We start from the raw sequence: 58530 nt of genomic DNA, 5'->3' as shown, positions 1-58530 counted from the left end.
CCATCCATCCATCCATTATCTATACACCGCTTAATCCTCACTAGGGTCGCAGGGGGGCTGGAGCCTATCTCAGCCGACTAAGGGCGAAGGCAGGGGACACACTGGACAGGTACCATATATGGCAACTTTATTAAACTTGATTTGCAACATTTTTTTTAAAGTCACAAAAGTAAAAAATATCTTGACATATCTTTCAATAACAGCCTAGGGTTGAAATTTTCATTTTCCAAGTATTTCAAGGAGTACCCTATGAAGGGTTCAAGGCTCTCTGGGGTGCATTTGCGTCTATCTGCCTCCGGACACTAGGGGTCGCTGTGCTCTCACCGCTTCCGTGTTCGGGTCCACTCGGCTCCTCCGTTCATCGTCAGCGCCGAGCTGCCGGTTGCCTAGTGACGAAAAACTCTCGGCTGCTGCTGATTTCCTGCGTTTTCAAAATCTCATCGCTGGCACTGAGCTAGCGCCAAGTTTTAACAAATAGATTTCATATATTTATCTCGTCTTTACTGCTGGATTATGGGACGAAATAACTCCGTTACTCTTGCCGAGAGGTTCTTGTGACGTTTTTAACGTGCCAGGCCGCGTTATGAAGCGTTTTGACGAATGATGAATAATTATACTTTCATCAGGGTCGTTGGCAAAGGGAGCTATGGGGAGGTGAACTTAGTGAAACACAAAACTGACCGAAAACAGGTGAGAAGCGAAAAGCGTGTGAATGTTTTATTACAGCCTACAGCTGTTAAAACACACAACCGTGCTAGCCTTATATTAAATGTTTTGGAAGAGACCCTAAATCCTGCTAAGTACAGCTAGCGTAAAGTTAGCTAAAACCTCACCGACTTGTTTACGCTGTTGTAGCCTGCATTGTGCTGAGATTTTTCGGGTTGATTAAGCAGTGTTATATTCACATATGGTGAGTGAGATTATTTGGTAACATTATTTTTTATGTTAGTGCAATTTTTGTTGTTACGTACAGAACAGGAACAGTTAGTTTGACAGGTGATAGACGTCATTATGTGTCGACAGTAGCTAATCCCTGAGTAGTCCTTGTGGAGGTTGAGAAAGCATTACGATTCATTTAGTCAAATAGTTGTACTAACTGTTCACCCTCAGGACCTTTGGGGTCTTTTGGACCCCAGGCTATTTGATTTAGGTGACTGGTGTTGTTTTTTTTTTATTTTTAAAGATTTTTTTATTTTATTTTTTTTAACATAAAAGAGGGACATGTGTCATGCATTTGGAACCAAAAATACTTCAACTTATCAGAAAATGTATTTACCATAGTATAGAAGTCTATAATGAATACACACAAATATTTTGCACATATTTTTTTCATTGGGTCCAATGGATCCAAAAGACTTTCTAGGTATGACAACATGAAAGTCCTGAATAGGGTTAATCACAGTAGATTCACAATTTACTGACTATCATATCCAGATATTCCCATCCTCCACTTTTGTGTGTACATAAATTCATCTACAAAACCAAAAGTAATTGCTCCTTTAACAGCTTTTCATGGCATTGTTCGTACTCCTCCGTCTTGTGAAATGCATTGATAAAACTTATGAATCCCTGCTCCACAACATTCAGCTTGTATTAATGTTTGCTAAAAAAAAAGATAATGGTAGACAAATACTCAGTGGTTCAGCCTAACATTAGCAAGTGTGTGTTGTTCTTTGTCTTTTTCCAGTATGTTATAAAGAAGTTGAATTTAACCACCTCTTCCAAGCGGGAGCGTCGCTCTGCAGAGCAGGAGGCGCAGCTCCTCTCCCAGCTGCGACACCCCAACATTGTGACTTACAGGGAGTCTTGGGAAGGAGATGACTATCAGCTGTATATTGTGATGGGTTTCTGTGAAGGAGGTGACCTCTACCACAGGCTCAAACAACAAAAAGGGGAACTGTTACCCGAGAGGCAGGTCGTGGAGTGGTTTGTCCAGATAGCCATGGCACTCCAGGTACAGTATGTTGTAGAGTAAAATTCCACTTCAGGTCAAACAGACTTTTTTTCTTTTCATAAGATGAGACACGGGAAGTCACTGGATGGATTTTTTGCTTTTCAGTACCTACATGAGAGAAACATTCTTCACCGGGACCTTAAAACACAGAATATCTTCCTGACGAAAACCAACATCATCAAAGTTGGGGATCTTGGCATTGCACGAGTGTTGGAGAACCAGAATGATATGGCCAGCACACTCATAGGGACGCCTTACTACATGAGTCCAGAGCTCTTCTCTAATAAACCCTATAACCACAAGGTATGTTGATTGACTGCTCTTTATGTTTTTAGGGAACATTATTCACTAATCGTCCTTGAAATTATCCAAGCAGGATAAAGGATTATTCTACCACACACATTCCCTTTGATTTATCAATTTGCACAGTCCATTATATAACTAAAACAGACGGCATACGTATCAAAAAGTTAATAAGAACATAGTAAACTGCACCATAATGCAATGATTTAATCGCACGCAATGAAGTTTAGATCATTCTTAATCCAAAGATTCTTAACTAGTGAAGTCTGATACTTACTGTGTGTAGTTTGTTTGTAGGTGTTCGCTTGTAACTGCTTTATAATTCAGTACATTCTGTGTCTAGTCCGATGTATGGGCCCTGGGTTGCTGTGTGTATGAGATGTCCACACTGAAACATGCCTTCAATGCCAAGGACATGAACTCACTGGTGTATCGCATTGTAGAGGGAAAGGTGGGTTTCATATGTTTGTTTTGTGAGGTATCCAATCAATTTTCTATACAGTAAACTGCACTTATTCAGGTCATATCTAAGTATTTATTGACTGCTGCTACATGTCTGAGTCATTGGTGACTTCAGCCATCTTTGTTGTGTTACTAAACTTACTGCTTGTCTTGTTACGATAGTGTGCTATTTTTGGAATCCTGATCATCCAGAAATATTTAGAAAAAGTAGTCTGACAGTGGTTTATAACATTGTCCTTTGTTTTTTTTTCATCAGCTGCCACAGATGCCCAGTAGGTATGATCCCCAGCTCGGAGATTTGATCAAGAGCATGCTGTGTAAGAGACCCGAAGAGAGACCTGATGTCAAGTTTATCCTCCGACAGCCCTACATAAAACGACAAATTGCCATGTTCCTTGAGGCCACCAAAGAGTAGGTGTCACTGAGAGCAAACTACCTTGGTCTTGATTTTAAATTTCTTGGGAATTTTTATACAAAACTACAAAATCAATACTTTGCTGTCATTTTCTTTCTCTGTATATTTCAACAGGAACAAGTTTTTTACAATCAGATGTTAATTTCTACCCCTCCTTATCCTGCTTCTTGCCACTGTAAGCTGCTTGCATTTAGTACAGTGATCAGTCTTTTTAGATGCTTGTGCTTGTTTTGGTCCTTACTACTCCAGAAAAACTGCTAAATCAAGAAAGAAAGCTGTGGGTGGTAGTGGCGATTGTAAGACCAACAGTGCATCACCTGTGGTATCGTGTAAGCCAAAACCTGAGAAGCAGCCTCCAAGTCCCCAGCCTGAACCTCTTGCCAGGGTAAAACGGGTGAGTTACTGACAAATACCGATACTGGATAATGTATATCCTAGGATATATAATTTTTTATCTTTTGCTAGACGAATAGTAGCATTCAGGTCATTTTGCGCTATACTCATCAAAAGCTTTTTGCTATTTTATTTTGCCAAGTCATTTGTGCTTGTTGTTGAAAACAAAAAACACTCTTGTAACACTCCTTAGTGAAAAGTATTGCTTCCACTTGGATATGGTTGTCGTTGAGGCACCACACTGGCCAAACTTTAACAATATTACTTGTCATTAGTATTACAGTGACATTTGTCTGCACTGCCTTGCAAATACAGAACCATAAGGACAACTGCCATTAACATTTGTAAGCTTGATGAATCGGAATAAGTTTAGTTAAGTTGCTTTTCCAGAAAAAGTGCTGATACCAGGTCACAGTACAGTACAGTATTGGTTAGAAAACAGAAAACGCTTCCTACTGATTTATTTTTTCACTCCACACTGCGAACACTGCAAGCAGTACAAATGTATAAATATGTTGTTGTTTTATATTTAGCAGCAGTATTTTTTAAAATCCATAATACAGATGGCATTGCACCCAGGTTTTTCAAACTGCCATAATCAATTCTGAATACATGAGATTATTTTATATTCCATAGTTATACATAGATTTATTCTGGTCATAACATGTTAAAATCAACCAAATGTTTGTTTGTTTTGTTTTCATCCACAGAAAGAAGACAAATCACAACAGCAAAAAGGCCGTAATGGTTCCACAGACTGCACTCCACTCAACACACCTCCACCCCCGAAACCTTCTTCACCGGATGCTCTCACAGCATCCCTGGCAACTGTCAGCAACATTAACATTGATATCCAATTGCAGCAGGATGATGACCCGGTGAAGAAACAGGTGCACAGGCCCCAGTCTGTTGTGTCTCATCACCAGGTAGCTAATGAACCTGCAACTCACTGTGTGTACAAAGACAGCAGAGGGAGAGGGAAACCAGATCCTTCCCCCCCTCCTTCCCCTGTTAAGCCCCCTCTGAAGTCTGTATCAGGTGTTTGCAGTAGGGGAGGAGATGAAAAGACAGCATCCAATGGACTGCTAGACATTCATCCACAGGGCCCATCAAACCCTGGGGAAACATTTTGTGTCTTTGGGGAGAAACAGGTGTCAGATGTGGATGAGAAGGATGACACCATGGAGTTGCTTAAAGATGCTGATGCACAGAATCCAACTCTACAAAAAATTGAAGAGACTATGGAAGAGAATATGGACAATAAAAATGACACGGTGACCCTTTTCAAGCAAGCTCCAGCAAAACACCTGCATACCTCAGACGTCCAGGTAAGTGCCAACAGGAACAGAACAGGACTGCTGTTGTTTTCTCACAAAGTGATCCTTTTATAAGTCTCACATGTTAATTTGTATCTTTGTAGGACAACCTGGAATCAACTGAAAAGCTGTTAGAGCCATTCCCTTCAACACCAGTGAGCATTTACATTCTCATATACATTTTGTAGACCTTTGTCTTACATTGCCAAACAAGAGATTTTTGCCACAATGGAGAAAATGTACCTGTGTCTGTTTAGGAGCCTGTTCAGAGGGAACCTCCCATGCTAACCAGTAAGGCAGATCGGGCTGCTGCACACCAAACTCCCCTGCACTTCTCATCAGAACCTTTTGTATCACAGCAACACAGAGAGAAGCACACAAGACGGACAAACTGGGACAATGACAAGGTAAACATTGAGATACAGGAGCTAACATTAGGTTGCCATATTATGTGATATTTCAATTATTAGCACTATTATGAGAATGTAACAACATAAGAAAATAGATTATATAATGTACTTTCACTGACTCTACAGTTTGTTTTTTTTTAAAACTGAATCGTATTCCATTTATAAATAGAAATAAAAACTGTGCTAAGATAGGTTAAGATAATGTTTTAACCACTTTCTGCTTCAGTACTGGCACTTACATAGCACTCAGCTAGGCCAATTAAAATAATACTTACATCTTGTTTTATCCTATGTTAGTCCAAGCTGGCTGCTCCAAGACCTTTACCTCTACCTCCTGTTGAGAGTTCAGCTGCAGAGGGGAAGAAGAGGAGCAGGAGGAGCACAGACAGCAGGAAAGCTGCCGTCACTGCAACCTCCACATCAGTCGGTTCCAGCAAGGATGGATTCTTACCACTATCGCATGTGAGAGCTTTCTCCATGACACTTGACATGTTATTGTACAGTGATGTAAATTTCTGAGTAGCTGCTCTGCCCACAGTTTGTCAATGACAGAAAATGTGGGTTAATTTTATTTTCAGGATCGTCCTCTGTCTGCCAGAGAGAGAAGACGACTGAGGCAGTCCCAAGACAGTGCCAGCCAACCAGGTATTCTTTGTTCTATCTGAAAACTAAATGTTTTAGTTGGATGTATAAAGAAACGTCAAATAGAAGTTGTAGTAGGCTGGAATAGAGGCTACAATGAAGAAGAAAATGCAAAAATCAAAACAGTAGTCCTAGAAAATGCACTTTACTACACATGCAGATATGCATTTAATCCCACTAGGAAACAGACATGCACATGCTTATTTTTACTTAAATGTCCTCATAAAAAGGGAGAGTTGATGCTGGATTTTTGTGTTATAATACTTTTCTTGTTTCCTCAGGTGTTAGTGCTGTACGAAGGGCATCTTATGATGTCGCTGCCACCAAGGCTGAGCAGGACAATACCCTAGTTACTCGATCTGTTTCCGACTCGATCACAGAGTGCAACAGTAAGGTACAGTAACTCCACTGACTCTGACATGCAGTTTTATTTAATTCAGTCGTGAAACAGAAGCTGCACTCTGTGAATGTCTTGTGGCAGGAAAAAAGGCTTGCACGCCTTGTCTTTACAGTTCATCCATAAACTACACTGTATTCAACAATGAACCTGGTGCTAGCCTTGTAAGCCCGATGACAACTATTTAATGCAGATTTTGTCTGTGTTGTGAAGCTAATCTGACAGTGTTAAAGTGAATTATAACATGTTTGTAACAACGGTTTTGTATTACAGCAGGATAAGTTGCTGGAGCAAAGATCTGATGAAGATGAGTGCAGCTCATCTACAAGTTCCACAGAGCGTTCAGAGGGAGACTGCAGGGAAAGGTGAAACCATGTACAACGATTAGACTATGTAACTGGACCTAAAATTGTTATCCATTATCTATCTATGAAAGTCTTTACATCAGGGCACTGTTTTCACACTGCCTGTATGAATATACTGTGTAACCATGATTTATTGTTTATCTGCAGAAAGACTGAGTTGAACGACATACATGATTTGGTCCACATGATGACTCAGACTTTAAGAATGGATGTTGGCGACGCTGTAAATGAGGTGGATAAGAGCAGATTTGGTTCCACCGCACTGCCAGAATTTAAACTGAACAGAAAGTACAGAGACACTCTGGTGCTTCATGGAAAGGCTCGAGAGGAAGCAGAGAACTTGTCACTTGGTGAAATACCAATAGGTTAGATGCTTTCATCAGTCTCTATTTTTATCAGCCAGTTTAAAGCTTCCTTTTGTTTAACAAGCGTTTCCTTCCAGAAGGTTCCACATCTGGTCCGGCCAAGATAAGAAGAGCTATAGAACATCTGAGAACAGATGTGGTAAAGGGCCTGGGAGTCAAGCTGTTGGACAGAGTGCTGGAAATCATGGAGGAGGAGGATGATGTTAAAAGAGAAGTGAGTGAAATACATCAGACAATCACATCAAACCAATATAGACGTTATTGGGGAGATGTTTAAAATATTCTGACTTTTTTTTCTTAATCAATTTGATTTGCTTGATTTTAAATGAGTCAACAGGAATGCTGCATTCTCACTATTCATATTGGAGTCATTGCCACGGTATTTATAACAAATCAGTCATTTGACACTAATGAACACACAGGTTGGAAGTACGCTGCTAACAAACTGCTGTTTATGCAAACTGCTCTTCTTCATTCTACCGTATCTACACTGCTTGTCTGATACTGACCCAGATTTTTAACTTCATACATGAATTAAACATTTTCTTTGTAACAGTTTAGATTCACGTTAACATTGAGTGTTTGTTAATTGGAATAAGTCTAACAAATACTAAGTATTACAATTAAGAATTACTAGACTGATCTCTCAGTACAGACTGGTTTTGTAAATACAATGTTACTAGTGAATTCCTCCAATACTTGCCGATGCACAATAAAATTTATTTGTCTGCAAAGTGCAAAACCTACATGCCCAGTCCAGTACCCATACTACCATAAGATATATGACAGGACAAGATTTAGTACATCCCAATACATAGTATGTCAAGTGCAATATGGCAAAAATACCAGGAGGTTCCACTCCATCAGATCACCTATGACATGATGCATTGCACAATATTATTATACAAGCAGTAAGTGCCAAGGGTATGCAAACTGCGTGAAACACTATGTACTTCTTAAGGGCAGCTGTAGTATAAATATAAAGTAAAAAGACAAAGTCGCCTGTCCTTTGTTTCTAAAATGATCCTATTCTGTTTTTTTTTTTTTTTTTTAGCTGTGCCTTCGTGACCAGATGGGCGATGAGAAGTACCAAACTTATGCTGTGATGGTGAGGCAGCTGAAGTTCTTTGAGGACATTGCCTTCAAAGTGTAGAGAACACTGGACATTAGGGAGCATACACGTTTTCCACGGTACTATTTGTGAAAACTTGCTTTGTTCATAAGAGGCATCCATCTTGACAGGAGCAGCAAAACAGGACACTTTTGTCTTTGTGTGAAAAAGGAAAAACTGCTCAGAGATGTGTTTGTTTCCTGTAAAAAGACCACCATGGTTGTGTGGCACTTTCCTCCTGCCTGCATGCAAGTTCTTATTTTTGACTGCAGCTTTTGTCTTGGAATCGTCACTGTCTACACTTGTACAGTCTATTGTATGTAAATGTGTAAAGTTTTTTTTAAACTTCACTTCAGTATAAGCAGACTGTGAAATTAATCCTACCATTTTGAGAATGCCTATGCAAAGAACTTAATCATGTTATAGCAATCTGTGTCTTTCTACTTGTGTAGTAGAACATTCTTATTTATAATGCAAGCAGGAATTTCAATAATTGTTTCACTTATGTTGTATCTTTAAAGATCTCCCTTCTGCTGCTCTACTGTATTTTCTTATACACAAAGTAATGTAAACTAGATTGTAGATATTAACATTTGAATTATTTCTAATAAATCCAAAATGTACTTTTTGTTCACACCTATTTTCTACAATGCTTAAAACCACAATAAAATATTTCACTGATGGTCTCAAAGCGGTAAATGACTAAACAGGAAATCATCCTGCAGAGAACAACTACAAAAAAAAACAAAACAAAAAAGAATTGTAAATAGAATCAAACAACCCATTTATAAAACACAGTCCGAATCAGATGTTTATTTGAAACACAAGGGTCATTATTAACTGACAAACACTGTAATAAAGTTTTCTTTCTAAATGCTTCAAATGTAAATTATGAGGCGAGCTTCAAATTTCCCATATAAAAAGATGTATTCACAGCCAGACAGGGATAGATCCGAGTTATTTGTGCTTCTTCTTCTTGAGGCTTTCCTGAGGTTTTTGGCTGGACTCCCCGCTGATCTCTGGTAGAGCTGGCTGCCAGGATAGAGGATTCTTTCTGTACATCGGCCATGGGGGCAGTGTCAACTAAAGTAAAGAACAGAGACAAAACTATATAATGGTGGTCTGTCCATAAGATGTGTTGACATGGCATATAATCACAGGAGTTATCAGTTTTGCCTAATTCTCCTGCTCTGTGATGTCTATCCAGTACCCGAACTAAAAGCAAACGATACAAAGCAAAAACTTACCACACAAGACACAGCAAAACCAGCCAGGACTATGTACACTGTCCACCCAAACTGTTCAATGATCAGACCATACACAAACCCAATCACCTGTAAAGACAATACAAATGCTGTTAGTAAACTACAAGAATAAATGCAATACTATATATACTGACACAACAAACAGTCTCTAAGGTTTCATTTAATTCTATCCATTCTATTTAACACAGGGGAATAAGCACTTGTTGTTTCAACACATGGCATCTCCACAGCAAAATTGACGTCATGAAACAACAAAGTACAGACTTTATTGTTAATGATAATGGAAAGATCAAGAATGGGGTCATTGCCCAAAAATCTCAAGTCAGCGATGAGTGTTTCCCCCATTTGCATTATGTGCACATGTGACTCTATTGGATTAACTCAATGTTCCAGGTTTTATCATCAGTTTAGCAGGTTCAAAAGTTTTTGAGCACAATTGGGGGACACTAGCACTTTTCTAACCATAGCAACAGATTTTTAACTTTTTCTCACAGGCAGGAAAACCAGACCGTTTTGCATGCATGATAATAAATCTACTGGGGTGTTTCACTACTTTGCATGTGTCATGGTTAGTTACCGCTGAGATGAGTATTATTCCTTGGAAAATCTGTTCAGCCAGCTTCTGACCCTTGTAATCCTGCAACACAATTTAAAAAACAAACAAACAAAAAAAAAAACAACAACAATGAATACAGGTTAGTATATGTAGTGTCATGTAAGGTTAGTGTATTATCACCATCTGAGCACAATCAATAGCTAGTAAATCATAATGCTGCCTGACGGCTTTATTTAGTTGCACTAATGTTACAGCAGGTTGCATACCTACCTGAGTTATACAAGAAAGAATTCACCTGTATAACTCAGTTTACAACAAGAAGTTGCTTTTACTGCCTCAAATATACATTCATCAATACATATATACACATAACGTCCATTGATATAAATATCAGCCAACAACTAACACCTGCAAATATCTCAGGTTAACTGCATACTTAATTTGTGATTTTATTGAATTAGAAGATAAATTTGGCTGATTTTACCGTTAGCCAGCAGCTGTTACCTGTGGGAGCACAGCATCAACCAGCTAACGTTACACAGATTAGCTTTCGCTAAATACAGCTGCATGAATGAAACTGCAGCGGGCTAAACTTTATAACTTCCCATAAAATATTCTAATAATCTCTTACCATATGCGTTGGGATGGACTTGAATATAGACAGCATTTTTCCGACAGAAATGAACACACATCAACTGAAAAAATTTGGTTTTAGCGAGACCAAACTGAGGCAGTTCAGCTTCCGGTTTCAAACAGATACGTCGTCGTATAGAGAAGGACCCGTAAAGCCACGCCCAGGAGCACAAGCTGCGCAGGTGCAGTGATCTATAAGTGACAGGGATTGGCTGAAGTACGAGACGTTACGAGGAATCCTTAAATAGATATTCAATGGTTGTGGTGTTACGGTAAACTTGGTGTCTGTGAAACAGTTTGACTGTCGACAGGACTGCCCGTGAAAATATGCAGCTGCTATTTTCTACGCACAACATTTTATGTCAATATTTTTTTTTTGCTTCATAATTCCAGTCATTAAAAACATATATGCATTCTATAATATTGCTCTTAACATTTTGTATTTTCCCAAAACGGAAAGATGATAGCATTTTCAATCAGGCACTCTGTAGACATCTGTTACTACGTGCAATTGTGTTAGCGGATGGGATAAAGTTGTTGATGTTGAGTTGGCAGTTTGGCTTCAACGTGGACTAGTCTTTTCTCTGGTTTCTTCCTTAAACTTTACGAACATTATTTTAAATGTAAGCGTATTAACTCACAGTTAACAGCCGCTAGTTTGCAGACGGACTCGTCTGTTTATGCGGTCGTCACGCAGCGGTGCAGCAGCCTTTCGGGTTTACCTCAGTCCTCATTAGGCTGCCAGCTAATCCAGCGTGGCTCCACTTAGGTCAACTTTCTGCTGTCAGCTATTGTTATTATTTCTTTTATCAGACACATTGGACGGACGGATGAGACGACTGCCATGACACTAAGGAGAGGTAGGTCAATTTGCATAAAGCAGTTGCATTACATCGTGCATGGTGAATGAAAAGCAGAAGTAGAAACATAAATGAACTCCAAGATGGTGCAATAATATTGAGGTGCACAAACTGGTACACATTTACATCGAACATGACGTGGCAATAAATGTTTAGTTTTCACAGTTCCCACGCTGACACTGCTGCCTTATGCTCCCCAGCTCATGTTACAATCTGTTGTCCTCTGTGTCTTTCAGTAAACCTGGTCATCCTTGTGCTGCTAGCTGTTGCCTTTTTGATCATAGTTCAAAGAAACCTCCTCAACCTCAGTGACTTTTTGCACAAAGAAAACCCAGGTATGCTTTTCCTACAAAAAACAAAAGCCAAAACTGAACATCAGGAATTCTGTTACACTGTTAGAGAGCAGCTAGTTGAAAACTGTGTCAGTATAAGAGAAATCATGTACTGATATACTTTGGTTTCTTATTTTTACAGTTAATGCCACCAGTTATGTGCATACACTGATACAAGCATTGTTAGTATTTTGGTTATTTGGGTGACCACTGTTCAAAACAGTCCAGGAGAAGAGATGCTGAAGTTTGTTTGAGGGATCAAGGTTCACCCATAGACAAAACATCCATAGTTTATCTATGATGACATTCAAAATTCTGCCCATGTATGATAGGAATTTATGCAGCTACAGCACCCATTGTTACTTGGCTTCCTGTTACCATATTGTGATAGTTACTTTACCTATTGGAGAGCTTTCATAACGCATCTATATGCAGGTCAGTGTCACTGCTGCAAATATCCTGCAACAGAAAAACTTGATAAAAAAAAAAAAAAACTTGATACATTTTAACATTAGTGAATGTATCAGACTGTAACATGATATTCAGCTGCAGTGGAGCTCAGGATTCAACTGCATAACAAAATATTTAACTGTAGCTAAAACATGTACATCTCATCAGACAAAGTCGGTGCATTAAAACCATAAAAGCAATTTGTGAAACCCAAATGTGTTTTCATCCAGATGCAGGGTTAATTCTTCCCTTCGAGTCTGAGTTGTCTCCAGACCTCAGACTAGAGTCGGTGAGAAAAGGAGAGGAGATCCCTGTTCTCATCACTGCTGCTGAGGACAGGCTCGGTGCTGTGGTTGCCGCCATGAACAGTGTCTACCAGAACAGTAAAGCCAATGTTGTCTTCACCATTGTGACCTTGAATGACACGGTCGATCATCTAAAGTAAGAAGCAAGTCTGTCTTGCCACATGCATAATATTATATTATCTTGAATGTATAAATGCAGGTCTGTTTCGCAGTCCCACTACCACATTTTGAAATATTAGTAATATCTGGACTTAAGTAATCTGACACAAGTTTTTTTCTTTACTTTGCCCAACAGTGTGTGGCTGAGTAAGACGAAGCTACAAAAAATTAAATATAAGATAGTTATCTTCAACCCTGAGCTCCTCAATGGGAAGATATCTAAAGATCCTCAAACACAAGAGGCTGCAAAACCAGTAAGACAACTGAATTTACTGTCCCGGGATAAATATTTATGCTACTGCATGCATGCAATGCAGTTGTGATCACCTCTTGCAAAACTTGTTTTAATGGTCTGTTTTTCAGTTGACGTTTGCCAGGTTTTATCTGCCTGCATACATACCAGAGGCAGAGAAAGCCATCTATTTGGATGATGATATCATAGTACAAGGTAAAAACCCACCATAAAGTCTGCTTCCATTAGTCAGTTAGAACTCTTAAAAGTATACTCAGTAAGAGAAATGATTTGAAGTAAATTATTAAATGCATTTTGTCTGTTCTGTTTGCTCTCAGGGGACATTCAGGAGCTTTATGAAATCAACCTCAAACCCGGACATGCAGCTGCCTTCTCAGATGACTGCGACTCAGCATCTGCTAAGGGCATCATTCGAGGGGCTGGAAATCAGGTGGGCATCTATTGTGAGAGCTGGCTATTTTTCGTTATGTAAAGAAATGTTTATTTCTGATGCTTGATTAAATAAAACTGCTCTTTTTCAACAGAATAACTATATAGGTTTCCTGGACTTCAAGAAGGAAGCTATCAAGAAGCTGGGGATGAGGGCCAACACGTGTTCCTTCAACCCCGGAGTCATTGTCGCCAACCTGACTGAATGGAGGAACCAGAACGTCACCAAGCAGCTGGAGCACTGGATGGAGCTCAACACGCAGTAAGTTACTCACACGGGTGAAATGAAGGGGGGGATAGAAGGTAGACTGTTGAGTTTTACTGTAAAAACACAACATACATTGAATCCACTGAACTCTATTTTAGCATTAAGCTACATGTTGTGGTTCTTATTCTCCAGGGAGGATCTGTACAGTAAAACACTTGCAGAGAGTATCACGACTCCTCCACTCCTCATTGTTTTTTACAAACGTCACTCCACCATCGACCCATTGTGGCACGTGAGACACCTTGGTAAGTTCTTGTTGATTCCTGAGTAAAAACTAGAGAGACTTTTTTTTAACCTCACCAAGCAGTTACTGTCCTTTTTGAAGGTTTACTTGATACGTTACATTCACGCGCATTACAGCACTAAGTGTAGGCTGCTTGAGAAGCTGCTTAGGATTTTTTTGAAAGGAAAGATCCAACATTTCTCTAAGTACAGTATTTATGCAAAGATAAGATGGCTGTTCTTATGGTATATCTTCACATTTAATTGACAGATTTGAAAGTGGTATTGATAATCTTGTCTGGTTCTTGAGAAAAAGCACATTTTCCAAAGTGGGAAACTATTCCAATAGAATCATCCACTCATTTAAATGTGCCTTATAATGTTACTGACTTAACAAGCTGTTGTGGCGGATCAACGTTTTCAGGTTACATAAGCTGATAAAGGTCAAACATATAATCTTGTTGGGAGATATGTTGTTGTAGTTCCAATGCTAGAAGGCTTTATTTCAATTAGATAAATGTAAATGAATAAACAATGACAACTTTCCAGGCACTACTGGTGCTGGAAACCGCTACTCCCCCCAGTTCGTGAAGGCTGCCAAACTCCTCCACTGGAATGGTCACTATAAACCCTGGGGAAGAGCGTCCTCCTTTTCTGACGTGTGGGACAAGTGGTTCATTCCAGACCCCACAGGAAAGTTTTCCCCTGTGCGAAGACACAGCTAGACTGAAAAATTGGCTCTCAGGAAGCTCCCGACCAGCCCTGTCCCAGCAGGAACACGCCTCGTTGTATCTCAGGAACTAAGTAAGGCCTTCTCACCTTCCAGCCCTTCATTTGAGTTCTGTCATCCTCTAAACGTGCGGACCTGAGTACTCTCACATTACCTTGAACGCTGAATTTTTTTTTTCTTAATACCCAGAGTGCTTTGTTGTTGCCCTGAGATTGCTTTGACTCGCATTTTCTCAAAATGTTTTGCCAAACTATTGATAGCAGACTGTTTCACAAGCCGTTTGCCTCCCTATGAATAGGAGCTGTGTTTTACCCTGAACTTGATCAGAGGTGTTGTGTCTAAAGAGTATCACTCTAACAGAATATATGCATCAATGCTGTCCACAGAATGACGTTACATGACATGTACCAAGATGTAAAGCTGAAGCCATCACTGTCAAAGTAATTAGGGCTTAAGTTGGTATGTTTACATGCAGCTAAATAATGGCTGTAAGGATGTAATGGTGCAGGAGTCAGCCTCACAGTTTATACTTGTTTCAAACACACTCCTCTATGATCAGTTCAATCTCCAGAAGAATCATTTTGTCCATGCAGAGGCTCCATGTCTTTACCTCAATTCAGTATTTCCTGTGGAAACATAACCCACTTTTAGAACACTAACTTGCACATAAGATTCATCAGGCCAGATTTTTACATCTTTTAATGGTCTGTTTTAGCTCCTCTATAGATCTATTCCTCTGAACAACTTTGTTCCAAACCCACTGTTACTTTATTGTTGTCAAGTTAGTGGTGCATTGCCTTTTAAATTTGCCCCAATAGCTATGCTGTAATGAACACTAACAGCATTTTACTGCCTTTCATGCTGAACTGTTACAATTTGTGTTTTTTTTAAACTGACTATATGTAGACCACTAAGCAAACCTCTGCAGAAAGTGAAGAACATGGTATTTGCACAAATGCCCCAAGCTTCATCCCTTCCTTTTCAGGATTTTTATACCATTCGAAAAAGAATCACCATGCTGGTGTAATTTTTTTTGTACATGAAATAAAACTTGCAGGTTTATTAAAATCTGGTGAGGTCATCTGTTCATCTAATGTAGTTATTTCATGAAGGTTCACCATTTCTAAGACTGTGTCTAGTTCAGTTTTCAATAACACTTTCCTGGGAATAGATATAAAATATTTAAGTTAAGACAATGCTGTTAAAATGTCATTAAAGTTTTAGCTGTAAAGACTTAATGTTCTAATTAATGATTACAGCAATACAACCATCTTACCATTTTGTAGACAGTTTATTACATTAGTAAGTTGTCTATATACAACATTCTTGCATAACAAGACATTACAAAGACTGCAGGACATTTAGAACTTGCAATCTTTTACCAACATCTGGGAGAAGCAGTCAGTGGATATAAATATATACAGAACTACTAAAGTCTCTTTAAGCCAAAAAACAAAACAAAGAAAGCAGTTTAGGATAAAATGGTTTATCCTTGTGTGGTAAATTGTCCCGTTGTTTTCCAGCTTTAGGCAGAGAGTGAAGGGCACATGACCCAGGTCTGAATGTCCACCAGAGCTCAGTGTGAAGGCAGAGCTCATTTGAAGTCAGTGTTGAAATCATAGGCATCATCTGTTGTGACTGTAGAGAGGCTGATGTCAATGGGGACCGGTTGAAACCGCACATGACCGGGTGTTTCTACAAAAAAAACAAACAAGGTTGAGATGTATAAATTTGCCCCAGTATGTGTATATCTAGTCATATAGAAATAAAATAAACATTTACTTTTTAATGACATTTTCTGTGGTTGCTCCTGTTCCTCTGGTTTATTCGAGTCCTCTGTAATTTGTTCAGGCTGCAAGAAGACCAGATGTTTCAGTTACTTAAATTTCAACAATCCCCAAGATACACAATAAAAAAAAAAAGGTCTAGTCAGAAGGATCAGAGTTGGATTAGAAGTCTTCATCAACAAATCAAGACATGAATTTTTGTCCTCATTTCCAGAAGAGCAGACCGCCGTCATTATTTTAAGCAGCTGTATTATCTGGCAGCTCTCCACCTATAGTTACCTCATTGTTCTCGTCATTCTGCTCTGCTTCTCCCTGTGTGGCTGCAGCACCAGGCTTTTCTTCAGAGATGTCGGAGACACTCAGCAGACCCGCGGTCGGGCCTTTGGAGACGAAGCTTATACTGCTGGACTGGCACGGGAATTTAACACCTATGAAAGCAAATGTTTTCAGTGACGCAGACAGAACTGATTACACTCTTTCAGTTCAAAAGCACACTTAAGAGACAGCCAGTTACTAAAGCTGACAGACCTTCAATGAATTCACTCTGCAGTCAGGAGCAAAACAAGAACATTTATGATTGTAACTTGTGATTACAAAATATTAACACATCCAGTAATCTGGACTAAGATAATGAGCCAGAAAACAATGCAGTAACCATAGTTGTCCAGCTGCATAGTTGTACATGTCCTATTTGTTTCTAAAAACCCCTCCAAGAATGAGTTTTAGTCCCTTGGTTAAAGCAAACATATTTACAATAGCATATGATTAATGTGACAAGAAAAAATATGCCAAACAAGGGCAGAAGCATCTTTCTACTGGAATATTTGTTTAATACAACAACATGAAAATGGTCATCCTTTATTGTCTCAAGCAAAAAAAAAAAAAAAAAAAAAATTCTCACTAATTTTTGGTGTAAAATTTGAACTTAATACCCGTCAGAGTTTCCTCATTTCCTGCTTTGAGTTTGTCTAGGTCCCAGCCACTCTGCATCTCAGCCACCACAGCTTCAGACAGGTAGGCAGGGAGACTCTGGTTCTGTGATGCTTTACAGTGGTAGCTCAGTTTGGCTCTGAGGAGACACCAAGCCAGAGACGCACAATGTTGTGATTCACAAATCAAAAACATTTTGCACTTGCAGTTAGCCTGGCACAGCGTTTGGATCAGAGTTGGATTAGAAGTCTTCATAATGTAATCCAGAATTGCGTTTTGTCCTCATTTCCACAGAATCACTGCAGCAGGTCATCCTTTATAAACCTTTAAGAAAAATACAAAACACTCACCCTGTCCAGTCAGCAAGGAAGGTGGTGGCTGCCTGCTCAGTGTTAGGAAGTCCACCTTTCTGCAGAAAACCACGCTTTTTGGCGAGGAGGGTCAAAAATTCTAGAGAATTCCTGTAGTCTGGGATGGTATACTGAAGCATGATCTGGAACAATGAGAGCAAAAAATCCCAAATCATTACCTCAGTATTTTACAAAAGCAGCTGAATTAACAGTTCACACATCTCGCCTGCAGTGGCAACTCTTCCTACCTGGGTCGAGTCACATTGCTTGAGCAGAGTCCTGACAGCCTCCAGCGCACTCTCACCGCCCTCCTCCACCTGCAGACTCCTCAGAGCCATTGTAGCAGGGGGGTTGGACGGAGACGCCACAATTCCTGGACTGTCTATCAGCTTCACGTTCTTCAAGATGTGCACCTCCTGCATTAATCTGGTGCGAGGTAAGGAGAAAACTGTATTAGTGTGATGGCCTAATGAATATGTTGGCTCTTAATATTCCCACTAATTACTAACTTCATAAAGCAAAACACACAAAAGCACATAATAACTGGAAGCTGTGATACAAATCCCAGAGGATTCTGCTCTATTGTATTGTCACTTACTTGGTGATGCCTCTCTTCATACCAACATTGCACGCCATGACATCCTTTATACTGTTGATAAGGCTGCTCTTCCCTACATTAGGAAAGCCTGAGGGAGTTTGTATAAAGAAAATTAAAATTAAAACCATGTACAAATTCCAACCATAACTAAACATACCATATCTATGCCATAGAGATCTATAAGACAGTAAAATCATAGGAATAAAGTATTTTTATAGAGGACAGTTGTGCTTACCAACTACACCCACTTTGAGCGACGCTTCACTCTGGGTTTTATCAGCATAACTTGAGAGCAGCTCAGTGAGACAGCTGTTTCCAAAGCAGGCAGCTCCTCTGGATTTGTCCAAGATTGCATTGGAAGGATCTATTCTGCTCTTTTTTGCTTTCTGATGAAGAGAAGCATCACTTAAGTACCATCCACAAATACACATTGTTTCCATATGTACATTAAAGGGGCAGACACTCACAAGTATCATAGTTAAAATGTGTGTGTGCAGGGTTTTTCCTACACAGGAGTTCATACAGAGAGGTTTTAGCCAAAGCCAAAACTTCTGTTTAAACCAGTTTTGCTAATTAAGGTTATGTGTAGTCAAACATGATACACATTTTTGCTGGATTTCTGTCAAATAAGGACATGGAGCAGTTGCCTTTATTGTACATGGACCAATCATGCCCACAGTGCTATGTAGTCGCCGCTACAGGCCCATTCTGACCCAGGATAAACCCAGTGTGTAGAATGCGAATTTTAAAAAAATGTCCCACAAACACACGTATCAGCTCTGCCTAGAACAGAGTGATTTAATTGTGCAGTTAGTGTGTTACTCTTGGAGGTAATAACCAGTTACAACAGCACAACACAAGCTGTTCAACCTTCTCAGTCCTCCACGTAATGACACCGGCAGAGAATTTACAGCAATTATTTTAAAGTAATCACACACATCATACCCGTTGACCTTTTGTAACATACTATATGTTTGCAAACAGATCGATTATTCTTGCTATTTACAGGCAGAAAGGCTAGTTTGAGTTGCAAAGGTTCAACTGTTTTTATATGAAGCATTAAACACTCCAAGTCTTAACATGGCTTTCTATATCACTGGTGTGTAGGATGCACCTCCTACCACTGTTTTGTCTCGGATCAGTGTAGATGCTTTGAATGCCACAACTGGAAACTCCTGTTGTAAACACTGGATCCACCCCTCCACATTCTCCTTTGGTACTAGATCTACGACACAGAACATCAAAGTTCAGACAATCCGACCAAATGAACAACAGAACCAAAAATTCAACATGGCAGCATCTAATGTTCATTTACCTATTTTGTTTAAAACCAAAAGTAGTTTCTTGTTGCCTCCCCTCTGCAGCACAGCCTCCTCCAGCTGTGGACATCTGCACCCCAGCGGATCACGAGCATCCAGGACTTCTAGTACCACATCGGATGCATCAATTACCTGAGAGAGAGAGAAGAGATTGTATGAGCTGCTAATCACAACTAAAGCTATACCTCTGCTACAATGCAATGACAGGAATTAATTAGCTTTACCTTGTTTAACTCAGCGCAAAGGAACTCTTTAGAGTTTCTGTTTGGAGCAGCCTGTTTCCCTGAATGACTTTCACTGTCATCCTATGCAAACAAAAGACAAAAATGAAGGTAAGCAGTGAAGTGACTAAAACCTAAATACACAGGTTGTACTGTACTGACGGCCTTTTACCGTGCGAATCCTCTTGGCCTTGGGCTCTTTTTCTTTACTTGCAGCTTCCTTCTCCGCCTTCCTCTTCTGGGCTCGCTCCTCCTTTTTGGCTTGCTTTTTTTTTTCCTTTTCTTCTTCAATCTAGGAGATAAAAATAGATTTAAAAACAGTTGTCATTTGTAAAACAGGCAGTCAGTGATCTGGGGGTCTGTAGTCTACGCAGACTGGGGCAGTCAACCCATCGGAACCGGTAAAGCAACATGGCCACTTGATAGAAAGACTCAAAGAGCAACAGGTGTAATGATAGTGTAGTTATATCATGCACATTCCCTCAAATAGCACGCAAATGAGTGTGCTTTACTTTGTGGCAAACTAACTCTGTCATTGTTTGACGAGACAATCATTGCCAAAACTAACTGTTTAATTTAGCCCTTATCTTTTTAGCTAACTTAACAATATGGCAAACATCCCTCTATGCCAGGGGTGTCCAATCCTGGTCCTCGAGGGCCACAATCCAGCAAGTTTTAGATGTTTCCCTCTTCCAACACACCTGATTCAAATGATCAGGATCGTTATCAGGCTTCTGCAGAGCTTGATGATGAGCTGATCATTTGAATCAGCTCAGTTGGAAGAGGGAAACATCTAAAACATACAGGATTGCAGCCCTTGAGGACCAGGATTGGACACCCTTGATCTAAAACTTGCAGGATTGTGGCCCTTGAGGACCAGGATTGGACACCCCTGCTCTATGCAAAGGCTTCCTCCAGTTGTGGTTGGAGAATTTATGAACCTATTATGATACAGTGCTGCTCACTTAATGTCATACCGCTTTATAGAATATCCCATTTCTAATCATAAAATATCAAAGTCCTCAATCATTTCCTATATAACCTATAGTAAAACAGCCCGTTCATTGTCATAGAATAATGTCATAATCCCGGTTTTTGTCATAACGAAATTCCCCGAAATTGATTTCAGGAATAACTTTTGCCCATTTAAACTCACGGTCGGCCGATCATTCAGGCTCACGGGCTGAGCGTCGATCATGCGTGGCAGATTATCACACCAGCCATGGAATGTGTTTGTTTGTCAATTACCTGCTGACCTGAGATCTGCTTCACTGAGTTATTCACAAACTGTCTATGTTGAAGCCTGCTTATTGGAATATCCCAGATATAGTCATAATTCCATCCTTGACCGAGGGTATGATAATAAACGGGCAGCAGTGTACAATTATTCACTCTTGTTTTATGGTCCATTTTATGTATTATGTGGTATGTCAACTATTGTTCCATTGTTGCTTCTGATGTTAGGAGCTTGAAGTCAAAGCTCACAGTTTATGTTCCAACCCTCAGCTATCGCCATGAGCTCTGGCTCGTGACTGAAAAAGGAGCCTGTGGATGACATTTTTGGGAATTTCTGGGCACGATCAACCGGCAGGACAGACCTTACTGGGGGGATTACATGCGCATCTGGCCTGGGAACATCTTGGGATGCTCCAAAAGGAGCTCAGAAAACATTGCTGGAGAGCAGAACGTGGAACGCCCTGCTTAGCCTGCTGCCGCCACAATTCAACTTAAGGTAAATGGAAGAGGATGGATGAATGCTTGAGGATTCTGTGGGAGAATCATTTCAGCACCAAGATATTTAAGCACTGATAGGCCGTAGACTTACAGTGGGACGAAGATCTTTTAGACTAAGTCTTCAGCCGCTTGTGGGAGACAGAGACTAGACTAGATCTGAGCATCAATCTGGATGTTGACGCTGCATTTACATTCCAGACAATTGTTGCAATAATGTTCATGAGAATAATAAACCTCTGCCAACCTTCAGCCTCCTCTGCTCGGCCTCCCTCAACACCTCCTCCTTGAAGGGAGCACTGCTGGGCACCCCGAGGTCCTTCTTCACCCTTTTGCTCACTCCTTTCTTCTTTGCTTCTTTTCTAAGTTTTCTGTTGTGCTCCCGAACCTTAAAGACAGAACAACATGTAGCTCAACATCATGGGAACACTGGAAGTTAATGCAACAAGGTGGAAATTACAGAACAGGCGACCCCCCTCTCGACTACACGGGCCTCGCCGACCGCTACAAACGGCTACACAGAAGTTATAAAGCCAACGAAAATACATTTTGAAATTGAAAAAAGGTAACTTACCTTCTTCTGTATTTTGTAACGTTTGGCACATGAGACCCGCTTACTTGCTTTCTTTAACTCTGAAAGATAAAACAGTGGGTAGAAAAGTTAGCTACGGGAGAAGCTAACGCGGACTGAGCAGTGTTAGCTGTAGGAATAACCGCAGTTAGCCGGTTAGCTAGTTGTACTAACGTAGCGATTAAGACTTTAAAAGTTGTTTTTACAGGCTCAGATAGTAATGCAGCTTCAGGCTCGGTGTTTACTCACTTGGTCGTTTCATCGTGGAGCCGTGGAGCTGCCAATGTGACTGAAGTGCTCTCACACGTGGAAGACAGCCGCAGTCTGATGTTCGCTCACTTCCTCTCCTGACAGCCGCTGGGCCGCACTCCGCCCCCTGCTGGCCGGGAGGGCTTCAACATTCAGTCAAGGTTCAAGAGGCTTTATTGTCATTTCAGCCACACACAGCTGAACAGCACACAGTGAAATGAGACAGCGTTTCCCACATCCAGGCGTCTGCACCTCTGCTGTTAAAATACGATTTCTATTGGGTAGTCGTCCTCAAATTATTCATACCCTTGCATTAAAGAAGGCGAAAACTGAAAAAATTAATTATAAATAAAAATTTGCTAAATTATAATTTAGTGAAAGAAGACATTGTTTTTGAATTGTGGTTGAAAAGAAGATTTCAAAAAAACAAACAAACAAACAAACAAAACTGTCCTGGACAAATTAGAGCACTTTGCTGATGAGCAGTGGGCCAGAATCAAAATAAAACAAATAAAATATCTAAATATATTTACAGAAGGAGCCAGTAGGAAAGTATATACAATTAGGAATGAGCATACTCAGAATACTCAGACTATGTAATGTGCAACTGTTACGAATTGATACGAGAAGCTGTTTGTTTTGGCTCCCCCTGCTCATCAGGTAGATCTGCTGCACCTGTGAAGCAGAGCTCAACTGTGGGCTGTTTGGTAATCAGTTCGGCTGGGAGATGATATGAAGTTGTAATGCTAAAATGTAACACAACATGTGCAGTGAGCAAAATTCTTGAATATATCTAGTTGCATGGTGCCACATGTGTATATATATATATACAAATTCTTTATTCCATTTTGTTTTATTTTATTTTTTAGGAGTTGTCCATATTGCAATGCTGCTGATTGCTGTGAGTTACCACACAAGTTTTGTTGTATTCTGCACAATGACAATAAAGTCTCTATCTAGAGGTTTTTGACTCTCATCTCAGTAGGGGAGTGTGTCTCAAAAGGTTCAGCACCATCAGCTGACTTTCTTTGGGAATACTGAGTGTCTGAATGTGAGAATCAAGTTTTTCTTTACTTTTTTTTTTTATTTTTTATTTTTTTTGCAGAAACTAGTGACTCCCACATGAGTTTGGTTTTGGGCCATAATTTTTAGTTGTCCCTTTGATAGATTCAGGGGGCGGTAGTTGGGACAATCTCACTGTCACCTTTTAGAAAACAAAGACCAATTTTTACCATGGACCCCATTTTGAGTGTGCAGTTTTTGTTAGTTTCCCCACATACGACCTTAGATATCTTGTGTTGGGTTCTGGGAGGAGAAAATGTAACACAATTATGCAATGTTCAAAATTCTTGAATATATCCAGTGTGCAAAATATGACTTGCATGTCTGAAATCTCAATATCTACATATAAGAAAACAGTCTCTGAAATATATGTGACACATGCATTGAAAAAAACATTTGTACAAGTGCATTACACAACCATTTCCTGTTTATGGAGTCCACCAGAGTAGTTCTTAGTCCTGTCAATTACACAGTCTGATGGCAGCTACTTCGTGTAGCGCTCAGTCCTGCACCTCGGTAGAATTATCACCTCCAGGACATGGAGTGGGTTGTGTGGGATTTCTCAGAAATGACTTCAATTTTTGACAGCATTCTCACTTCTGTCACTCTCTGAACTGTGTCCATTTTGGTCCTGATGGTGGTAGTGAGAGCTGGCTTTTCTATTCTTCAATATATCAATCCTGCACTTGTCTGCTGTGCGAGCACCTGGTCCCCTTACTCTTTGTGGCCACTACAGTCCAATAGAATATTGTATTTTAGCATTTAGATTTTTTTTTTTCTCAGTTATCAGTTCAGTTCATTGAACAGTTAATTGGTGGTAGAAACCAAAATATCTTGAACTGGTATTAAAACATTGAAATTAATGTGTTCTCAAGAGGTGTAAGGTAGATTATAGAGAAGATACATGTTCTAAAGCTATTGTTTACTTTCCTATATACAATATACAGCAGAAATGAGAGTGTTATCACAAAGCATGAAAGGATTTTAAATTGTTACATATTGCAATAACTGCATCATGTCTGAGTTGAACAGTGAGGTATTTGCTCTTATGTGAAACGTCAAATAATTTTTCCGTGTACATTCATGCTTTCTAAAAAGATTTTTCTAACACCACAATTTTTCACTTCACGCTGCTATCAAGCCAGACTTTGGCACTCCTGGTGTACTGAAACTTCGGTGTTAGACAATTGCTGTTATGCCAAAATGAAAACCAACACTTTAGATTTACTAGAATAAAAATACAGCGACCACAGTAGGAACTCAATGCAACAAAAATCAGTACATTGTTTTTTAATACTTTTTATGTCCAACTATATTTTTGATAACAGACCCAATCATGTTTTTAATTTTTATTTTTGCTGCTCTTTGCTGTAGAGTTGTGTTGCACTCTTTATAAAAAATACCTCAAAAGTTTTGAATTCAAGTCAGATGACATACTTGTACAGGTTGTGGCTTTCACTGAGTTTTTTCTTGAAGTGATTGTGTTATAGTCATGATAAGTCTCTAATATATAATAATAGATGTGTAGCAGGAGTGAAAGTAATATGTCAGATATGGTCAAATTACCACCATACATGTGCAAAGTTTTACTAATAAAACAAATCCTAGTAGGAGCGATTAGCATGTATTCACTGAAAGAGAAGAAAAAAAAAGAAGCAACCGCAAGGTTATGAGAACTATAAACAACAACAACAACAACAAATAGGAGCATACATATCAAAAATTAAAGAAATGAAACAACTACATCGATATTCAAAGAGTAAACAGATCGACTTCTGTTTAAAATTACATAAATAGATACTTTATCAATAAAATGCGCAACATTAGTTTGTATGTGCAGTATTTCAATATCCTGTGCAATATTTCATTATCATGTACAACATTACTTTCATACTTCAATATCACTGCCAGTATTTGTTCTTACTTTTCTATTCTAGTATTTTTTTTAATATTTTTTTTTTTTGGTGTGTAAATCTATTAGGTACAGTGTGTACTGTCATGCTACTATTTTTTTTTCCTGAGAACTATCTGGCACAAAAATTTCAGTTGGGAAATAGTAAAGTTCCATCTTCTCTTCTTTTTTCTTCTCAAACATATAAATGTCTAAAAAAAATAAAAAAAAAAACAAAACAAAACAAAAACCCCCCAATTGAATAAACAAACAAAACAAACGAAAACCAGAATCTACAGGATTAGTAAAAACCTTTGAGGTAAGATCATGACTGTATCAGGGTGACAGTGAGAGAAACGTCTCCTCCATCCTCGGGCAGCATGAGGAGGAAGAAGAAGAAGAAGGAGGAGAAGGAGACGACGAAGAAGAAGAAACAAGTCTGGGTCACGTGATCGGGTCGAGCATCTTTTTTGGTCCATTTTGGATGACTGCAGGAGCTCAGCGCAATCCAAGAAAATGACCAAACTGCAGTTTCTAAACGTCTTTTTGACTGAGCGCCTGATGCTTGCCGCGCAGGAGATTTACAAATCTGTTGAGGACACGATTTTGGAGTACCAAGAGGAGATAGCGATCAGGGAGCGGGAGAACGACCATCTGAGACGCAGACTGCGAGACGCTGGAATTGAAATATGGCCAGGTTAGCTCCGCTGAAAGCTAACGGTGCAGTTGCGCCCCTTTCTTGCACTGCTAGCCAACACTGTGGGGTGGCATTAGGGGGTGAAATTAAGATGACGGCAAACAGGACATATATAACAACATGATAAACAGCTACAGGATAATGTTGCCCCACTTCTAAGCAAGTTAACTTTGGCCGTTGGCAAGCTAGTTGACGTTAGCTGCCGTTGTTGTGAAGCGGCTAGCGCGTTAGCAACCTTTGTTCGTTAGCCTGCCAGCTAGCCGACTAGCCTACACCCGGGATAGCATTGAGCTATATTTGGATTCATGTGTGCATGCTGACGTATTTATAGTAATAATTAAGGGTTTGTTTGACTGGGACCCACTATGGTAAAGACCAAAAACGATCACACAAGTGCTGTGTCAACAGTGTTTGTTTACTTGAAGCTGAAACACTTCATTCACATAGACTCATAGGTGCAACTGCTGCCAAAGTGTTAGCAAAGGTGCCATGGCTTACTATGAGTGTAAATACTCATATAAGCATTCATAATTTCAGTTATTCACACTTTATCTTGACATAACTCTATGGTTGTCTCTTTTCAGTATCACAAGTTCCAATTACATCAACTGTAAATTCAAGTAAAACAATGCTTAGGAGTCCAAGATGGTAATACCTTACATTGGTATTAGCATGTTGTTAACTGTTTATGTATTTACTGAGGGGTTCCCCTGATGGTTTTGCAATAAAGTTGGGCCACTTCACCAGATAATGTTACATCATACCAAAACTAGCAATGAGTTATTTAATTACATTACTGCCACTATGTATGTATGTCCTCACATCCAAAAACTTTTGACATCTTCAGACCTGAGAAAGCCTTTACGGTGAGAGATGAAATGTCTTTAACAAACTCAAGCAAGTCCAGTTGCCTTTATTTTAGCACTTAGATGTACCATGACCTGGATGACTGACAATATTTGCAGATATGACTATTACTACTAATTTAACCATCACGGTAAAAGTGTACGTCTTTTACCAGCAAATGTGCTATTTTATTATTGTGTCGTTAGACCATAAGTTGCAATTATTGATCAGGAAACCAGATATAGTAGTTTACCACCTCTGCACTGGTACTGTAACCCCCTCAGTTAGACGTCATACATGTTGTAAATGACTACAATTGAGATATTTCAGGTTAGATTGTCTCTTAGTTTCAATTAGCAGTGGACTAAGTTCAACTCTTTGCCCATTCAGTTGAAAAAGAAAAAGCCATCTAATGAAGGAATGTTTTACAGAAGGGCACTACAGTTACCATTTTCATATGTTCTGCTTCCTCCTCTATACCTTTTATAGTATCTTGAGCTTGTGTTCAAACACAACGAGCAAGTCATTCAGATATTTCAATCAAAACTCTTGTGCCGTATTATTTGCAATATAGTAGTTTCTGTTTTCAGCTGAGCCTCTTCCTCCTTTTGTCTTAGATCGTCCATCAATGCCGCTGTTGGACGAGGAGGATGGTGAGCATCCACGCCGCGAGTGGAGTCCCAGCATGGGGCATGAGGAGCGTATTCCTATCCAGATCAAGGACAAGAGAGACCTTCGGGCCAACCAAGGAGATGACCAGCTTCGGGCGCACGGCTCTTGCAGCACGCCAGAGAATATGTTCACTCCTCCGCATGTTGGAAATGAATACCCACAGGATGGCCCACACACGTCCAATCTCCCTCAGAGTCAAGGCGTGGAGAACAGAGAAAGGGATCCTGGATCTCGAGGCTCCTCGAGGCATGTGAAGGCAGAAAGTGGAGGCGGCCACAGAGGCTCTACATCTTCGAACAGTGGCGCTCAGCCTCTGGCACCAGTCAACCCAAACTGCTCAAATGAGAACAACATTGACATTATCGGTGTGGAGAATGGGGGACAGATGGTTGGTGCTAAGGGAGCTGGAACTGGAGCTAACAGAGGACAGGCGTCTCATATGCGTAACCAAGGAGCCAATGCTGTAGACTGCCCCCATCAAAAATCCCCCCTACAAGGCCACATGTCCTCTTTTTGCTGCAAGGTTTGTGGCGAGGCGTTTAGTCACATTGGCCACTTGCATGTACACGTTCAAGTGCACACTCGGGAAAAACCTTATCGCTGTGGAGTATGCGGGAAATGCTGCAGCTCCTCAGGCAGACTCCAGGAGCACCAGCGTAGCCACACAGGAGAAAAACCATTCCGCTGCCAGATTTGTGGCAAGGGCTTCACACAGATGGCTCACCTGAAGGTACACATGAGGATCCATACGGGGGAAAAGCCATACAGTTGCCCCGTGTGTGGCAAATGCTTCAGTCGCTCTGACAAAATTAAAAGGCATCTTCAGACCCATAGCCGCGAGGGAACATATTTCTCAGGGCAATGATGCAAGTGTGTTGTTAAACAACCTGGTTTGTGAATCATATTGATGTGGGAAACTTTTCTATAAAAAGCTAAAATTGCTGCCATTGACACAAGGCTTTTCTTCCTACTTTCCAAGAACTAGGGATTCTGCAACGCTTAGATGACTCTTTTTTTTTAATCTAACCTAAGACTTCTCAGTCCCTCAGTAGAATTTGTATTAGCCAGTTTAGTATGTCATTTACTTAATTTTGTACTTGTCAATGAGTATTAAATCTCTAAGACACGATTTGAGTTATTAGCTAGTCTTTCTGAATTATCTAGCCTTTTCCTTAGTCATATAATTAGCATGATTAAGTCTTCCACACATGCCTTGAAATTGAGATGCATCAAGAAATGCAAGAATGTTCAGCACAGTCACCCTCATTATCAGCCAGTCTCGTCATATCCATGAGTCCATGCTTGAGTTTAAAGACTTAGCATCTGTCTTTTAATTGTTATTTTAAAACCTAAAATTAGGACCAGTGTAGTCATTAAAGCACCTCCATTTTCTTCGTTAATAAGATAACTGAAGGCCTGGCAAATGAAGCCTGTGTGCTGCATGGCTCAGTCTAACACTGCCAGTAATTGTAGTTTTTTTTTTTGTAGCAAATGAAAAAGTCAGCAAACAAAAAGCTGCTTAAAAGCCCATGAACTGTAGAACCGACTGATTTACAAGGAGGACTCTGATCTGGCACTTATTGCCAAATTATTTTTTTTTTCTTTTTTCACTTATTGCCAAATTATTTTTTTTTTCTTTTTTCATATTTTCTTTTCTCAGTGCTGTTACATTGTTGCAGAGCTAAACACTGCCATCTCACATCGTCAGTGCTTCATGTTGTCCGCCGAAAACAAGAGGACAAATCTGTTGTGAGACTGCTACACTATTTTGTGAAATAATGTGATATTCTGTAAAATACCACTAGTCCAGACTTACCATGCATTTAGGGATTTTGTGGTGTCTTTTTTTTTTTTTTTTGATGACATGCACTGTGGCATCTGTCCTGGACGATGCAGAAATTCACTCTATACCAGGGCCATACAGTATTAGCGGAACCTATTTGTGGTTTTTGAGGAGTCTCAGTCAGCAAAGGTTTAAGTTTGCCTGCGTTTCCACCACAGTGATTATTTACATGTGAGGTATTTTCGGAGGGGCCTCGGTCGTGGTCGATTTTCGGAAGTGATTGTTCGTCATGGAATAAAGTACTTCCACTTCACATCTTGGACTGATCCGTGAACAGCAGATCTTACAGTTGCTTCTCTCCTCTCAGGATTAATGCTGCATTCATAACACGAGGGCATACAAGAAATATTAACGTCTGACTTGAAATGGATGTTATAAAAGTCAGTAACTCAGGGTTTGTGTGTTTTACATTGAATTTGTCCCTGCCTATTGTAGAAACAAACATTAAAAAAAATAGCAATCTGTTTCCGAACGTCCTGCAAAAAGGAAGAACGAAACAGCTCATGATGAAAGCGTGGTACCTTCAGAGCATGTCGGTTGTTGCTTTGGATGCCACGTCCTGCCTCAGTTATCCCTCAACATGTGATGAATGCAGCATGAGAAAAACTCCAGCACGTCCTCACAGCTGACCAGCAGCCCTTCATTCACAGTCTTCTCGGGGACGTCTTTGTTCCCCCCCGCACACACACTCTACTGTACAGTGTTGTATCATTGCATATTAAATGTTATTTTTTAATAAAGTAGCAATTGAGTATCCATTGTAATCGTTTTGTATTCCATGTGAGTGGAGTATTTTAAGAAAGATCAACTGGGAAAAGAGGGAGAAAATGGAAAACGTTTATTATTTTAGAGCCACACTTGTTCAGCTGTGAAGGCATCAGTAGTGCATGTAAGTTTGCAGCAGTGAAGTAGCGGTTTTCCTTCATGCTTCAGAAGGCATGCAGAGATAAGATAGTTTTTAACCGCCACCCATACAGCATATGTATCCTGTGTTGCAGTTTGTTTTGTTCTTTCAACATGCAGTTGTGGTGCAAGATCAGCAGAATTTGCAATGTTTGTTCCAGATGTTTTAGGTAGACAGGACTGTTTCACAGAACACACAATGAAATGTCAAAAAGCACAGCTGTAGAAAAGAAGTATTGTGCAAACTGGCTCGCTGTCATATTGACATGGCTGACCTTGACGCCAGAATAGAACAGAATTATTGGTATTTGCGATTTTCTAACTGTAACAACTAAAAATATGTTGCTTTTTCTTGACTGCGCTGGTAGAGTTTACTGTAGGCCTGCTAATGTGCACAAAAAGTCACATAATTACAAGCAAATAAACAAAAAAGGAATCTAGAAATGCACCATATGTCACCTTTTTGACAATTCAGTCAATGTTTGGTTCTGTAGTAACAGATTCACAACACCTGGTGGAGTACTTTCCATTTAAGTGTTCTGTGTAAGTTCACTTGACAACAAGAGAGCAAAATGTAGTCGGAGAGTGAGGTCGGATCGTTTTCTGTAAATAAATGCTGTACATAGTGGTGTCTTAAATTAGAAAATCGCAGTATGCTAGGTTGAACTTTTACAGTTCAATCTGTCTAAAAAAAACCCCCAAACATTCTTTGGCTGCATATAGGACTCTTCATTAGACATGATGGGCTCCTTTGTCCAGGATCTTAGCAGGTTATGCACATGTTCATCACGTGGAGCTGCTTCCATATATTCCCAGTGACATCTTCATGAGATGTGACTCTTCAGATGTAATGAAATATTCACTCAATCTTGTGATATTTATCACAGTAACAACAACAGCACTGTTCATGTGTTAACAAAACAGGGATGTCGACCCGTCGTCTTATTAATACCGAGAGAAAATTGAAAATCAAGAAGCTCCTCTGCAGCAGATCGAATTTGCACACCACACTGTGATCTGCAGTGAGATGCCACATCTCGTCAAGGTGTAGGCAGGAAACGGTGTGTGCACACAGCAGGAAGGGCACCGAGGTCCACCGATATGAACCTGAGAGACTGAGGGAGCTGATATACTGCATTTAATTTGCTCACATCCAATTTCAGTAGTGAGGTAAACTTGCACTTTCGGGGCATCGGTTTAATTATTAAGGAGTAATCTGTTATAAAAAGTCATCTACTCTGATATTGTGTGATTACCCAATCACTGGCAATCAAATCTAAACTGTTGTGCAATCAGCCATCAGATAATGTCCCGTGTAAAGATACTCATCCTCTGAGAATTCCTGTCATGTAATCAGCGATGTCAATAAATGAATAAACTACTTTGCTAACTACTTACAAAAACCCATCACGTATAATTTATTTATTCTAGTTGCTCGAGGAACTATGAAGGTCTTTTATGATAAGAAAATCACAATTACCTGCCAAATATGCTTTTAGTGGTTGATGAAAATCCATTAATCCCTAATTTAACTAAAAGGGTTTGTTCACGCATTTTACAAAATCTAAATCAAATTCTCCTCACGCACCACTCTCACTAGTTTAGTCCAGATTTTTCAACACATCACGTCTCTGAGGCTGAGATTTCCACCCAAGCATTACAATAATTCAAACATTACACCAATAGAAGTTTGTTTTTGTTTGAAAAAGTAGATCAACAGCAACCTCTTCTCTTGGTGTCGTGTTACTCTTGATAGTTGGCAGATTTCATAATTAACTCTTTCATCTGGACTTTTAACAAGTATTTCAACTGCCAGCAGATCACAGCGAGCTTGTCCGGCCACCTCGCGTCACAGCTCCTCTCTGCAGTCCAATGAAGTTTTTATGTGAACTCTTCTGAGACTAAACAACTCAAAGGCTTCACTGAGTCGTCATATTTTATTCCATTTGTAGCTTTCACCCTGATTCATAGAGGCAGCGCTCAATAATCTTTGAACATATCTTAAAAGACAACGAAGTGGAGAACAGCACTAGCAGCAACAATAAGAAATGAAATGGTCATGCAGCTAGTAAGCCAGTATTTATACTTGATATACATTTGCAACTACAAGGGGAAAAAATGCCATACATTTCAATCCAACAAAGTGTTTCCAGGAACACACTGTGATTCCCAAACTTCACATGCAGATGACATTTTGATCTAAAAATACCCGGTTTTATCAATATTCTATGAGCTATTTGGGCTTTCGGAGTCTGACAGCTGATGATTGACTGACTGACCAGAGAGATGACAGTGTTCTCTGAGGAGCGTTCATATTCTGATGGATCTCCGCTTTAAATATTCCATGAAGGTGTCTGTTCACGACACACATGCATGAACACCGCACCTTAAGAATGTGATTTGTGGTCAGTAGTGGACGCTAAACATGGATATCAGCCTATAAAACAGCATCATTTGACAGAGCGACAAAGTCAAATTGATCTATCAATTTGATCAATAAATAATTCATTGCTCACACTAACTAAAGCCACTTCAGGTGAAGAATTGGACAAAGTTCATCTTTAACAAATGGGTTGAAAGTGCAGTAAGACACTGAGGATACATAGACTCTGATTGGAGTCTCAGATCGGATCCTCTGCCCCTCCACTGAGAAGAACCCGAAGAGCAAATAGAACACAGCGAGCAGTGTTATTAGTGTGTGTCCTCTTGTTTCTTTACTGTGTACGAGTGTGTGCCTCACAAGTCAGCTTTTTGCAGCAGGTACACAAGTTTTCTGGACATGTATTGACTTTTCTTTCACTCCAGGGGAGCAGCATTCATCTTATCAGTGCAGTCTGCAGGGAGTCTGTTTTCCCGCGGCTCTGCCTTCAGGCCGATACTGGAGACCTGATTTTCTGTCAGCCCAGTCTACGCTGTTATTTAGAGAATGCTGCGTACAGTCCAAAGACTGTACACTTTTCTTTTTCCTCTTTCAGGTCCAGCAATATGACATGTAACTCAGTAAGAATCCAGCATCCAAAATAACTGAACGAAACAAAATAGAATGACTACATACATAAATAAAGGAAAATCAGACTATCAAGGGGGGGGGCTACATTTGTAAAGCTCCCCTTGGCAAAGTAAATCTATTCAGCACAACACAGCATTCAGGTCATCATTCTGCTTGCTATGATGCTGGACCGGACACGCTAAAAAAAAAAAAAGAAAAAAAAAGAGAATGCTGCGTATGTATGTACAACATCAAAATAAAATATTCAGCTGTATGTTCTCCTCAGCATTTTTCATCGTTTAATTAAATTTCATCCACACAGCGTTAGAGAAATAGTTTGACATGGTTGGAAATATGTCTTTTTCCTTTATCGAGCTGACAAGCTGCTAGTTTTAGCTTCATGTTTAACCAACAGACATGAGCGTGGTCTCAATCCTCACTGCCAGAAAGTCAATTAACATATTTCTCAAACTCTTCTTTTGTGTTTAGCTGACGTAGAGTCTGGTTTGCATCAATAGTAGCCTATGTATTATGGAGCAAGCAAAGCAAATATTTATTCAAGATTAAGCAGGCTGAGAGCTTGTTATTGAGCAGCTGGAGTTATGTTGGTTTGCTGTCAATATACTGAATATTGATGCTCACTTGTTCGTAATAATTTATGGCATAAACGATGCAGTTTTGTCAGTCATGCTCATGTGAATCAATGTTTATCAAAAGATCTATCTCAGAAATGCCTGATGCTGAAATTAACAGCTTGATTGATTCGTTTAGATAACTTTGTATTTGGATATGAGTTATTTATGCGAGTGGAACTGGGTGTCAACATTAAACATTTAACAGGAATCCACTATTACAGATTACAGTCCCCTCTACATGGTATCTCGTGGGATGATTTCATTTTTAGCTTCTGTCTCCGGTTGTCCCCCAAACACACGTTCACAAACATAATACAAAAAAAAAAAAGGATGTCATTAGTTTCTCATACCACACGTATCCTGCAGCTTCTCTCTGACCGCTCTACGCCATATCGATCTGTTCTCCACAGAGAGCAGACGGCAAGATTACGTCTGTGACTGTATGATCCCACTCTTATCTCAAGGTACCGCATTGCCTCTGGAGGACTGTGGAAATGAAAGCATGTATTATACTTTGGCAGGAGCTTAAGCGTTTGGAGAGCCAGTCACAAAAATAAATAAATGAAGCTGCATGAATAATGTTTCCTCAGTAACCAAGAAATTTGTAGTCAGTGTACACAGAAACCAATGTGAAGCCCTGAAGCATGTGTGGAGAGTCACTGGTTAGAAAAGTGGAGAACTGATGTTTACATACTGTGGATGAAAACTTTATTGAACATTTAGGATACACATTTTACACATGTGTAAGAACATGTATGTTGGATATATGGATAATTCTTGCTTTTCAATAGAATTTAAAACTAGGTTTCTTGAAAACCACAGAGAATAAAGGTATGTCAAATAGTAAAACAATAAAAATATCTATGATAAAGACAAAGTTTTATTTTCTATGTTTCCCTTTTTATTGGTGTTGGTGTCCTGATTTCTATCACACATACTACACATCCAACTGCTCCACTTAACAGTTTGTACCTTGGCTACCTCAAAATCTTGAGTTAGACAAGTTAAGATATTTCAGCTGTTTGCACATATATCTGAGTTTCGTTGAATTCAAATAAATACTTGGGGTGACAAAGGTGAAGCTGACAAAAACTTCATATTTTTAGTTTAACCAACAAGTTCTTTTTGGTGGGAACAACAAGACATTTCGAAATGTATAATCCTAAACCCTAGCAGAGACAATATAAATTATTAGCAAAACTACTTAAAAGCAGAATTCAACTTATATCATGAGTTGTAAAAACACAAAAATAGAAGTTTTTTCAGCTAAGCATCTTGTTAAATTCATTTGTAATATTTAATCTTAAAAACACAAAATGAGAGTGTTTGAACCAGGCATCTTGTTGAATGTTGTAAAGGCAGCCAGGTTGCTTTTTCAGGAATAGTTGATCTTCGCTAAAATATTCAATTAAATATTAGAACTGTTAGTTGCTCGCACAACATCTGTTTCTATTTTGTAACATAAAAAAAAAAAAAAAAACGCAAAAAAGTGTCATTGCTAGCTAAACCAAAAACCACCTCCCCCATCCACAACAATCGGAATGGATACTCACTGACTGGAATAACAATCACAAACTGTTTATGGATTTGGATTTGCACATTGACGTTCCCATGTTTATTTGCACTGCCAACATGGAAGTGACTGTAATCTGAGTAATCGTCTCTTTGGGTCGCTACAGCAAACGAACTGCAGTCTTACATCTTATCAAACAGTAAGAGGCTCCACCTGTTGGAGCAACCAGGTACTACAGCTAATGTGCAACACATTTTCTGATATACATATTTTTCGACTTGATATATTTTGAAAAAGTTCAATTATTAGCAGCAATTATTTGATTTACAATTAATTATTAACTTCCCTTCTATTAACTCCAGAAGTCCTACAAAGAAACAAATGAAGTAATTATGATAAGTCCTGGTTCCTGTTCATTTTTGCAGGGCTACTCATACATAGTTGAATGATTAAATCTATTCTGCCTGAACAGCTCTGACTTGACTGGGTAGTTGGGCACAATAGAACTCGATATTTAGAGTACCTCCAATATATTAGCTGAACTAAGAAAATGATCTAAAAAAACTATGGAGCAAAAACATCAAATCCTTTCAGAACGCACAGTAAATAATCTCTTGGATTATGTGTTAGCTTTGTGTGTTTGTATTGTGTAGAGCAAAAATCTTTTGGATAGTCACTTCAAATATGTCAAATGTTTCTTGTTTTTTGTTGCGCAAAGCTGACAAAACCACATTTCCTTCCCATTCATCTATCCATTTATTGTACAAATAACATAAATAGAAGACCCTGCTATACAAGAAAAGAAATTTAATTTATGCTTTTCATGCTGTTTTAATGAGGCACAGACATAAAAACAGACAACTGAGCAGATGGTGTTTGTTGCGATGTTTTATTATTTCACTCTTGTCTGTGCTGTTTTTAAAGTAAATGTGCACATAATGCCAGCATTTAAGGTTGTAAAATGCACCTGACAGATGTATTGCCTCACTTGAATTGAAATAAGAACACTGACAAACATGAGCAGTCAGATTTTAAAAGGCGTGCAAGTGTATAAAGCTGGGGTTGCAGATTAAAAAGGACTAATTGTTTAACTGTCCCTCTGTGGTTTCAATTTTGGTTTCATAAGTCACCGAGGCTGAAGTCTCTCATGTTCAGGCTATAAAGAGAACTGTGGCTTTACACTAATATGATTTGTCATGTAGACTATATACGGTATAATCTCTTGGAAAACACATAATAAGCATTACAGGAAATTAATTTGTCCATAATAGGATTACAGACCTCAGTCACAAATGCCAACAGTAGTTGAGTACCCACTTGATCTGAGTTCCTTGCTACCAGCTTTGGGACAGAACTGCAGGGAGACTCACTAGAAACTGGTTTGTTGAAAAGGTCTCAGGGGTGGAGCACATGAAGTGAAAAAGAAAGAATGGAAATTTGAGGGGCGAAAAAAGCTCGTCTGAGAGTTGAGAGAGCTTTGGAGACTTATTATTGTGTGTGAGTGACGTACTTTGGAATAAATCCTTGACACGAGCATTCGACGGGGCTGCCAAGTTCTCTGGATTAAAGTTGAGGCAGGCAACTTTAAACAGTGAATCAGTTTGAAGAGAACAGTGTGTGGGTGACTGACAGCGCAGAGAGCGGCCCTCGAGTTAACCTCAGCTAATATGACGGAGCAGGATGTCACATAGAACATTTAAAAAGCAACACAGGGCACATGAACTCCCCTTTTCTCACTCGCATCTGCCCAGAGTGACTCACTCTGAATGAAAAAAACAAATTAAGAGCAGAGATTTAAGAGAAGAAGGCGCCATCAGTGACACCTGCACTCAGTCTGTCATGTCAAGGATCATGTTTACTCCGATATCATGATGTGTTTTTAATCTGGCAAGTCATGCTAGAAGGTAAATTCTAACAAACATATCCTTTACACAGCTAATAAAGCCAATGCTCCTTTCAAATCTGGGCTTCATCCTTTCCTCATACATCTTCCTCCTCTCTAACCTCACTTCTACCTCTTGTCTTACATAACAATATCCTTTTTATTTATTACCTCTCCCTCTCTCGACACCTCTCCCCCTCCTGTTTTCCCCCCTCCTACATCCATATTCATCATTTCCTAGTCTGCTCTCACTCAGTTGCTGCCCGACCGTCCCTTGGCCTTGCCGTCATATTTCACAGTGGCCTTTTAATGCCGATGACAGCCTACTAGATGCACACACACACTATCTGAAGTTCTAAGTCTCCAGGATCACATGCACATTCATATTTCTGATCCTCTATCCAGGCAAACAGGGAGAACTGTGTGTTTTTCACCCTGCTGCTAGTGATCGGCTGTAAGTGGCAAAATAAATCACCCAGCTTCAGTGTTTTATGATGTTGTGGTGGCTGGCAGACCAACGGGGAGTGACAAAAATAAGCATTTGATAACACACACGGGTGTTGGAACTCTGTCGAACCACCTGCAGTGTGACAAAACAGATCAAACGCGTCAGACACAGCGGCTCTGCCAAGCTTGAAAAAGGTGGAAGGAATGAATTAAACTGCATGTTTGTTTGCCCCCAACGTAAGCTTTGAAAGTTACCGTACCTGGCTGACTATCTTATTACATACAGTGGCAACATATTTCCAAAGGACAAATAACATCAACATGCATCTTGAAAGTCACAAAACTAAAAACATCCTCCCTGTAATGATGATAGCAGCTCTGTTCTGGAAGTTATTTAGTTTGGGGAAGATGCAAATCCAGCATGTCCAGTAACACATATGTTGATATGTCTGCTGGAACTCATCAGCATGGGCAAAACGTAGCTGTGTTAGATGAAAACAAACAAACAATAAAAGCTTGCTCATAGGAAAATCCTTGAATTTGTTAGGTTTGCATGTGTATTTTCTTTTAGAGGCATAACTTTAGTTCAAGATTAGTCAGATCAATCTCCATATATCAGAATGTTAATGAAGTCGTGGCCTCACATTTGAGTTAGTTATGTTAATCTCTGTAATTAATATCACCAGGGGTCTACGGTCTCACGATGATTCGTTATTATAAGATAAGATAAAATAGACTATCACACATGAGGAAATGTTGTACATGAAATTTAAATATTGCACCTGAAAAAATGGAATATTACACATTATGTTAACGATGCTGTACGTGAAATTGAAATACTGTGTATGTAATGACAGTTTCACATAATAACGGAAATTATGTATATATATGATGTACTATAGCTGGGTACGGTTATATCATTTCTGTAGGGTTTAATTCATTACTATGCAAAGTCAGATACCCAGGTAAACTCACATCCTAGCTCGTTAGCTCCACAAGCACATGGCTCAGCACAGAAGAGCCACCTCCTCAGGAGTCCACCTGCATCTCAAGGACAAAGGGCACTCATTTGAAGACAACAACATACAGATTTCGGCTAGGGAGGACAGATGGTTTGAGAGAGGGGTGAAAGAAGCCATCTATGTCAAACTGGAAAGTCCATCCCTCAACAGAGGTGGAGGTCTGAGGCATCATCTCTCACCAGTTTACAATTCAGTCCTAAGATCTCACCCCAGGAAGATGAAACCACGTTCACACCTAGCCACAAAAGATCCTAACGAACCCCTTTGTGGCAGGGGGAGCACTAACGACTCACATAACGAGGGGGAGGAGTAACAACCCCCAACTGGAACTGAAACTCAGGTGTTAATGGCGCCTTAGGATATAAGTATCTGGATCTCCCTACTAGTCAGTCAGAACTGATGAAGCCTCTTGGATGAGAGGTGAAACGTCTTCAAGGAACTCAAACAAGTCCAGTTGCTACGATTAATCTACCAGAATAACCATGACCTGGATGACTGAGAATCTTCCCAGACATCTTAAATAACACTATAGGTTAATTTGTAACGCCATTATTTTTTTTTATTGGAAAACAACTGTTGTTTTAAATGGTGCTGTATAGATTTGCATGATTGACCCCACGTCTATCCTCATTTAAATGGAGTTACATTCATTTTATCCCTGACACGGAGACAGGATCAGGATCTAACAGCAGGTCACCCTGTGAACTTTTCCTCACTTCAGACAGGTGAACTGTCAAAGTTTATAAGCTGCAGTTCAACATTTTGTTACATCACCGTAGTCCTCAGGCTGAGTCCTGCACTTTCCATTCCTCTGTTAAAGAAATCAGAAAAAAAATGCTATTTTTGGACACTTTGATGAACTGCTGTTTATTTGAAGTCAGTCTGTTGTTGCATTATTATGCATTATACATCTCTGCATACTCTGCATGAAGCCGTGAGGAACATAAACTAAAAAGTGACCTTTCTCTGAATGACAGAACGTCACCACTTTAATGGATTGATGACCATAGCAATGTTCCACATCCCCTGTCTGAAAAGGGCTTTGGTTTGTGATAATGTCATTAAACTTCATTATAAACTCAAATCTTAAAGATCATAAAACTTTTTATTGATTTTGACACAAGGGCCCTTCACAAGACGGGGACTGTAGTGACCTCAGGAAATAAAAAAATCACTGAGGTCGGGCCGGATTTATCTCATATGACGTGCAACCATAAAGATTCACTGAGGTCTGAAAATGTATCTTGAGTTTCTTAACTTTTCTAAACATGAAGCATCACAATTTTTACAACATGAAACAAAACAGACAGTGATCCACAAACCCTTCTTTCTATCAACACACAGGTGAACAGGTGCTCATATCAGCTAGTCCAATAACTGTCACCACCCCCATTTTTGTTTATATAATTTAATTGCCAATTGGCAAAACTAATGGAGTTGTGGGTTTTGAGGTTGTTAAATTCTTTCCTCTTCAAAAAGTCCACCCATCCATTGTCTATACACCACTATACTGAGTCTAACCAGGTCACCAGTCTATCACAGGGCTACACTTAGAGACAGACAACCAAGCACACTCACATTCACACCTACGGACAATTCAGACTCACCAATTAACCTCAACATGTTTTTGGACCTTGTGGGAGGCAGAACCCAGAGCAAACCCACGCTGCACGGGGAGAACATGCAAACTCCACACAGAAGGATCCTGGTGCCCCCACTGAGACGTGAAGTGGCGACCTTCTTGCTGCGAGGCAACAGTGCTACCAACTGCGCCACCTTGCAGCCCCTCTTTGAAAAGCAAAGCATGCAAATAAGTTTTTGTACAGAAGATTGCATGCACATTGTAAATCACATGAATATTCCACAGTGCCATGCCATTATTTCCATTATTCCCCCTTCATAAATCATATCCTTCCAAGTTTTCGCATTTTTTGACTGTGACATGCAGCTTTAGTGTCTTTTTGCCATCAAATGTCACACTGATTACACTTTCATGATTTGAACCAGCTAGTAAAAAAACTGATTAAATCTGCAAGTGACAGTTCAGGCAACAACATTTATTGTAGAAATATCACAAGTTTATTACCGTAAATATTTTTAAAAAATCACAAATAATTTCAAGTGGAAAATCATCCACCACTGACAACAGTGGACACATTGGACAGCTCAACCAGTGTAGCAACAGTAACTAAGCATCACGATTTTATTGGTCCATCCTGGAACCTATTACCTCCTTCCATCCTGTTGTCGTCCACCTCTGGGTTGGTTATATTTTCATACATGTTGTTTTTTTTTTTTTTTTATTGGATCTTTTTACAGCCTTTCTGCTCCACTGGACAGTTTTAAGTGGAGACTAACAAGAGGAGTGTGAGGGAGAGATGACAAGCAACATACAGTGTGAGTCACACACACACAAATCACTCATCTGTCAGCTGTAAAATTCTTCTCTCTAAATATTTGAATGTGGACACATAAAATCCTCAATTATGCTGAGATTTATAGTACCAGCAATATTCTTCCAAAACATAATTCTTATATAACTGAGGTCATCTGTAGAGTAAATCTGCACATCACTTTTCCCAACAATACTGAATTTGACTGTAATGTTTAATTTGAGATGGTTATCAGTTTAAGTGATGGAAAGCAATTTCAAGGTAAAAAATGATTGAAAGATAAAGCTGAATCTCCGTAGTTACTCTGGGTGGATAAATTAGCAAAGTTACTGAAATAGTGGAAATACTACAGTCTGCCTATACTGTGTGTTGAAAGAAAGAGAGGCAGAGAAAGACAGGGAGAGAAAGAAATGAAAGGGTGAGCGAGTCGTGGTTCACTGGGCACTGAGTTTAGTGGGCCTCATTAGAGATGAAGCTTCATAATAGAGGATACCCACTAACAACCCTGCTGCTCCGACCCCAGTGGGGCGACAAGGTTCAGAGAGGACAGGCTTTGATGAATACATCAGGATTAGAAGTGCCCCACTCGGGTCTCTGGGGCTCCTCTGTTGTTTCCCCTCTCTAGAAATTATTCCTCCCGATGACAGAATTCCCCCTGAAAATCAATAACATTAATTACAAACCCATTAAATGAACTGGCCAAGCTCCAGGAGAAGCTAAAGGATTTTAGGCACACAAGCGAGGAAGTGATTCACAGCGATTTTCCTTCAGCGTCCTGCCAAAAGCTGTGTTCTTATTCAGAGCGAAATGATGATGAGAAGACAGCTCATAACTGATATCCCATCCTCTAAATATACCAGCTTCATCACTTTTTTCCACCATAAAAAGAATTTGAATACTGAGCATATTAGACTTGTTCTGGGAAATACCAATCTCTTAGAAGGGTTGAAATCTTTAGTCATGAACTTAAGGAAGTCGTTTATTCTTTAGAAAAACAATGAACATTCCTTTTCAACTAGAATGCAGATTTTCCACCGGAGCTCTTTACTCAAGCTTTCAGGGAGGGTTCACACAAGTCATACGTCTGTGGAGCGCAAAATGCAATTAGAGGCTGTTCAGAGAAATATTCTACACAAGTGATAAGATCAATGAGCTCTATTGGAGCGTATCATCAAAGCTCCTCTGCTCTCCTCCACCCTCCTTTCTCTGCAGTTCCAAGGACTACTGTATCATTTCCAGCTACTTGTGCCTTTTACTGTATTATACTTTAATGAGAAGTCTGGGGAGACTTTTTTTTGACATGATAAATTGAGATGAAAGTTTATAGTGACCCTCAGGTTGTGCTCAGAAAACCTGAGTGGAGAAAGTCCAGATTAGTTGTGCTTAATGCGTTCAGCCTGGCTGCTGTAGTGTTCTGTTGGAGATCCTTCCTATTCCAACTGACTAAAACTGAATATGTGTCCTCAATAACTACACTTATATTCCAAGGTACAGATTTGGAAATGAATTGCTTTAACAAGTCTGAAGGCCTTCAACACTGACAATTTTGTTAGAAATTTATAATAGAGGTTAAACAATCTTTTGAAATACATACAAAAAAATTGTAGAAAAATTCAGTATATAAAAATAATTACGTTTAAAAATATGCTGCATATACATTGTGAGGCAGTCTTAGTTAAGTGACATTGGAAGTATTGCCTTGATGATCTACATTCACTTTTAATAGACTTGTAACACTTTCTTTTTAAGAAAAACTTGGAAAAAGTCAAATTCCTTGTATATGAAAACCTACTTTGGAATAAAATGGAAAAGGAATCATTTGTAATTCTGGCTGAAACTGTAAACATTTTGAAATTCACACTAAATGGGCCAAAACATTGTTTTAGTATCCATTATTTTGTCTAAAAGAGAACTGTAAGATGATGCTAGGCAGCTGTCTTGGTGTTTAGCAAAGAGGGATACGATGAGAATCGTTGCTAACCAGCTGCTATCTGCTACAACCTTAAGAACCTTTTGAAAATAAAGTATCGTTCTACCGAGAATGACAAAGGAAGAGGCAGAAAACGGTGCTCAAGTGGTCTGAGAAGTATTTCCACAGCTGTATATGCATCTGTTTTGCACAGAGTTGGTATATGCTTGAAATTTCATGTGAATCATTATATTTTGTATGAAATGTGTTTTTGCTTAACATTGTTCTTTGTCCTCAGTTGCTAATAATTTAACATTATGAACACTTGACAGAGGCATGTTTTACTACTCACAGATGCCACCTATGACTTGGACTTTCTTTATTTGTCATTGCAGATATACACGGTTCATTACATATCAGAATGACCCTGCACGTGGCTCAAAGAAAAGAACAGAAACAAAATAGGGAATATATTTGTAAAGACAATAAATAGGTATAAAAAAGGTGTAAACTGTAGAAAATATAAATGAAAGAAACTCTGAACAAAACCTATATGAAATACAATATTTACTATAAAGCAGACAGATGAACATGTTTGATTCGTTCTGATTATAACCATCCATCCATCCATCCATCCATTATCTATACACCGCTTAATCCTCACTAGGGTCAAGGGGGGGCTGGAGTCTATCCCAGCTGACTTAGGGTGAAGGCATTGGACACCCTGGACAGGTCACCAGTCTATCACAGGGCTACACTTAGAGACAGACAACCAAGGACACTCACATTCACACCTATGGACAATTTAGAATCACTAATTAACCTCAGCATGTTTTTGGACTGTGAGAGGAAGCCGGAGAGACCCCACACTGCTTGGGGAGAACATGCAAACTCCACGCAGAAAGATCCAGGGAGTCCTAACCAGGACACGACCCGGGGATCTTCTACCTGCAGCCCTGATTACAACCAACAAACCCCAAAATGTGCCAACAAGCATTGTAAAATGAGCAGTTTTTCACACAGTGACAGTGTGATAAGCTGAACAAGTCTAAAGAGTCTTGTTAACAGTGTGGCCACATCGATATCATCACATCCCTCAGCAAATCCTCAGAGGTAATTCTACTTTTAGTCCAGTCAGACACTTGGACGGGTCGATCGAAACATCAGAGCAAAACAGCAGAGACACGGAGGCTTTTGGGTCAGCGAGTGTCTGGACTGGGTTCCTCAGAGACGAGCAGTCAGTCCTGACTGTGAGGTTCTGCATGAACGCTCACACTGTTCTTTGAGGCAGTGACGTATCAGACAAATGTCAGTGCACCGAACACCAAATGTACGCCGCTGCTGCCCACAGCTGTCCGAGCCAACATGATTCTACCTCCCTGTTTTTCCCTGTGTAATATTCCAGCTCTTTCTAATGTGCTGCACGTGTCCCCCTACATTTTCTGTAGAGGGACACAGTATGAGAAGCAAAGAAGTCTGTTTGCCATCATCTTAGAATTTACAAGCACCTAGCAGAAAATTTCAAGTCTGAATTGGATGAATTTTTTCTATTTTAAGTATTTATGAGAAAGTGTATAGATAGACATGATTTATACTGTGTTTCTAATCTGTTTTACTATATGGCATCTGTATGGATGTTACATTTCTTCATGTCCTGTTTGCAGACTTTCTTAACCTTCTATTCATTCCCAACATGGTGCCTAAAACCCTGCAGAGCTGACATTTTTCACTGCACAAGTGTTGTCAAACACACAATGACCTACCTGGGGAGGGACGGACAAAGTTTAGTGCTGCTGCCACACAATGTAAATCAAATGTCGTTTATGCAGTTCAGCTGCACAAGTATCATTCGTTTGGGACAGCAAACAATAACCCCCCTAAGGCTGCATCAGACCAAAATAAAGCGGACATAGAGCTTCCTAATGGCTTGAAGAAGCATAACAATCATGATACACTAAGAGCAAAATGACACTCACAGTAGAAAGCTTCTCTGGGTAATGGAGAGGAATGAAAGCAAGCGGAGGCTGAGGAGCATCTCCAATAATAACATTCATGGAACTGCTGATAATAAGGTCACATTCACTCTTTCAGAGAAACAGCTCAACATTGTAGGAATTCAACTTATTAGGTTTCTTATAAAGTGTTAAATGAGAACATTGATACCACTCTGTTAAGTGAATATGGAGCCACAGCCAGGAGACTTTTAACTCACCTGGAGTTTTTGTACATATTAAAAAAAACCCGATATAGCACGAGGTTTAGAGGTCCTGGTAGGTGCTACAAAGGAGAATTTGGATAGAGCAGGCCTAACCCCAACCCTGTCCTGTTTGCAGTGTGTTGAACTCATAGACTGTATGTAGAATATGTTGTATACACTGTAAAAAAAGAAAAAAAATACAACAAAAAACTTACATTGATTGGATGCAAGGAAAAAAAATCATGAAAATATGACTGTTTCTAGTGTATTAAATTCACAAACTATATATAGAATCTCTTACATGTACTATAAAAGAAAACAAAAAACAACAACAATAGTGGAATGCAAAAAAATTTGAAAATAAGAGCAAATATCTGTAAAGTAATCCTTAAAAAAAAAAAAAAGCTGATCTAAACACCGTAAAAAGGTGTCATTTTATAGTGACATGTAGTAAAAGAACAAACTACTGTTTTGCTAATCATTATCTGTAATTTAACAAAACAGAAAATCAGCAAAAACAAACAAATAAACAAACAAAAAACTGTTAATTGCTAAAAAAAAAATTACATTTTAAAAAACATTCTTTCTTTTGTTTTATAGAGTGTGTTGTCTGTGGTTCACCTTAAACAATCGTAGCTGTAGCTTAATATAGTGCACACATCTAACTCAACTCTCAATTTTCAGAAGCTATTTGTCTCAGGCTGCTGGAGGACACCGTGGCACCAACACACTGACTGTGTACAAGCCAAAAATCCACTCAGCTTAGATGAGCCCTAAGCAGAGTCCATATAGGATGTCCTTTAAAGTATAAAAATAGAAGAACATATTTATATATATAACATAATATACAGGATGCTGTCAGCCAAGCTCCCTTTAGTAAAAGAGACAGTCATTTTTAATCACAAAGGTTTAAATGTTTGCTGTTTTATCCTCAAAGGCAAACAACAATATGAGACAAAACATCGACCTGATTTCATTATTTAACTACTTCCCCACTTCTAACCAAGAAACTTATGTCAACAGCTATACAAATAATCTGATAATCTGACAATCTGTAGGCGTTTGGATGCAAAACAAAGAGATGTCTCGCATTATTTGTCTTCAACTCTATGCCCACACCAACAAGTAAACCTGCAGCGTATATTCAAGTATGTTCAGATTCATTTAATATATGTAGTGAGGACTTTGATATAAGTTCCTTCCAAAAAACAAGATCAGGGTAAAATACCTTGTACATGTTCACCTGCTCGGTTGCTAAAACCGATTCCGACAAAACATGAAGTTGTGGCCACGACAGTGGAAGCTGCTTCAAATATAGAAATTGCTACAACAAGGGGACAAATTCTGAAACGTGGAGGCTTCAACCACATATCTATACAGTCAGTGCAGCTTTAAGGAGCTCACCAAGTCAGTATCCGGCTGAATGTGATCTCACAGCAAGGTTGATCTTTGATATAAAATGTCTTCAATTCATCATTCGATCTTTTTTAGACATTTATGTAAAATTGTGCTACAATTTGAGTGTGACTTCTGGAGCTTTGGCTAAAAATGTGACCATCAAAATGGAGTGATTGTTTGCACTTAATTTGAAGAAATTTACCCCAAACATTGAAGAAACATCACATTCACAGATGAACAGACAATCATACCAACTATAGTCAGAACACAACATAAAAAGAACAAAGACACCAACGTACACCACAGATACACAGCATCAGCAGCTCAGTTAGGAGAGACAGCAGAATTGTTCTCAGCGTCGCTGCGAGCTGCATTACAATGTGTTTCTGCTCTCAGCGTGTCTGAACTGCTACTTGAGCTGCAGGAAAGCAATAGAAAGAAATAGATCAGAGGGAACAGTAAAATAAAGGTTTGGCAGTTGGCAGAGGAAAGGTAAACTAAAAGTGACTGAAAACTGAGAGCTGAGCAGAGAGCAAAAAAGAAAGGAATTCCAGCAGGTGAATATGTGTTTGTTCATCCTAGACCCGACCTGTTATTTATGTATTGATCGAAACCTTTCAGGGACTATTTTTAACATGCTATTGAAAATAGTTTTTGAGCAACAGAGGTAAAAAAAACAAAGAGCTCACAGCACACTGAGATAAAAAACAAAAACAAAACACATTTACACTGTTAAACTCTCAGTGACAAATTAAATACATTTTCTCCCTTTTCACCGACAAAAATATTTGGATGAATTGCCTTAATTATACCCTTTTTGAGAATCTCATGTATGCAGTCAGCTCTAACAGGGTCTTGAAGGTGGTTAAGAAGGGCCCATGTACAGAGCAGTGATAATACAATTCCAGAAAGTTACTGCGTCCAGCCTAGAATATGGAACGATTCCCCCATAAAACACGCTGTAAAGCCTGTGATGTGCTACCAGTTGGCTTTTGTACGGCTTGAATAGATACACGTTAGGAGAGGACAAGTACAACCAGAACCAGGTAATGTTCTAGATGTAAGAAATCCTAATTCAAAATCACTTTGATATTCGCAATAATGTAAGTAATGTATGCAAGAATTCTTGGAACATGACCTTTCTCAACAGTGTTCTGGTCGATATTTCTAGATTGGAATAGCAATTTAAAAAAAAAAAAAAAAGGTCAATCTATCTTTGCTGACTTTTTCTTTCTTTCTTTCTTTCTTTCTTTCTTTCTTTCTTTCTTTCTTTTTTTTTTTCTTTCTTTTGCTGATGGAATATTCAAAGTGCTGTTTTTTGTGACCTTTATTGAGCACAGTTATCCAGAAACCCTAAACCATCATATGGCTTTAACTGTTGTGGGCCAACAGAATTCATAAATAGGGAAGACCAGTGACAAGAGCTACAGATGAAAGATGAAATCCAATTATGTCGGCGGAGATATCTGTGCAGCCATGCTGGAGCGTTATAATGGGATTGGTAGGTAGGTGCTGTTGTTTAATTTCTCAGCTCTGAAGTTGAACTATCCTGAAAAACCTTATCTGCTGTCACAAAAGTGAAGTCACGCATTTCGGGAGGTATATAAGTGTCACTGTTTGGGTCAAGGTGGAGTTAGTGTCCAGTCTGACTCGTTAATGACATTCATCAACACTGTCTCTGGGCCACTGAGCCAATGCCTTGGATCAGTGGTCTGTGGAAAGGTGATCTTTAAATCCCTCCAAATCTGTTTTGAAGTGTAGAGTGAATACCTCTTGGGAAGATAAGCAGTACAAACACACACATGTGCTCATTACCGCTGTTCAAATATGTCACTCAGTGTTAGACTCAGAGGAGACTTCTGACTTTTTGCATTCTGATACAAAACTTCCAACTGAAATATGTCCTTCTGTCTGTAGTAACATGAAAATACAACTAAAACACTAGCACTTCATAAAATCCTCTCTTCTTTTATGCCTTTTAAAATCTCTTATCTGATTATTTAATTAGATATATTTACTGTGTATGTTATTTTATTTAGATATGAAGCAGATTTGGTCAGAATACAGACAATATCCCACATTCAGTCTAACTTCTTCTTTGTGTTTTGCAGGCTACCAGCTGAGTCCTTACCTGTCAGCTCCTCTCTGGTGTGACTGAGGGGCCTTCGGGTGTAAGTCTTCTGTCTCCTGCAGCACGATGCACCTCTGGTGACCTGCCCATCAGTCTCCACCGTCCCACACAGATGTGTAAACAACAAGCCAACACAACGAGTGGAAGCGATAAAGCTCTGACGGAGGAGGCGGGATACATAATAATCAGACTCCCATCGACTCAGCGGGACCTGGGAGGTTATTTGCACCGGCACTGCCTGCTCAGATTGCACATATTTCAGGGGAAGATTCCTCACAGCAGTTGGGATATCACATTAATGTCATCATCAGTGGGATGAGAGAGGTTGCTGCTAAGCCAGAGATTTCACAGGCTGCATACAAAGTGTACCGAGTTGCTGCTGCTATTAGCATGATTCATGCTGACAGTAGAGCTGTTAGCATTGTGTTGTAGGGTTCAGACACAACTGTCACCGATGTGACTTACAGATCAATGCCATGTTTCTAACTGCTTTAGATTATTAAAGCCAGATCCAGTGGCTGATAATAGACCGACTGCAGTTGGAAAAGATGGACAGTTGAAGCACATTCAGTTGTTAGCATGCACGACAAGCCTGATTTGCAATTTTTGCTGTGGTCATTGAAATTCAAAGTAGCTTACATGTTTTTGTGAAGATGTTGGCAGAAGATTTTCACTTGACCATGTCTTTTTCACAGCTGATAGTTTCTTCTTCTTAGATGACAAACTAAATGCTGTGTTCTCCAAACTGACATATTTCATGACTTAATGCCACATCAAAGAATCCAGAGAAATGTGTAAGTTGGTCTGTGAGGTGCAACAGAGACACAACATTGATCGACTGTACATGTGATAAAGCCCTATTGTTTTTGTTGCATTGTTTAGGAATGGGACTGCTCTCCGGGTTCTCCGGCTTCCTCCCACACAGTCCAAAAACATTTTGAGGTTAATTGGTGATTCTAAATTGTCCGTAGGTGTGAATGTGAGTGTGCTTGGTTGTCTGTCTCTAAGTGTAGCCCTGTGATAGACTGGTGACCTGTCCAGGGTGTCCCCTGCCTTCTCCTTGAGTCAGCTGGGATAGGCTCCAGCCCCCCTTGACCCTAGTGAGGATTAAGTGGTGTATAGATAATGGATGGATGTTTAGTGCTGATTGTGATATTAGAATCATCTGAAGGTATATTTTGGCAGGGTTTGAAATATGCAAGGTGATGAATGGGTACACTTGGTGCGACTCTTCCAGATAAATGAATGAATGAATACACCAATGAAGGCCACAACATTTGACACCACTGTGAGCGACTGTGTGAGTGTTATTTGGTTCATTTTTTTGGGTTTAGGAGGCTACTGTTCTTGCTTAGAAGCCTGTTAACTGTGTAGTCGTGGTCTCCATTTGTGTTATTGTTGCTTTTTGCAAATGAGATAGTGTTTTTATAAAATTTTAACTGTTGCTATTTAAACTGCTTTCATTCAGTCAATAAAATTCTGAACTGAAATTGAATAATTTTTGAAAAAAGTCATTCACATTTGCAGCTAATTGACAGATCAGCTTGACAGCATTATGGATGAGAGTTTCAGCTGTACCTGACATGGATACTGAAACAGAACTGCTCCATGTGTTTATGAGCATGTTGTGGAAGAACTATTAATAGAAAATAATCATTACATTTTAGGAGACAAGTTTTTGTGTTGTGATGCAAAAAGCAAAAAGTGTATCGACTGTACTCGGTCCACCCGGCTTACATTTTAGTGACTCACTTCCACTAATGGTGCGATAACGCTGCTGTGAACGCAAACTCAATTGTAAGCTCTCAGGCTATCATTTATTCATATGCTAATCTTCTGTTAATGATTTAAGCGTGATTAATATGTGTTCATTGATTTTCAGGGAAACAAAGTGCTTTTGTGTTTCAGGGTTACGGGCTGACTGCTGCTTTCAGTCATGTAAGATGCATTTGTTGCACGAATAGAGACCTGAGGCCTTGTCAGACATGAAGTTACAGTCTGATGAGGCTACTGTCTCAACTTACGGAGTCTCTGATCTGGTTAGAAAAAGCTCCAGGTCTGTCTTGGGGTATACGTTTTCATCTCTAGGAGGCTTTTCTTCTTTGGAAAGCAGGGCTCAGTGTTTCTCGCCATGGTTAACTACACATAATGAGCCAATGCAAAGGAGTTTCGTGTTCGCTGTCATGCTATAAATAAGCTGTCACTCTTATTCTGCTCTTTGAGAAGGATGCTTGACAGATTCCGTGTCTGTCTCCCCAATGCAATGGAATAAATTACCAGCAACCCAGCCAAGGGTTTTATTGTTTGTTTTCGGTCACAATAGTCACTGCAGTTTCTCCACACAAAAAAAAGACACCAAATATTTGGATATTTGATCTAAATTGAAGCATACACTTGTAGTCAGCCTTGTGTGGTCTACTGTGTGTAAGTATGTATTCTGTTTCTGTGTCTCTATTATTATATTTTAATTGTTGTCAAACTGTTCAACTTTGGACTGAAATAAAGAAAAAGCATCTAAAGTTCAGCTTAAAGATTAGCTAAAATAGTCTAGCTAACTGTGATCTCAACCGTTGGACTTGTGGGGTTAAACTTGCTTCGAATTACATATTTAGCCTCTTAAGACCCGAGCTCTTGTTTGATATGCATTTCTTTTTATTTCTCTTTGCTATTTGATCTGATGAAATAGCAAAGAGAATACAAAATAAAATTTAAAAAAATAAAGAAAATAAAAAATATATTTAAAAAATACATATTAAAAAATAAATAAAAGCAAATAATAATAATAAATAATTAACAACAACAACAACAACAACAACAATAATAATAATAATAATAATAAAATGATAAAAATAATAAAAACAATAATTTAAAAATACATACAAAATTAACTACTCTGGTAATATAACCCAAAATGTGATGTCCATGTATGTGGTCTTAAGATGTTAAAGGTGGTATAATAACCTTTGTATTAATTTGTGCATGTGTATTACAAGAAAATAGACAGGCATCTAGTTAGACAAAAAAAAGTACTACTATTACTACTACTACTACTATGTATGTATGTATATATGTCAATAATCAAACTGATAAAGACTCACACCCTCTGCATACTGTATGTTTTGGTGCATTTTGAGGTTATTATATGGCTGCAGTGGTTAGTGCAGCAAACTAAACCTCCCGTTCTTACCACTGAAAACGCTCCAATTGTGAGATCAAACATCGTAGGAGTCCTTGAACTGCCCACCTTGAAGCTGACAGGAGAGCTGCTTTGTCAAAAGAGACAAAGAGACACAATTAAATCTCAATTCAGATGGCTCATCGAGTCACATCTATTCTGCAGCGTTATTTTAATTTGGGCAGACAGCATGTTGCCACAGCTGTTCAGTGCAATAAACACACACTAACCTACTAACTTTATGTCCCTTCTGCAAAAAACACTGCAGTCTGGAGGCTCGTAAATGCTCTGAGTGATTCCTGCGGGTGCAAGGAAGTGCGATGGGCCCCCGAAATTCCCAGAATGACTCGTTGTTCCAATTAAGTTGATAGAGAAATAATAAGACTGTGCAACAATGGCGGTTTTGACGATGCTCATTACATCATCTGCGTTTGGCTTACTGGGAAGAGAACGTGTCCCTGACCAATCAGCTGAGCCCGCTGGGCTTTGTAAAGGTACCCAGAAACCTGTCAGTCTGTTGCTTGTTTGTAGTGGCAGCAATTATAGGATCTGCCTCTGTGTTGTGTCCTGGAAAATTGAAAGGCTTCAGCATCTGCTTCTGGTCAGTAGGAAAGCTTTGATTGTTACACATTCCTCTTGCAATCCAGGCACTGAGAGCGGGAGCAATGTTTGCACTGTTGTGGGATTTAGCTTCATGTCGGCTTTGTGAGGATGATGTTTGCTTCACAGAACTCATGCATTAAAAAAAAGCAAATAAATGAATGTGGAGTGAAATATTGTTTTTGTCTTCTTTTTTTCTGATATTTAGCTTTGAGTTTGAAGCTTTTTTTAAAAATTATATTCTGAGAGGCTTAGAGACATTATATACTGATGCTTGATTATATATATTCTACATTTTTGTAGTGAAAGCTTCTGTAATTATACACAACATCTCTCATTTAACAAATGTTTGTATAAATACTGAACCAGCTTTTCTCTTTCTGTTAATTGTCACTATTGTTACAGTTTTGTTTATATTTTTTAGTATTACATACTAAAAAAGAACAATAAAAAAAGAAAAGTTTCATAAAATTGCAGCTTGTTTTACAGAGCATGCTGTATTATGGGAGTTATAAAGCATAATGCAGTGTTTCTGAAGCTTGATCCAGCACTGAGTCAGGATGTAAGTCAGCCTTTGTGCACATAGCTCTGTGTGTGGCCTTCCCTTTGGCTGCCAACCTTGTACCGCCCGGACACCCCCCTTGATAAAGCGGGCAGCTCGCTCTCCTGACCATGACTCTTTCAACAAGGTTGTTTGTTGTATCACTCCACAGTGTACTGTGATCTTTTTTATAAGCATGTAGTCGTGCAGCTCTTTGTTTCTCTCCTCTGGTCTGGAAGCAAACACAAATAATGAGTGAAACTTCTTTGGATAACATCTCGATCTTTAAGCTTCACGATTAAGAGAGAGAGAGAGACAAGGGACAAGTTCAACGCTACAGTATTAGAGTCATGTTTGTCGTAATTAGTATTTCTTATTGTAATTAATAATTAGACTTCATACCACCTGCCTTTATTACTGACTAATCTAAATATCATAACATCATAGCTGAGTGACTCCATGGTCGTGAGCGACATCAGGATTATAACTTTACCCTCTTGTTATAACAGAGGCAGTAACTTTCTGTGAATGTGTGCATGTGTTCATAAAACTCTCACTGCAGCCTGAACAGATAATAACATATAGTCAGAGCAACACTTTGACCTCAACAATCTTTTCCAATTAGTCAAACTCTCTCTGGTTTTTGAAACCCCTTGTGTAAGAAAACATCGCTGTAAAACAAGAAATGTTCCTTCCCTGCCCGAAGAGTTTATGTTTTTGCATTCCGCGAATAGATGCAAGATTTCTGAGCAGATTCTGTACCACTCTGCCCTCTCTCACACCCACGCAGTGACCTAAGAGTGTGTGGTTTACCTCGATGCTGCATGCGCATCTATCATTCTTATTAGTCCCCAGGGAAATGAGTTGCTCACGATAAAGGATGTTGTGCATCAGCGGTAAGATGTAAATGGATTTATATTCTGATAGATTTCCTCACTGACTCTTAATCTCTGAACCGTCAGCCGCAAGACTTTGTCGTCTCATCATTTGAAGGGCGGACATTCATATTAAAACGGTTTAAAATCGGATTATTTACACACATTTAGACAAATTAGCATCATCTTCAGTGTAATTTGCGTTGTAGTGCCCGATCAACATGAACAAAGTTGAGGCATGTGCAAAATCAAAGAGTCTTTTATTATCATAAAATCAAAATGTCGCAACTGAACTACTTCAAAGATTTCCTTTGCATCTAATTTTTACATTTTGTGGTTTTATGTTGGAAATCACTTACATCTGTTTTTGTGCGTGTGGAACAACAAGAGATAAGAAGTCAGGCTTCCTCATCGTATGTCTCCATTGGATTAATTTACATCTCGAAATTGCTACTTTCTTCTTGCTAAGACCAAAATCTCACATTAGTTTCCTCCTCAGTGGTTTACTTCTGCTGCTCCGACATGCTTCCTCCTGGCTTAGTGGAAAATCCTGTCGTGACCTTCCTCCTTTGTGTCACGCATCTCTCCCTTTCCAAGAAGAAGCAGAACGTTAAGCTTGTTTTTCTTCTTGAAGTTGCAGCAGCATCGAGTAAAGTGAGCTGTAACATTGTCACGTCTGCTTGCTAATTCGGAGGAACGCTTGTTGCAGAAAGTACGACGGCACATGTGACCACTGAGATTATCACAGTGGGAAAATGCTTGGGCGTTTAATGTAGCTGACAGCTTAAAAGTCAATGAGAAACAGACTGATTGAAGAGTGACTTGTGGATGTTGTAATTTGTTGTAATTTGTGGCCGTGAGAGGGTCTCTGGAGGTCAACAAAACCAAGTGATTACAGCTGTGTGTTAAAGTTCCTCTGATAGGATACAAAGTATAGGAAGATCTTAAACTAGTTTAAGTCAATAAATAATAGCACTATTTTAAACAAAATATATTAAATGTACACATTCAAGCTCCTGGTTTAGCAACACAATTTTCTGTTACTTAAACTAATGCCAGTGAGCTGCTGACTGTCTATGTTAAATGAATCGAGCTGCAGCACAAGCAAAATCTCACCGTGCATCACAATATTTCTACTCAATCACACCTCACAAGGTCAGTCTGTACACATTTTACATGATTCTAGGAGGTTGCCAGAATATAAATGAAAAAGCACCCACCAATGCACCTTTGGCATTATGCTGCCCTCTAAAAGATATTGCTGGATTGAAAAGCTGTTTTCACTTTTAATAAGCTCATCTTCTATTCATCATGCAATTTTAGCACGCAATGTGACATTCACTCTGATCATTGTAAAGGCTGTGCTCGTTGTAATCCAGACCTTTTACTTGCCAGAGCTTTAAATCATGTCTTTCTCCTGTTTCATTTATAATCCGGGTGAAAGGGAAAGTCACTTTCAGACCCAGACATAGCACAAATATTAATCTTCTGGGTGAAATCCAGAATTAAATATATTGGAATAAAGCAAGGTGTCAAAGATCAAATTGCCATAAACATGAACTTCTTGACTTTATGGAAGACGTGCTGAGAAAGTGAAGCACTGTGGAAGAAATAGGATTAGAGGTTTGATTCATGCAGAGGCTTTGGAAATGACATTAAGTTCCAAGTGAAAAAGCATTCATCAGAAGGAGACCATGTGGTGGAAAGTAACTAGAGTTCTGTACAAAACAATGAAAGCAAATGAATTTGTAGTCCAACAAACAGAATTTATTGTAAAATCCCAGGTTCAAATCCTGGATGAGCCCAAGTATTACTGTATGTTTGTTACATAGAGTGTTAAAAAGTAGGATTTGTCTGTAGTTTCCAATGACATGAGAGGGTGAAACAGTGAATAGACAATCAACTTTGCTAACTTATGTCACATGTGGAAACATATTAGCAACTTTGCACTGCATCTGATGTACGCCACTACATCTCTTTCTACATAACTCGGTACAACAGAGGGCATAATGTACCAAAAACGTGATCAAAGGTACTGCTGGATGTGCTTGTAGCTGAATTTTGAAGCTTGATCTGTTTTTGTTCTGCAAAAAGTGATGCAATCAAAGTACATTTTTCGTAAAACCTTCACTGTCAATGATTTTGGAGCCTTTTTGAACACAGTGTGGAATAAGGGATATGACATTGAACAGGCCACCAAGTGTTTACATTTAAAGTGGTTACCTTTGATATAAAATAGTAAAAACACGATGCAGTTGATGTTCTTCTTAACATTAAAGTCAAATTCCATAAAAAAGGAAGTGTGCTTTAGGATGCATTAGAGGATTTTGGTGACCATCTTGTGCTGTAAAAGTACTGAAGTCTATCTCCCTGGTCTCGTATTTGAAGAGACTGAACCAAGGAATGTAAATTTTCACTCTTCATAGAAGGGCATACGCCTGACTAAAGGGAAACTTGATTGGGAAAAGAATGACTCTGTACCAACTCTGATGTTGTACAGATAGATGAGCTTAATTATTTTTTAAAAGGTGTAAAATTACAGATTTGATATATCTGATTATTTTCAGGGCCGAAGGGAAGGTTGTAGCATTCAGATCTAGGAGGATCAGGTATGCAGAGCTTTTGGTGATTTGGCCAAGGAAAACAACAGAAAAACTGTGTTAGGTTACCAAGTAGTATTTTCTTGCTTATTTTTCAGTCATCTCTGGTCCAGCAGAAAGTCTTCCATCCATGGAGAGAGTCCACTTTTTAGAAAACTTGTGTTACTTTTGCCAGTAACATCACATATTGTCATCCTGTGGCCATTATTTCTTGTGTGATGAAAACAATTCAGGGTATTGCTAAACACTTGCTTATGCCAACAACACATGACATGTTAGATCACTCAAAATGTTCCTAACACATTGGAAAAGGCATAAAAGAAACCCCAGATCGCGTGTTACATTTGGCTCTGGGCCATTTGTAGAGCAATGTGAATCATATACACCTCATATTGATTTCTCTGCTGCCTTCAGCCATATACAGCCCCAGATTCTGGCACACAGGCTTGATTTTATTATAGAGTTTAGAATTGTTTGCTGGTGAGTTGATTCTTTTAACAGGCTAAAGACAGTTAGGAGCTCGAAATCTGATAAACTCCTCTGCTTCACTGTATCCGCAAAAGCCTGTTGAAAACCAACACATAGTTTTGTCCCATCAGCAATTGGCTTTTTAAATAAAGGAGTGATTATATTGGGTTACTAAAACCTGAGTTTAGTTTCTCTTTCTTGGTTCAACTGACCTAAAAGGTGAAACAATTCTACTGTTGTTGTTACGTATTTACTGTGTATTGTGTTATTATGTGTGAGGACTGAAATGTTAAGTGTTTCTCACAAACCAAACTGCCCCTTAATCATAAAAAACATTGAGTCTACTCTACATGCCTCAAGATCTCCTACAAAGGAATGGAGGTTGCAGTAGCGGAGGGTAATATGTGAGCAACTTTACCAAACCTGCTGCCACTCCAACCTTGATAATAGTTGGTGGATGAATCGTATAGTTTGAACCTGGCAAAATGGTACGATCGGCCAGATTTTATTTGTTCTCAATGTATGTGGCTCGTTGGTCTAGGCCGTATGATTCTTGCTTAGGGTGTGAGGTTCCAGGTTCAAATCCCGGATGAGCCCCAAGGAATGAAGGCGATTGCTTCTATGTGTAAGATGATTCATTTGTGTTATTATATTGTGCTACTAAAACCTGTCATCCAACTATATCCCAAAAACCAATATATTATGGAAGAAGTCTTCCTGTGTGGCTTGTTGGTCTAGGGGTATGATTCTCGCTTCGGGTGTGAGATATCCCAGGCGATCCCCAAGCAAGTGAAGAAAGCTGATGGTATGTCAAGTAAAGCATGCCAGCAAACTTTACAATGAGCGCATTGAAACACCAACAGAATGCTAATGTGACATTTGTTAGCTGACTTTCAGCTGGGAAGTAATGATGATGATGGCCTGAGTGCTCCATGGGAAGTGCCCTATTGTGAGTTGTACAGCAGGTTAAGCAACTTTATATAAAAGTTATGTGAAGAGTGGCTAAAATTCATTTCTGAAGGCGGTTTTATTTCTGCTATCAACAAGTTGCATTAAAAGTAAGGTCGCAACCTCCATCAGCGTTGGATAAAATAATGGAGGCATATGAATTTGGAATAGAGCAAAGACAGACTGCTGTGCACTTTTCAACATATTGCTCGCAGACGTCAATTTTATTATTAGCATCTACTTGGCAGTTGCTTAGGGCGAGCCCTAATTACGGATATGTGTCTTTTTTCTCTTCAAAAGGTGATTATGTTTGAATCATGTCATAAAAATACAATACTGTTGAGTGTCAAAATGAAACTGTGATATACAAATGTCATCCAAATATCTTACTCATACTAAGAGTCTCAGTTCATCCTTGGAGGATGGCTGAAGAACCTGCACATCCAGAAGAGGTGGTGACCAAACAACTGCTCTACATTCATATTTAAGATAATTTTTAAAGACTTTTGAGGGCTAGGATTGTTGTAATAGACAAGACAAAA

At 39.2% G+C, this 58530-nt stretch overlaps 5 protein-coding genes across 6 annotated transcripts; 3 read left to right on the top strand and 2 right to left on the bottom strand.

Annotated features, from left to right (window-relative positions):
• Window positions 1–447: 447 nt before the first annotated feature.
• On the top strand, window positions 448–8824 carry nek4 (NIMA-related kinase 4). 2 transcript variants are annotated; one of them, XM_008295688.1, is made up of 16 exons: window positions 448–690; window positions 1688–1954; window positions 2060–2257; window positions 2601–2708; window positions 2976–3130; window positions 3384–3528; window positions 4238–4855; window positions 4948–4998; window positions 5101–5250; window positions 5551–5715; window positions 5832–5898; window positions 6177–6289; window positions 6566–6657; window positions 6805–7022; window positions 7103–7236; window positions 8077–8824. In XM_008295688.1, the coding sequence occupies exons 1-16, from the start codon at window positions 601–603 to the stop codon at window positions 8173–8175; spliced, it is 2670 nt and encodes an 889-aa protein (XP_008293910.1). In that variant the 5' UTR covers window positions 448–600; the 3' UTR covers window positions 8176–8824. The 2 variants fall into 2 exon arrangements, with proteins under 2 accessions (XP_008293910.1, XP_008293909.1); XM_008295687.1 differs by having other exon boundaries at window positions 7100–7236.
• Window positions 8825–8917: 93 nt separating this feature from the next.
• spcs1 (signal peptidase complex subunit 1) lies at window positions 8918–10731 on the bottom strand. The gene is made up of 4 exons (XM_008295686.1): window positions 10586–10731; window positions 9976–10035; window positions 9381–9467; window positions 8918–9216 (listed from the first exon to the last, which is right to left on the bottom strand). Exons 1-4 carry the CDS (start codon window positions 10619–10621, stop codon window positions 9091–9093), a joined length of 309 nt encoding a protein of 102 aa, XP_008293908.1. The 5' UTR covers window positions 10622–10731; the 3' UTR covers window positions 8918–9090.
• Window positions 10732–11417: 686 nt separating this feature from the next.
• Window positions 11418–15682, top strand: glt8d1 (glycosyltransferase 8 domain containing 1). The gene is made up of 9 exons (XM_008295685.1): window positions 11418–11447; window positions 11684–11782; window positions 12460–12670; window positions 12830–12947; window positions 13057–13141; window positions 13264–13376; window positions 13471–13637; window positions 13776–13888; window positions 14415–15682. The coding sequence occupies exons 1-9, from the start codon at window positions 11432–11434 to the stop codon at window positions 14588–14590; spliced, it is 1098 nt and encodes a 365-aa protein (XP_008293907.1). The 5' UTR covers window positions 11418–11431; the 3' UTR covers window positions 14591–15682.
• A 185-nt stretch (window positions 15683–15867) lies between these two features.
• gnl3 (G protein nucleolar 3) lies at window positions 15868–22441 on the bottom strand. Its single transcript, XM_008295684.1, has 15 exons — window positions 22352–22441; window positions 22106–22164; window positions 21779–21919; window positions 19973–20092; window positions 19804–19884; window positions 19576–19711; window positions 19382–19485; window positions 18496–18646; window positions 18261–18348; window positions 17911–18088; window positions 17663–17805; window positions 17315–17451; window positions 16662–16810; window positions 16378–16447; window positions 15868–16290 (listed from the first exon to the last, which is right to left on the bottom strand). Exons 1-15 carry the CDS (start codon window positions 22362–22364, stop codon window positions 16190–16192), a joined length of 1671 nt encoding a protein of 556 aa, XP_008293906.1. The 5' UTR covers window positions 22365–22441; the 3' UTR covers window positions 15868–16189.
• A 3360-nt stretch (window positions 22442–25801) lies between these two features.
• Window positions 25802–28648, top strand: LOC103367602 (zinc finger protein 497-like). Its single transcript, XM_008295683.1, has 2 exons — window positions 25802–26001; window positions 27465–28648. Exons 1-2 carry the CDS (start codon window positions 25821–25823, stop codon window positions 28382–28384), a joined length of 1101 nt encoding a protein of 366 aa, XP_008293905.1. The 5' UTR covers window positions 25802–25820; the 3' UTR covers window positions 28385–28648.
• Window positions 28649–58530: the final 29882 nt, after the last annotated feature.

This window comes from Stegastes partitus, unplaced genomic scaffold, assembly GCF_000690725.1.
Source record: "Stegastes partitus isolate 25-593 unplaced genomic scaffold, Stegastes_partitus-1.0.2 Scaffold1069, whole genome shotgun sequence".
Taxonomy (NCBI): domain Eukaryota; kingdom Metazoa; phylum Chordata; class Actinopteri; family Pomacentridae; genus Stegastes; species Stegastes partitus.
The sequence above is the reverse complement of the archived record's forward strand: the minus strand, read 5'-3'. Positions and strand labels throughout refer to the sequence as shown.

Coding starts and splice junctions, on each gene's coding strand:
- glt8d1 (XM_008295685.1), top strand. Junction 13,142..13,263: donor TGATGATATCATAGTACAAG/GTAAAAACCCAC, acceptor GTTTGCTCTCAG/GGGACATTCAGGAGCTTTAT. Junction 13,889..14,414: donor GTGGCACGTGAGACACCTTG/GTAAGTTCTTGT, acceptor ACAACTTTCCAG/GCACTACTGGTGCTGGAAAC.
- spcs1 (XM_008295686.1), bottom strand. CDS start 10,621: ATGCTGTCTATATTCAAGTCCATCCCAACGCATATG. Junction 9,468..9,975: donor GAATAATACTCATCTCAGCG/GTAACTAACCAT, acceptor TTGTCTTTACAG/GTGATTGGGTTTGTGTATGG. Junction 9,217..9,380: donor GTTTTGCTGTGTCTTGTGTG/GTAAGTTTTTGC, acceptor TCTTTACTTTAG/TTGACACTGCCCCCATGGCC.
- nek4 (XM_008295687.1), top strand. CDS start 601: ATGATGAATAATTATACTTTCATCAGGGTCGTTGGCAAAGGGAGCTAT. Junction 7,023..7,099: donor ACTTGGTGAAATACCAATAG/GTTAGATGCTTT, acceptor GTTTCCTTCCAG/AAGGTTCCACATCTGGTCCG. Junction 7,237..8,076: donor AGGATGATGTTAAAAGAGAA/GTGAGTGAAATA, acceptor TTTTTTTTTTAG/CTGTGCCTTCGTGACCAGAT.
- LOC103367602 (XM_008295683.1), top strand. CDS start 25,821: ATGACCAAACTGCAGTTTCTAAACGTCTTTTTGACTGAGCGCCTGATG. Junction 26,002..27,464: donor TGGAATTGAAATATGGCCAG/GTTAGCTCCGCT, acceptor CTTTTGTCTTAG/ATCGTCCATCAATGCCGCTG.
- gnl3 (XM_008295684.1), bottom strand. Junction 18,089..18,260: donor ATGAAGAGAGGCATCACCAA/GTAAGTGACAAT, acceptor ACCTCGCACCAG/ATTAATGCAGGAGGTGCACA. Junction 16,448..16,661: donor AGAATGACGAGAACAATGAG/GTAACTATAGGT, acceptor GTCTTCTTGCAG/CCTGAACAAATTACAGAGGA.